This window comes from Centropristis striata, chromosome 11, assembly GCF_030273125.1.
Source record: "Centropristis striata isolate RG_2023a ecotype Rhode Island chromosome 11, C.striata_1.0, whole genome shotgun sequence".
NCBI classification, from domain to species: Eukaryota; Metazoa; Chordata; class Actinopteri; order Perciformes; family Serranidae; genus Centropristis; species Centropristis striata.
In genome coordinates, this window is record NC_081527.1 from 24,106,997 (window position 1) to 24,167,944 (window position 60,948).

The 60,948-nt window shown below is 36.0% G+C and overlaps 2 protein-coding genes across 5 annotated transcripts; one reads left to right on the plus strand and one right to left on the minus strand.

Annotated features, from left to right (window-relative positions):
- The first annotated feature begins 3,655 nt into the window (after window positions 1-3,655).
- Window positions 3,656-9,051, plus strand: LOC131980343 (E3 ubiquitin-protein ligase TRIM39-like). Of its 4 annotated transcripts, none has more exons than XM_059344568.1 (3): window positions 3,693-3,763; window positions 4,711-4,828; window positions 5,073-9,051. In XM_059344568.1, exon 3 carries the CDS (start codon window positions 5,082-5,084, stop codon window positions 6,720-6,722), a length of 1,641 nt encoding a protein of 546 aa, XP_059200551.1. In that variant the 5' UTR covers window positions 3,693-3,763; window positions 4,711-4,828; window positions 5,073-5,081; the 3' UTR covers window positions 6,723-9,051. The 4 variants fall into 4 exon arrangements, with proteins under 4 accessions (XP_059200550.1, XP_059200551.1, XP_059200553.1 ...); XM_059344570.1 differs by having other exon boundaries at window positions 3,716-3,763; window positions 4,714-4,828; XM_059344567.1 differs by lacking the exon at window positions 4,711-4,828 and having other exon boundaries at window positions 3,656-3,763.
- Window positions 9,052-19,712: 10,661 nt separating this feature from the next.
- On the minus strand, window positions 19,713-59,941 carry slc39a6 (solute carrier family 39 member 6). Its single transcript, XM_059344214.1, has 12 exons — window positions 59,742-59,941; window positions 45,254-45,443; window positions 42,417-43,005; window positions 38,889-39,045; window positions 38,088-38,186; window positions 36,647-36,816; window positions 35,612-35,806; window positions 33,483-33,567; window positions 30,881-31,276; window positions 29,425-29,505; window positions 29,025-29,215; window positions 19,713-23,104 (listed from the first exon to the last, which is right to left on the minus strand). The coding sequence occupies exons 2-12, from the start codon at window positions 45,436-45,438 to the stop codon at window positions 22,952-22,954; spliced, it is 2,301 nt and encodes a 766-aa protein (XP_059200197.1). The 5' UTR covers window positions 45,439-45,443; window positions 59,742-59,941; the 3' UTR covers window positions 19,713-22,951.
- Window positions 59,942-60,948: the final 1,007 nt, after the last annotated feature.

Consider the following 60,948-nt stretch of genomic DNA (forward strand, 5'->3'; position numbering starts at 1 on the left):
AATTAGACTGATGTGTCTGCAAAATACTTGACTGATCTCTGACAACTTTGTCCTCCACCTTATCTATTTATTCAGGTTATTTGTTCTCCTACTTAAAAGGTATAGAAGACAGGCTTTTCCTAAAACAAACAATGTATTCATACAAAAATAATTCCTCTCAATCATCAGTTATGATAACAATAACAGAGATGTAGAAACAATGTAAACTCAGTCTTGAAACACTAATTTCTCTGTATGGAAGATGTTTTAGTGAGAAAAGCTCAAAGGACAGAGATGGACTGATAAATGTTCCTCTGCTTTAACATGAACTCTGAACTTTCAGGCCTCATGTTTACTTTCTGTGGTACGCTGAGAATGAAGACAAGAATAAAAAAAACTGTGCTGATGTTTGTTTATTCATTATCTAAAGACACAGTTTGTTCCACATCCCACCAGTAAATAAACATTGTAAAGAAAGAGGTAGAACACAGGTTTCATCCATCCGTCCCTTAAAGGGCTTCTGTCTATTTGAGTTTACAGAACTCAGCAATGTCGTTAATATAATGAAGCGAAGTGAATGTGGTCTGGACAAAATAATCTGAATTACTTTTTTTTTTTTTTTAAAGATTATTTTTTGGGCATTTTACATGCTTTATTGAAAGAGAGAGACAGATAGAAAGGGGGTGACAGAGGGGAGGACATGCGGAAAAGGGAACTCAGGCCGGATTTGAACCCGGCTCCACTGCAGCGAGGACTGTAGCCTCTATACATAGGGCGCCTGTGTAACCCACTACACTACGGACCACCCTGAATAACTTTTTTTCAAGACCACTGTTATACACTGCAAAAACATGAAGCTTACCAAGTATTTTCTTCTTTTTAACCCATAAGAACCCAGACCCAGTTATCCATAAAGGAAAGTTATGGGGGATATATCACAGACCAAGTGAACCACGCAGAACATTTTTATGATGTGGGTTTTTTTGGTCATTGTGTCTCTTTTTTTAGTAATTTTGTGTCTTTTTTGGTCATTTTGTGTCTTTTAAGTCATTTTGTCTGTCTTTTTTAAGTAATTTAGATTTTTTGGTCATTTTGATACTGCCTCCAGCGGCCCCCGGGTAATTTGAGTTTGAGACCCCTGTTCTAGAATATTTAAAGTGTTTGTTACATGGGTGTCACCGTGGGTTCTTATGGGTTAAATATTTTTTTTTTGGCATTTTACTGCTTTTATTAGATAGTGACAAGTCAAGTCAAAGTTTATTTATAGAGCACATTTAAAAACAACCTCAGTTGACCAAAGTGCTGCACAGTTATTAAAATAGAATAAATCATACACAAATAGGTATAAATAAAAACAATGAAAAACAATAAAATACTAAAAACAGTAAAACAATAAAATAAAATAGAATAAAATAGTAATAAAAGCTCAATCCAAAACAGAGTAAGAGATTTAAAAAAAAGTCAAATAAAAGGGTAAAAAAGTAAAAAAGAAAGCCAAGGATTCTTGCCTAGCTGGGACTGAACGGACAGATAGATAGGGGGAGACATGCAGCAAAGGGACCTCAGGCCGGATTCGAACCCGGGTCTGCTGCAGCAAGTATTTTCTTCTTATATCTAGCAATAGCATCTTAATTATCTTGATCTTGAGTATAATTTACCCACTGATCATAGCTTCATGTGCTTATTTTAATAATGTGTCTTTTTGTAACAAAAATGAGTGAATAACCTCTTCAAAGGGATTTCAGTCTTGTGTAAAGACTTGTTTTTTAAGGATTGACATTGTGAGCTTTTTCATACTTTTCAATTTATTCAACTGTTGAATATGGTGAGTTTTTACCTAAAATATTGGTTTCAATTGAGAGTTTTAGTTGCATGTAGTTTAAATACTATTCCAAAAGCATTTTCTACCACCAGTATCTAGATACAGATAATGAAATGAGAAAACATTTAGTTTTGCTGGCTTATTTTAATGTTACTACAGTCACAAGCCACAGTTGCCTGAAATAAGTATTTTTGGACTTATTTTTAAGACATCATTATTTTTCCAGTGTCTAGATATTTCTACTTACTTAAAGAATTCTTACAAAGAAACATTTACTTACTGCACTGGCAGATCATTTTACTTGTTTCACGCATGTATTTGCTTAATTATAGTTATTTATTGCTTATTTTTGTCTGCTTTTTTTGCAGTGTAGTTGCTAAGCCAACCTGGGCTCATCATCTCAAAAAAAAAAATGAAGACAGTAACACAACAACTAAAAAGTGCAGGAGTCAAAGTGAAGTGTAAATTAAATTAGTGTTATTCAACAGTACTTCAACCAAAACATGTGCAAAAAAGGTTTACAAAAGGGTGGGAGGAATGGGACAAGGTGGGGGTGGCAAATAACTGAAATTAGTCAAACAAAACAAGGCCTGACTAAACTAGTACACAACAACAACAACAAAACAAAAAAATAAGACCTAACTGACATGTGTTGTGAAATAAATACATGTGTGACACCAACCAATAACCCTAGTGTGTTTAAAACAAGTTTAGTGATGCAAGGTATTTGTTTGTTGTGAAATGCATTTATCATATTCTAATTTGAACTTGTTTTGTTTTTTGCTGCAGCTGGTCGTCAGAATAACATGTGCAACTTGTACATCACATGGGGACATTTCTCTTTTCAAATATCCACATGTGGAAACAATACTAATTAACATGTAATGACTTTAGGGACCAGCATTGGATAAGTTAATGCATCATTTGTGTCTGGTGTTTGTATCTGTGATTTATCAGTTTTAAAATAATACAAAGTACTGATTTTGAGCTGTTTTCTGGGATTTGTTGGTAGCTACTCGTTGCATTTTCTTTGTGCAGAAACAGGTTCTGAATGTTGTGGAATATTTTGGGGGATGCTTGTTTCATTGTTGGTCTAACAGGTGAGAATGTTCCTAAATGTGGGGATGAAAATGTTTTAGGGAGATGCATGTGAACCTTTTGATATGGTAAGTGAAGGACATTATCGACAAGCTGGACATTATTGTGTCAATCAACAGGAATGTGTAAATAGAATGAGGAATGATTTGCATTGAAATTAGACTGATGTGTCTGCAAAATACTTGACTGATCTCTGACCACTTTGTCCTCCACCTTATCTATTTATTCAGGTTATTTGTTCTCCTACTTAAAAGGTATAGAAGACAGGCTTTTCCTAAAACAAACAATGTATTCATATAAAAATAATTCCTCTCAATCATCAGTTATGACCCACTGGAAGTGTGTGGTGTGTGTATCTGCAGAGACAGTTATTAGATTCGATTAGATTGAAGATTATTGTCACTGGATAAAATAACAGCTACTTGGACAACAAAATGCAAAAAAATTAATGTGATTATTATTGTTGCAAAGTCTGGTTCAGGTGATTATAGGTGTTTATACAGTGATTATGTCGTTTGGTTTCACTCTGGTCCAAACGCCGCAGCACACTGACAGGGAGTCATGTTTCCATGACGACGGACCAGAAAAAGACGCGCGTAACGTCATATTTACGCGACTCACGATTGTTAAAATGAGTTTCTAAAGTAACCATAAACTTTTACAACAGAGACACAAGTACGCACCTCACAGGTACGGAGTTAATTTGTCGCACTGCTCCTTTTGTTTAATAAACGGACCGCTCCAGTTTGACTGTAGCTGCGCTAATGGCGCTAACGAAGCTAACCGGGCTAACTGAGCTAACTGGAAAACGGTGCCTGGACTCCAGTACTCTCCGATATGGTATTAGAATCGGAACAACTCCAGGTAAAAGGAGAGAAGTATGAGACACACTACTTTTATACAGTGCCTCAGACTTAAACGATCAAGGGACAGGAGGTAGTTACAGATGAAGTCGCGTCTTAATGTAATTAACATACATGAACAGACATTACAGAGCAGTGAGAGAAACTTCAAAGAAACAATGGGTGGAACACGATCCTTTGTCCTCCCAACGCCCTCTTTTGTGAGAACGCGCACAGAGCCTGAAGAAGAAAGTCTGTGTGAACCAATAAAGTTGATAACCACCGCAGTAGTTTCTGTTACCTCTGATCGGAACTACTGACTTTGTCACACACACACACACTGCAAAAAAAGAGTTAAAACAGTAAATCTGAGGGAAATGATCTTGCTGCATGGACAGATAATTTACCTTGACAAGATTTCTGAAGTTAAGATTAAGAGTGATTATTTGGCTGCAAACCGGTGTGTGTGTTATTTGGATCAGTGACTTATAAGGCAGCTGTTATGTTGACTCACTGTGACTCATGTTTTATAACTTAGCCTGAACATTTCAATACTTACATGAAGAGGATGAGATCATTTTATTAATACTGAAACCTTGACGTCAGAGCAGCCTGCTGCAAGTTTTATCTATACTGCAAACAGGTGTGTCTAAAAACAAGATAAACACTAAATCTGAGGGAAATGATCTTGCTGCATGGACAGATAATTTACCTTGACAAGATTTCTTAAATTAAGATTATTAAATCTAGAAATAAGCATGTTGAACGCTTAAAATAAGAAATCAACTGTTAAAAAAAGATAAATTATCTAATACTCCCTCAGATTTAGTGTTTTTATCTTGTTTTTAGACACCTTTTTTTTCTACAGTGGAGAAAGCCTGACTCTGTTGCGCATGCTCCGTGGTCCAGCCTCCACCACTAAACAGTGGGAGTGACACAGAAACTTATTTCCTTGTTTATTACTCAAAGAAGCTCAGAAGCTGAGAAGAACTGGAGAGCAACAGCCGACATGAGTTTGTTTGAAGATCAATACAAACTTCATCAGGATTATCGAGCTTTTTCTCCTCAGTCTCTTTAACTAATACAGGTAAAGTCATTTGTATTTGCCAGTTCAAACTACCTCTATTAGCACACATGTACTGTGATGATATACTATAGTTTGTGCTGTATGTACAACAATAACATGGAGTACTATAAAAATATTTTACAGTTAATCAGGTATACTAATAATCCAATGTGTATTAAATGTATTAGGGAATATGTATAAAAAGTTATATACAAATTGTAGCATGTGCTAAAGATAGTAATTTCACTTTCTCTTTCATTTTTAGTGTTTCACCATGTCGGCTACTAGCTGTCTGCTGTCTGAAGAGCAGTTTTTGTGCTGCATCTGTCTGGATGTTTTTACTGATCCGGTCACTATACCATGTGGACACAATTTCTGCAAAAACTGCATCACACAGCACTGGAATATTAACAGTTCTCAGTGCCAGTGTCCCATGTGTAAAAAACTTTTTAAATCCCGCCCCGAGCTGCCTGTCAACACTTTCATAAACGAGATGGCTGCTGAGTTCAGACAGTCGGCTGAAAAGAAAAACAACAGGGATTCCCAAGTAGCCAAACCAGGGGAAGTCCCCTGTGACATCTGCACTGGAACCAAACTGAAAGCTATGAAGTCTTGCTTGACATGCATCGCCTCCTACTGCAGTATTCACCTAGATCCTCATATGACATCTGAGCCTCTGAAGAGACATTCACTGACCGATCCTGTGGAAAATATGGAGGCCAAGGTGTGTAAAAAGCACAAAAAAATACTCGAGCTGTTCTGTAAGACCGATCAGACATGCGTGTGCTCACACTGCACTGTTTCAGAACATATGGCGCATAACATTGTTTCTCTGAAAGATGAATATCAAGTGAAGAAGCGCGAGCTGGAGCAGACAGAAGCTGAAATCCAGCAGATGATCCGGGAGAGGAAGCTCAAGATCCAGAAAACGGAAAACATAAAAGCGCAGAGTAAGGAAGATGCAGAGACGGAGATAGCGGACGGTGTTCGCATCTTCACCAAGTTGATGCAGACGGCTGAGAGAGACCTGAACGAGCTTATCGAGACCATTGAAGAGAAGCAGAAGACGACAGAGGAGCAGGCCGATGGCTTCATCAAAGACTTGGAACAAGAAATCTCTGCACTGACAAAGAAAACGACCCAATTACAGCAGGTTTCACTCACTCAAGACCATCTCCACCTCCTCCAGAGCTTCACATCCATGACCACTGCTCTGTGCAGCACCACGCCAGGGGTCAGCATCCATCTACCGTCGTATCAGGGCACCGTGGCCAAAGCTGTGGCCGAGCTGGAGAAGACGCTCAGCGGAGAGAAGGAGTACCTGCTGTACGACGCCATGCTGAGGAGGGCCCAGCATTATGTCGTAGATGTGGTTCTGGAGCACCGTACGGCTAACCCCTGGCTCATCCTGTCTGATGATGGGAAACAGGTCAGGTGTGGTAAGGCGAGGAGAGACTTCCTGTCGGACAACGCTGAAAGATTTTCTCTTTATGCTGCCGTCTTGGCACAGCAGAGTTTCTCTTCTGGAAGGTTTTACTACGAGGTTCAGGTGACAGGGAAGACCGACTGGACTCTGGGCGTGGTCAAACTGTCAGTCAACAGGAAGGAGGTGATCCCACTAAGTCCTGTGAATGGCTACTGGGCCGTGGGGTTGAGGAACGGACACGAGTTCCTAACTTACGCCAGCCCTGTCGTCAGCCTCAGTTTGAACTCTCGGCCTCAGAAGGTGGGGGTGTTTGTGAGTTACGAGGAGGGTCTGGTGTCCTTTTATGATGTGGACACTGTGAAGCATCTCTACTCCTTCACTGACTGCTGCTTCACTGAGAGTGTCAGTCCATACTTCAGTCCTGGGCTTCATCACGATGGCAGGAACTCTGCCCCTCTCATCATCTCCCCTGTCAGCAACACTGTGTAGAATCTATCTGTAGGGTTGGTTCACCAATCATCACCATGGTACATCCATAAGAATGTAGGAGGGACAACCAAGGTTATTATAGTTCACGAAAACTGACGAAATAACGAAAACTAGAATTGAAATAAAAATAAAACAAGAGTTTTTAAAAAACTAACTGAAACTGTAGTGTGTGGCTACAAAACTAACTAAAATTATAGTGAAAATGTCCTTTGTCAACTTTTTTCATACGTAAACCTTTTTGGTTGATATGAAATCTATTTCATCTATCTGGTTTTATGACTTAAACTTATTGGGGCTGAGATGGATCAGACAAAGGAAATAAAGGAAACATTTATTGTGACTTTTTGAATCTGGCATTCAACAAATACCCCATTACAAAAAAAACTAAAAACACTAAAACTAATAAAAACTAAAACTAGCAAACTCCCTCTAAATACTAATTAAAACTAACCTAATTTGAAAACAAAACTAAAAACTATCATAACCTTGGGGACAACTGATGTTTCTGTTTAAGCCATTTATTTTTACTATGCACACATTTACAGCAATAGGAGGTGATGAGGCTCGGCAGTTATGGTTTTCTATAAATGATAAACAGAAAAACAAACAAGAATTACAACACAGTTAACCATTAGGTACCTAACAAACAATGAATATTAGTACTCTAACTAGAAGTATTACATAACAAAGAAACATCGTTTAACAATTACATCACATATGAAATAAGGATTTTTGCATTTCTTTAAGAGCTACATTTAAAAAAAGTCATGTGCACTTATACACAATATTATGTCTGTAGTCTCGAGGCAAACAAACAAGATGACAATTATAGCATTTACCAATCTATATTGGTCAAACATTGAATCACATCCAACCTACAAATAACCATTAAAGTAGATCAACATATGACACACAACCATAGGTATGTATGTGAATCACAGGGACAGGCTGCTTCATGTTGCTGCCAGCCAGAACAAAGGAAATGGGCGGGACATATAGAGTAGAGCATTGATTAGTATTGAGTGAAGTCAGGTGAGAATGGGTGGATCCATGCCATGGAAGTAGGTTGAGGGTTACTGAATAACATGGCTCTATTCTACACACTGATTAGATATGATGAGAAAGTCCAAAGGTCATTATTGAGTCACCATTACTTAAAGACAGACAAACAACAAGCAACACATTTTATGTCTGTAGTGTAAGCCAGCTGTTCTCAACCTTGGGGTCGGGACCCCAGTTGGGGTCGCGAGATGATTTCTAGGGGTCGCCAAATCATTTTGGAAGTCAGCTCTGTCTCCACTGTGTTAAAGTGTTCATGTGTTAATGTGTTTTAGTCTTTTTGGTCATTTATTGTCTTTTTTTTTTTTGATCATTTTGTGTTTTTTTTGTCATTTTGTGTCATTTTTGGTCATTTTGTGTCTTTTTGATAATTTTCTGGTCAATTTGTGTCTTTTGGTAATTTTGTTTACTTTTTTTGGTAATTTTGTTTCTTGTTGGGGTCATTTTGTCTGTTTTTTTTGGTCATTATGTCTCTTTTTTGGTCATTTTGTTTCTTTTTGGGGTCATTTTGTCTCTTTTTTGTCATTTTGTGTCTTTTTTTGGTCATTTTGTGTCATTTTTGGTCATTTTGTTTCTTTATTGGGTGATCTGAACTGTGTGTGTGAGATTCCGTTCAGTGAGCGGGGGTCGCAGACAACATGCATGTTAAATTGGGGGTCGCGACTCAAAAAGGTTGAGAACTGCTGGTGTAAGCAATACTAGAAGGGAGGGCCCTTTGATTTATTTTTCTTTCTGTAGATGTATATATATTATTAGGCTGTCTCTTCCTTACAATTGTTAATTTGTAGAACCCATATGTTACAGAAGAGGTGTGGGTTATAGTTTTTATGCTTTAGCTATGAGGAATACTATGAGGGATGACGCCAGTGTTGTGCCTGAAGTGGAACAGAGTTGATGAACTTAAGAGGGTGTGAAGGAGAAAAAATAAGGACAGAAAAAAGACAGAGCAAGAGGCCGCTGGACTAAAGTAAATCTTGGACTGGCTTCGCTGTAGAAGAGGTAATTTTACAAAGTGCTGCTATGATAATTGCTGCACTTGCTTGGATGTGTTAGCCAAGTTGTCAAATCACTAGTTTTTTTTATTAAGTCAAGTAATCATAGCATACACATAAACATGTACAGTAATAATGGATGGATTGAAATCTTCAAATTCAGTTTAGATCATTACTGTCAACTATTCAATCATCTTCAGAATCTGAACCCTTTAAATGCTAGTTTACATAACGCCCCTTTTGGTACGAAAAAGTTAATTTTTTTTCTGTAAATATATTTCGCTGCATTTTTGGCTGGGTTATTTTAGCTGACTAAAGTGTTACATTTACCAAATATTCAGTAATTTTGAGAATTGTAATCTTTGTAAATGTCAGTCTGTTTACAAAATGTCACTTTTATGAAAAAATGCAGTAAAATTGTGAATTATTTTCTATAATAAATGCAATGTGAGGAACTTTCACTTTTGAATATGACTATGATTAGAAACAACATTGATTTTGTTGCAGCTTATTAAACAATGCAATGCTTCACAATACAATAGGATAATAGCATGTGTTTGCCCCATAGGCCAATCATCAGAAAGGGATTAATATGGTAAAAAACAGTAAAAACTACAATTTTGAAAACAGAGCTCTTGACGAAAAAGCCTGATGGAATAGAAGGCCTGATTTTATGCTGTACTGAGATCAAAATTTGTGGTTTTAATGTATTGTATATTTGTCATTGATTCCCACACATATATTTATTCATGAAATATATCCATTTTGTTTTATTGATTCTTACATCTTACTGTTATTGTGTATTGTTCAAATATTTGGGAAAAGTTGTAATTATGCTTTGGCAATATTGTTTTTTAACATTTGTGCCAATTAGATTAGATTAGATTTTATTTGTCGTTGCACAGAAATACAATGAAATTCAATGCACTCAGGTACTGGACTCATAAAAAAAGCATAATAAATAGTAAATAACAAGATACATTCTTATACAGTAAACCGCTAATAAACTAACTAGAGAGTACCAATACGTTGAGTGCATGTACACGCGCCGCCATTGCAATCATCATCAAAAAATTAAAAAAATAAAATAAAATAAAATAAAGCCTTATTGAAGGGTTAGGGTTAGAATTGAATTGAATTGAATTGAATTGAATTGAATTGAATTGAATTGAATTGAATTGAAGTGTACATAGCCCAAACAGGCACCTCTCCATGACTCTACCTCCTTTACCTTCAGACATCTCTCTCTCTCTCTCTCTCTCTCCACTTTGTGCATTCTTAGTTAATCTAATGATAATTTAATCTGATTATGGCCTTGCCCACAGGTCTATCCTAACCCTAATGTTAGGGATAACCCTAACCCTCTATACTAAACCTAACGTCAGTTGATTTTAAAATCTAATCCTAACCCTACTGATAGTCTTATTTTATTATGAGATCTGTCCTGAACCTAAGCTCAGTGGCTTTTAAAGCTTAACTCTAACCCTAACCTCCAAGAGCTAGTGTTATTTACAAAATACTCAATAATCCACCCATTTAAAATAATAATAATGAATAAAAAAAGTTAAAAGGGAGCAAAGAAAAAGGATAAAATACCCAAAAAATCTTCCTGTTTGGAGTGAAATGCATGCTGGGAAGTGAATTTTGACCGACACCACGAGTGAGACCAGAAACAAAGTTTTTAAAGGGACCATACCTGTGACGGCTGGTTAACAAACATTAACAACATTATATAATATAAATATTATTCGTATTCAATAATACAATGTAAAACAAGGTTTCTGTAAAAAAAAAAAAAGGTACATGTTAATATAAAACATTTAAAAATTAATTCAATTCATGAATAAAATGTAAAAAAAAAAAGTGGTGCAATACAAACCTTGACCAGCAGGGGGCATAATTCACTCTGCTATATATCTCTCTGTGAAGCATTACAGGTGTAAAATCACTTTAAAACCTGTCTGTGGAATAATGCAGGTGCAATAAAACATTAACCAGCAGAGGGCTCAATTCACCTGTAAGAAAATCCCTGTTAAGGTCATTGCAATTATTAAACTCAATAAAAGAAATAAGAAAATAATATAAAGGAAATAAAAAAACAAATACAATATCTAATATCCTAAATAATACAATAATATAAATTAAATGAAACCTAAAAAATGAGTAAATGAAGGAAAATAAATATAAAACAATACAATAATGAATCAATTGGCTTGAGACACACACCAGGGCCTGATCAGCCTTGGCTGGGCCTCCCTCAGGTGAGATCTCATCCTAATACAGGTGAACAAAACAGATTATACTACACCATGTGACTTCATAAAATGATAATGCAGCGGCCCCCTCTCATCCTGCCAATAGTCTGTTTAATCTTCTCCTCTGGACATCGGTACAGAGATATTATGTCAAAAACATCACGCCACCACACAGTTTTTTCCCCCCAAGCAACATCCCTCCTAAATAAGTCTTAAACTTGGACTCCATTGCACTTTAATTTCATTTAACACTGCACTATACCCACTATATCCAACATATGGATTTATAACTTGATATCCCATCCGTGTCATCCATGGTTGTTTTGTTAACTTTATGAGTGTTTTGATGAAATGAATCGCCGGGACCGGCTTTTGATGCGAGCCCTGTACTTCCTGGTTTGCCGTGGGGCATTTTGGGAGTTGCAGTTTTTAGTGCAGATAAAGACTAATGCACCTTTTGCATAGATTTTTTGTTAGGCTTTGAATATGGTGCGTGTACATGAAAAAGGGATTAATTATTATTGTTGCTTATTGTTATTGGGTGATTGAGGTGAGTGAGCTGTGATGATCATATTATGCAAATAATTGAAACATTGCATTCTTTAATTTTTAGGTTTATTACCTGTTGCTGCTATCCCTTTTCAGAAAACAAATAAAACAATCAAAAGTGGAATACGGTAACTGAGTAGTATCCTTTGTGCCCTTTGCCCTTTCCGTGGGGAGAAAACGGAACACCTACTAATGTATTGCTCATAATGGAACTGTTTGTCCTTGTATTGTGTTTTTGTCTTTCTGTTTTACTGCGTGTTGCCTGCATGGAGAAGACCAATTCAAACTCCTAGTATCTGTATACATGGTGAAATAAAGTTGAATTCAATTGAATGTCACCTCCCAAGGCGGCTGAAATGATGTGATGAAAAAACAGATTATACCGCACCATGTGACTTCATAAAACTTTGATACCACTTCCTATATGGTAAAATCAGTGAACAGTAGAGAATATGGAGTGATTTGTGGTCCAGAATATGTTTTGCTTTGCATGTCAGTTCTGAGCAAAGCAAAACATATTCTGGACCACAAATCACTCCATATTCTCTACTGTTCACTGATTTTACCATATCTACAATACTGTGCAGAGGTTTGGGGTAACACTTATAAATGTACAATATAATATCTATCAATACTGCAGAAACGAGCCATAAGAATATTTCATAATACGGGTTATAGAGACCACACAAATTCACTATTCTTAAAATCAAAAACTTTAAAATTCACTGACCTGGTTCATTTCCAAACAGCACAAATCATGTACAAAGCAATAAACAATCTACTTCCTGGGAATATTCAAAAATTGTTTTTTTTACAGAGTTGGGGGTACGTACAACATTAAAACGTTTTTGTCCTTCAGTTTGTGGAGTGAGGCTGTGGAACAGACTCAAGCAATGTCCAAGCATGATCCAGTTTAAAAAGCAGTACAAACACATCGTTTTCACCAGGTACAGGGCTTTAACAACCGGGTGTTTTCATAAATGATAAATTATTCATGTATTTGTTTATGTAATCTATTTATTTTCAATTTTTTATTTTGTAAATATGTATGTTTAGGGAAAAAAAAAAGTGTTAATTGAGTAGTGGAGAAGGTTTAAATAAGCATATTATGCTTCATCCTACTCCTTTTCGGACATGTTGCGTTCACATTACAGCGTTTGTTTTGACTATTGCTATTTTTTTGTGTTGATTATTCTCATTGGATGTATTTGTTTTTGTGTTTACTTTGTTGTGTTACTCGCACATGTTTGAAATAAAAGCTGAACTGAACTGAACTGATGCTTGTAAAACAACATGGTGAACAAACCAGATCATACAACACCATGTGACTAAATAAAACAGTGATCTCACATCCCAACTGTTAGAGTTGTCTCTTATTCTGTCTCTGTTGTCTCTCTGTGGGTGGGAGTCACTATCTGTTGACGTACGTGGTTCACTAACTGTGTATGTAGCCTCTCTCTGTGCATTTATAGATTAAACATGCAAAATGCTTTGCTACAATGATCATGTGCTAATATTGTTTTTAAACTATGATTAAACTAATTACATTTACTCCATCTGCTTAAACTTTATGTCCTACTTAGAGTAAGATTCTATCATCACAAAAATATACAGTACAGGCCAAAAGTTTGGACACACCTTCTCATTCAATGTGTTTCCTTTATTTTCATGACTATTTACATTTTAAATTCATCAAAACTATTAATGAACACATGTGGAATTATGTACTTAACAAAAAAGTGTGAAATAACTGAAAACATGTCTTATATTCTAGTAAGCAAAGGGTGGTTACTTTGAGGAATCTAAAATACAAGACATGTTTTCAGTTATTTCACACTTTTTTGTTAAGTACATAATTCCATATGTGTTCATTCATAGTTTTGATGCCTTCAGTGAGAATCTACAATGTAAATAGTCATGAAAATAAAGAAAAACGCATTGAATGAGAAGGTGTGTGTCCAAACTTTTGGCCTGTACTGTATGTCTTTAAAGTAATCACAGTTTCTAAACCAATATTAACACATGATCAAAATCATTGTATCAAAAGCATATTGCATGATTAATCCATAATTGCGTAGAGAGAAGGCACACACAAAGTTAGTGAATTATGCATGCATTTGATAGTGACCCCCATACAGAGAGAGAGAAAAAGAGACAGAATAACTTTTAACACTTGGTAAGAAACAAATAATCATCAGGTCACTCTGCTCGGGCCAGTTCATCGCTGCTTGCAGCTTTAATTTATCTGGTTTTAAGAGTTAATTTCTGATTAAGTGTTCCTCATGCTTATTTCTAGATTTAATCATTTTAATTTCAGAAATCTTGTCAAGTGAAAATATCTGTCCATGCAGCAAGATCATTTCCCTCAGATTTACTGTTTTTAGACACACCTTTTTTGCACTGTAGATAAAACCTGCAGCATGCTGCTCTGACATTGTTTCAGTATACATATGAAAGTATTTAATTTAAAAAAATGTCATATTTTAATTGAATTGGCTCATTTTATGTATCTCAACATTGAGACCACAGTTGTGGGACATGAACAAAAGTAGTGTTTGGATCCATAAAATGCTTCATAAATTGTATTAAATCACATTTTTTAGTTTTTATTTTTCAATGTCAAGATGTGCAATAACACTGTGTATATATTTATCAAGCACCATAGGACAAATTTTAACATAAATCCAAAATTTCACTGCTGGGACTTAAAAATGCCCGTGGTTGCAGAAACACAAAGAGGAAACCACCGCAGTGCCACACTGCAAAAAAGCCAACTTGTATTTTTTGGTCTAAAACAGTGATTTAATTTGGTAAAACTTGGAAATATAAATTACTGACATTTAGGGCAATAATGTAAGTTAGCACAACAAAGGAAGCCAGTTGTCTGCTCAAAAACAAGTTTGTGAGTTGTTGTTACTTATATCTTTAAGTTGGGGTTCACAACAAGGGACAATAGTTCTGATAACTCTTATTTCTTTGTTGTGAAATTTGGTCATTAGCGAAAGCTAGCGGCTAACTGATGCTAGCGGCTAACTGATGCTAGCGGCTAACTGAAGCTAGCGGCTAACTGAAGCTAGCGGCTAACTGATGCTAGCAGCGCTGCTTGTTACAGCTACAAGAGTAGCCATTAGCGTATCAATGCTAACTCAAAATTGTGGTCACAACATTAGCTGACAATCATAGCGGCGTTACAATCGTGCCAGAGAAATTCAGAGTTGAGCAAACTCAAAAACAAAACTTAAAATATTAAGTTTAATTGTCCAACTTAAAATTTTGTTGAAGTTTGTTGCCTTGAAATTTTGAGTTCACCCAACTTTTCTTTTTTTTGCAAGTGCACTACAATACAAATATATTCAAACTGTTAAAGATGATCCCAGTATGTAACTATGAGAGAAATTGACAGCAGTAAATATTGAAATGTTCAGGCTGAGTTATAAAACATGAGATCTTTGGGCTGTTGGAAGGTGACAAGTTTATTTGTGTTCAGGAATGTCAAAGAGCACAGTGAGTCAACATCACAGCTGCCTTAAGGTCACTGATCCAAATAACACAAACACAGGTTTGCAGCAAAATAATCACTTTTTTGTAGACTTCCAGGTGTCGACTAGACTCTGCAGTCATTTCTGAGGACACTAAAAGTGGTAGAGAGCAGCAGACTCTGTGTCAGGTAGTAGCTGTTAGTGATGAAAGAAATACTCTGTTTTACCAAAGTACAAACATATACTACATCTAGAAAAGCCTGATTGCTATGAGTCTTAGAAGAAATTTCCCTAAATGACAAAACACATTAATAAAATGATTTGAGCTCCTTGTTTAAAAAAGAAATAGAAGTTGAATAGAAAAAATATGTGCTTAATATTCTAGCAACTTTAAACATTAAAACTCCCAATATTTCTACAAATGTCACATCACATAAATATCAAAAACCAAATACTTTCAACTCAAAAATAAGAGGTTAGATGGTCTCATTTGTAAGTTTCTTGCTGCCGCCTTTTTGTTGTTTATATATAGAAATTTATTTTGGGTAAGTTTTAAGAAAAAAGGAGGAAGAAAGTACCCAAATTGTTGCAACATGGCAGCAAGAGTTTGCTTTATTACAGTTTTTTCTGGCACTTGTGCTGCAAAGTAGAGTTGTTCCAATTCCGATAGCAGTATCAGAAGTTGCTCAGGTACTGCAGCGCACAGAGAGAGTCTGGCAGCTCATGGTGCGTTCAAGGTCTACACGAATTTTCGACGTTTTTCCAAGCTCCAAGTTCCGTCTTTCAAGTTCTGACTTTGAGTGTAAATTAAACACACCAAACGGCGTTATGGTAAGAACGTGTTGGACCCGCTTTCAAAATAAAAGCAAACACATGTAGCTTTCAAAATAAGAGCACGATAAAGGACGATACAAGTGAACACCCCTCAAGTCTGAACATTTGCACTTTCTGAATATCCATCTAGTTTTTTTTATGCTTCTTTAATAAAGTTTGTGAAATGCACGTTACGTTGACTGAAATGTTTTACATTCAGCTCAAACTGGTTTTAATTCAAACTGGTGTGCAGCTCAATGTCGCCTCTTAAAGTAAGAACCTGGCTGCCTGTGACTGCAGCTCCACTTGTCTCTTTATGACAGTTTTTAGTTGAACCCCAAATTAAAAAATGACCGCTGAGTCAAATCACCAACTCAACTCTCCAGATCATAAAAACACATTGCAGTTGTGAGTATTTCCTGCAGAGCTGTGTGACTGTGTTGTGTTGTATTTATTCCACCTGCTGTAGTTCCTTCATGAACAGATTCATTTCAAACACTTTACATTTAGTTTTAAACAAAAACATGAAAAAACAATGACCTTCTTTTTAGATTCCAACACGTTTTCCTCACTGCAACTATAGTTTTGTGTTGAATACGATGAAACTGAGACTCACATCAAACAAATCAAACACATATTTGTGCAGTTTTGTACAGAAATATATACATATAGTATAATATAGTACATATCATAATCACAGTGAGGTTGAACTTGCTGTTTGTAGTTTTTTGAGCAGAAAATAACTTTTTCATGACCTATGAGGGAAACTTTTTTTTTTTTTTAACCTAAACATGAGTTTAAAAAAATGTTAATACAGAAAACCATTCAAACTGAGCTCAAGATGAACAATTGTTAGTTGACTTTTATGTACTAATGTTGTGTTAATTACTGGTGTCAAAGTCTACATTCAAACTGAACAGAAGTAATGCTGTAACAAAGATTGACAGACTTTTTTTTAAGCCGATTTCTCTGAACACGATCAGTGTTGAGCTGCCACATTAAAGGATAGTTTGGATTTTTTAAATGTGGTTGTATGAGGTCAGTGTGTTACTACAGTAGTCTGAAGAAGCAACAGCAGTTCACTGTATGCTTTATTTACAACACTACAACAAGGAACTGAAGCTTTTATCCATGTTCTCCTCAAAGTCACCAGACTCCATTAACAAAATCACTCATTTTACTGCCTTACAGAGTCTAACTGCAGTAACTACACAAAAGGTAAAACTGAGAAAAACGACTTTAAAGTTTTTTAACGTTTTTAACTGGCCAGCCAAATGGGTTATAGGTAGATAAGTGATATGACACTTATTTCAACATGTATTGATGATGTCATTTTTATGCTAAAAAAATTATGATTTTTTTTTACCCTTTAACACCAAAAACCAACCTGGTCTCACAGAAATCTGTGAAATAGCCACAGATTTGCTTAACTCAAAATCCGTGGAATAGCCACAGAATCACTCAAATTTCCGTGAAACTGACTGATTTCGCTACAATGCAAGTTAATTACAGTCATATCCCGTGGCTGTTCCAACATACAAAGTGATTTTGTACATTCACTGAGTGAAGATTTAGAAAATAAAACAAATATTTCTTGCTAGAAATGTGATCAAAATCCATTTTTATGCAGAAACTAAGTTAAAATATTGATTTTTTCACTAAAAATGAGAGAACTGTCCGCCATGTTTTTTGTTCTGACCGCCGGGACCTTGAAAGTCACGTGACTTGGAACAAACCAATAGGAACAAACATCCATGGAATAGCCACGGGATATGACTGTCATTAACTTGCATTGTAGCGAAATCCGTGTCAGTTTCACGGAAATTTGAGTGATTCCGTGGCTATTCCACGAATTCCTGTGAGACCAGGTTCCCAAAAACATAGTAACTTCACTCTGGTTTTGCTGTAAAAGATTCTAATAGTAATGATAAACAGAGTGCAGTAACTACAATGTTGTCGTCTTCTTTCAGCTTTTATATTTTGTTTTCAGTGAATAAACATTTTCAATTTTATTTTGTTATCAGCGTATTTAAAAGATGTGCATATTTTAGAGTTAATATTATAAAGTATGGTATATTTTAGTCTTAATATAATTTTATCTCACTTTTTTTACTTCATCACTATCTAGATAATAATTTCCCTTTCAAATAAACTTATAATTTCTATTATTTTTATGTTTAAATTAGTATATATATCCAAAGCAGACCGTGGTAAGTGTAAATACTGCTTGGTTTTGAGTTGGATTTTGTGGTTTTTACATCATTATTTCTCTGAAATAAAGCAAAATTGAAATACTAAAACTTTGTCACAAGATAAAACAGACATCAAGGAGTTCATTTTTAGTTATAACTCAATTTGGACTAAAAATGTAGTTACTGCAGTTAGACTTTGTAGGGCAGAGTAGAATAGGGGTGTTTAAGGTTTTTCAGGCTAAGAACCACCTGACACAAAACTATATAAACTGATATGCATACTTTGCTGCATGAAGCCATTAAAATAATAACTATGGACTAACCCTTGTCCAATGTCTATTAATAAAATAAGTATTATTTTAATTGAATTCAAATTACAAAACGGTCCATTGTGGCTCACAATGGACCGCACTGAGGATAATAACAGAGCAACTTGCTGATATGGATGAGAATTCATGGGTAGTAACAAGCCACTATAGTCTAGACGGAATTGTCCAAAAAGTGAAAGTGAGGAGCATTTATGGGTACAAGTCGAGAACCGGCCTACTTTACTTATTCCAAGGGTGCTGAATAAAAAAAAATGGTTCCCAAGCGAAATTTTGAGTTTTTGACCTTCTCATTTGCAAATCAAAATGGCGGCCGTTGGTTGTTGGACCATTTTCCCCAAGTTTTTTTGAAAGTAGGCAATCAAAGATGAGGAAATTAAGTTTCTGGATCTATAGTCTAGGGTCAGAGGAAGGAGATAATGGAGGCTCAGTGTCTTTTTTATGTATATATATATATATATATATATATATATATATATATATATATATATATATATATAAATATATATATATATATATATATATATCCTTAAAAGAAACAAAGATGGGAGATCATTTTATTTCCCAAGATGGAAGTTCAATTAGTTTGTATAATGAAACTCTTTTCAAAAACACAGATTAATCAGATATCTGGCTGATGGTGTCCCCCGTTTGTCGTTTTAAGCTCTAAAAGAAACAACAAACCTACAAAAGCTTTTTTTTAAGTTGGCGGCACTCTTCTCATTCTGTACATATTCCAATATTTTCACCTTTTCTGACAGCTGTCTTCTTTTCAAATGTGTCAAATCTTTCAAAGGGTGGAGTTATCATTCATAAACAAAAACTCTTTGTGTAAATATTTAAGTATTTTTAAATTCTCTGATGTGTAGATAGCGAGAAGTTTTGAACTATATATATATATATATATATATATATATATATATATATAAATAAATGCAAAATACCAACTTTTAAGGTGAAATTAAGCATTATTTGTGTAATTTTTTTAAGGCCGACATAAATATTCAATCAATATCACTTTTAAATGTTCCAGTTGGTATTTTGCATATATATATATATATATATATATATATATATATATAAATGCAAAATACCAACTTTTAAGGTGAAATTAAGCATTATTTGTGTAATTTTTTTAAGGCCGACATAAATATTCAATCAATATCACTTTTAAATGTTCCAGTTGGTATTTTGCATTATATACATATATATATATATATATATATATATACACACACATAAAAAAGACACTGAGCCTCCACTATATTCTTGCTCTGACTCTAGACTATAGATCTAGAAACTTAATTTCCTCATCTTTGATTGCCTACTTACAAAAAAACTAAGGGGAAATGGTCCAACGACTGAGCAAGATGGGCAATTTGGTGGCCATTTGATACAAATTAGAAGGTCAAAAACTAAAAATTTCGCTTGGGAACCATTTTTTTCGGACTCAGCACCCTTGAGATATGTAAGGTAGGCCGGTTCCTGACTTGTACCCATAAATGCTCCTCACTTCTTATAGAAGGCCTTTATTCTGAAATCCGTCTAGACTATTAATGCTGTGGAACTTTTCAAACTTAACATTTCACTTCATTTTTGTTTCTCTTAAGTGTCAAAAACACACACAGCTGCTGCCCGTCTGTTAATCTCTCACACAACCACACTGCAAAAATCCAAACTGTCCCTTTAACTCTTCAACTGTAACAACAAAATAAATTATAAACAAATAATAATACAATTTAAAAAAAAACACTATAGAAAGTAAAAAAAACCTGCTGAGTTTCCCCTTTTTGTTGCCTTCATTTACTTTCAGTTTCTTATCTCTTCTTGGGACAGATGCCACACACTGGACTTGGCATTTTTCTGACAGATTTGTTCACTTTTCACAGAGAAAGGTCAAAGGTCAAGGCCAACCAGGGAGTCACGCACAGAGGGCCACATTATACGCACGCATTCACGTAAAAAGACGAGTTTTTAAGTCCGAGGGCGAAGTGAATCAACCGTTTAAATATGGTGAGAATTTATTTAGAAAATGATCCTCGTCACCACTTAAACTTTGAATTTGAATGAACTAGAAAGTATTTTAGAAAAAAAGTTTCTAAACCTTAATAAACATGTATTGAAACATGAAAAGCCTCATTGAGATTAAAAATAAAGGAACTGAAACTTGCTGACATTGCCCTAACGTTGACAAACATTAAAATAAGTGCATTTGGAACATTTTTATCATTTAAAAAAAAAAATCATCTTCTTCATTTAGTTTTTTGATTAATGTCTGACTCTAAATATCCTGAAGCTGAAGCTCCAGCGGCAGGACAGGAACATCTAAAGCTCCAGATTAATTAGATTTTGTGACATCACTTAATAGATTTCCTTTCAGCCTCACAAATGGGTGCATTTATGAGGAAACGATGCTCTGAGATCATCAATAAGATCTGCTTTAGTTCCGTTCTTGCTCAGCTAATCATGAATTATATATTTTTTTCAGATCTTGGTCTCAGTGAGCAGCTGTAAACAGTCAGGAGGAGGGAGCTGAACAGAGGATTTCTTTTAATTCTCAGCAACCGACAACGCATTATAACTATTAATATTAATCAAGTCTTGTCTTGTTTGAACCAAGGTTATTATAGTTAACGAAAACTAACGAAATAACGACAACTAGAATTGAAAAAGCATTTTCGTTAACTGAAATAAGAATAAAAACAAGAGTTTTTTTAAAAACGATAACTAACTGAAACTGTATTTTGTGGTTCCAAAACGAACTAAAACTAACTAAAACTATAGTGAAAATGTCCTTCGTTTTCGTCTTTGTCAACTTTTTTCATACATAAACCTTTTTGGTTGATATGAAATCTATTTCATCTATCTGGTTTTATGACTTAATAAACTTATTGGGGCTGAGATGGATCAGACAAAGGAAATAAAGGAAACATTTATTGTGACCTTATTGAATCTGGTACCCAGCAAATACCCCATTATAAAAAAAAAAAAACTAAACTAAAGCTAAGCATTTTCCAGAAAATAAAAACTAATTAAAACTAACTGAATTTGAAAACAGAAACTGACAACGAAATTAAAACTAAAACTAATGAAAAATCCAAAACTATTATAACCTTGGTTTGAACTAAATACAGCTCTGGTCCTTTTTCACCATCAGGAATATCTTGTTTTAATCTTCAATCAAAACTAAGTGATATATTAATGTTTTAAGGAGCTCAGTCTGAACAGAAACCATGAACCAGCCTTTAGAGAGCTCTTTTTTTTTTCCACTTATCAGATGCATGACCTCTTTTCCTTCATCAGCCTGAGCTCAAGTCCATTCAGTACAGTGGTCCCACACTTATTTCTCTTAAATGTCCCCAAAGTCCTGTCAGAGGAGCTCATGTAGCGATTCATCGAATAAACACATTCTTACTAACAATCATCATCAGTATCACGAATCCATTAGTTGATTTCATCGACAGTAAAACTAAGTTTCTCCACAAAGAATCGAGCAAAACTTTGCACTGTTTCAACAGCTTTTGCCATCTTTTTCAAATTTCACCGACTACTTTCCGCAAACTCATTTCCAGACTTGTCTTGGCTCCCTCTCGATCATGAAATGTTGTGTTCAGATGTTAAAGAGTTCCAATTGCTAATAAGCACTTCATTCATTCATTTCCTCAGGCGTTACATGACGATACTGTCTGCACTGGGTAACATTTTATAAATTCCCACTACAAGTGATGTACACAAACTGCAGTTGCAGATTAATTGTAATTCCGAGAATCAACAGTTGTTAATATTTGAAAGCAAAAATGTCAAAATGTGTGTTTTACTTCCTGAATATCTTTTTTTTTGGAACATTTTTTTGGAATTCAAAAAGGTCAGCTTGAGCTCTGGGAGAAATTTTACAGACCGGACAATTAATGGATTAATCAATAATTTTAAATGATCATTAGCTGCAACCCTGATGATGAGTAGTGTGCAGAGGTTCATTAAGGCAAAGATTGTGGTATAAATCTGCAGGAGGTGTCGTCACAGTGGGGCTTTTACTGGAATACTGATCTAGTTTAACTCAGCAGCAGGAACATTTCCAACACCTAAAATAAATAAAGATAATTATAAAAGATGAGACATGGGCAAAAAAAATAAATGACGAGAGGTAAAGTGATAATAACAGCATTAATCCAGTCTTTCTGGATTAATTGTAAATATGAACCGCTGACATGTGAAAATTGATTTGGTGGGAAAATATATTTGGACTGGGGATTCTGTCAGAATCAGGGTCACGACTTTATCGACTCCAGGGGAAATTGCTGCATTTGTTTTTTAACCACAGTCCAAAAAAAATTAATAAATAACTTAGCCATTTTTACACCGATTCTGAGTTTGGAGTTTCTGTCGGCTAACAGAGAGAGGAGCAACATGGCAACTTCCTGGATTACATTCCATTTCTGAAGCTTCTTCTACATCGTGTGAACAGACAAACTAAACAACAAAGAATAAAAAAGAAAAAAAACGCACTACACTATTGACAAAGACACTGAAATGCACACAGAGCTCAGAATGAAGCACCTTTTCTTCAGTACCCCAGGTCCAGCTGGATTTTGTGCTCAAAAATGGCGATTAGCAGCATGATGCAGAAGCCCAGCAGGATGCCAGCGTTCTGCAGCAGGAAGAAGCCGCAGTGGCTGAAGCCGTGGTCCCCAGCGTCGTTGTGCAACATCTCAGGCACCTGGGAGACAAAACGACACACATGAAGTCACGCTGCTTTGTGACTGGCTTCTGAAACACTCCAACCATTTGCTTTTTGCAACAAAACAATAATAAAATTTCCTCTGGGGAAATTCTGAAAGGGCCACGGGGGCTACTGCCGGTGTGTGTACACTATGATGAGATTCTTCAGAGATTTCAAACAATTAATACTAGTAATGTTATGATACTATATAATATACAAGGAGCACACCTACAACAAGCATTCCTTTTCAAGTAATTATTTATACAGCAACCTATGACCTTTAACCTCAAAATGTGTGTGTGTGTGTGTGTGTGTGTGTGTGTGTGTGTTTGAAACGTGTATCTGGAGGAGTGTGTGTGCTTATGCGCGCATGTGTGTGTACGTGCATGTATCTGTAACTGTAATTACATAAAATGACCTGTGTGTGTGTGTGTGTGTGTGTGTGTGTGTGTATCTGTAACTGTAATTACATCAAAGGATCAAAGGCAATCAGATCAAAGCAATCAACATAATTAACTGCCGCTGTAGAATGTTCCGGAAGAGTGACAGCAGCCAGAGGTGGACAGACTGGAATTTCTGGCCTCGAACAGAAAGCCTTTTTGGCAAAACCATAATACCTATCATCGATCCGACTTCACTTTGAGCGTCCTGAGTTCTTCCTGAACGTCTACATATGTTTTTTGTGAAGAAAAATGAAGAAATAGCTTTGTTAGAGCGATCTGAAAAACTGTTAAATATGCTTTTCTACAGAAATCTTCCTGCGTTTTTAATATGGGAGCCAATGAGGCTGTTGGTGCGTGTTGGTGGATTATTTCTGCGTCGTACGCCCAAACTATAACTCTGACAGCTCTACCAGAGGATTGTGAGGGAGAAGACAAATTTTCCTATGTTTCTATGTATACATTATTTCTGTAGAGTGGAATTTGCGGCCTGGAGCGCAGTTTTCAAATGTATTTTTTTAATATTTTTTCTCTCGCCCCGTGGCCTTAATAATCATCGGAGTAGTCTGTGTAAAAAAGATAACGAGACTTGCTTGTTGACACAAAGAAACACTCACTCTTGACAAACTCTCTGACCAGTCATGGTTTACCATGCAGTTGGAGGTTGCTTCACTTTACCAAGATCCAAGGCTATGATTTAACGTACAGTTATATATCGGGCAATGCAACAGTGGAACTCACTCCCTTATTATATTACTCAATTAAATCTATATAGCTTTAAAAAACAACTTAAAAGTCATTATCTAAATATCAACTTTAATTGATGCAGCTGTCTTTTTGTGTTGTTTTGTATTCGTTTTGTGATGTCAATCATGTTTTATGTGAAATGTAATTATGTATTGTCTGTGTGTTCTTTTTGTCTTATGTTATGTATTCATATAATGTATGTCATGTCTGTTGTCATTCTGTGTATTTCTACATTGTATTTGTCACACTGAGATATGATGATAGACCCGAGAAAGAATAGCTTTGCAAAAGCTAATGGGGATCTAAACAAAAACAAACAAACACACAAACCTCTACCTTCCAGCCTTCTAAGTCAGTCATACCCCCCCAAAAAAGGACTAGTGATATCCACAAATTCTGCTTATGGAAAACAATTTTTGTTCATGAGTCGAGGTTAGCAGACCTGGCGTACAATGCAGAGGACGGTCGGGCTGTCTTGGCCTAACAAAAATAATTTTGTCCATGAATCAATCGTTGATTTAATCATTTAAACCATAAAACTCACACTCCCCACAAACAATCCTGCAAAACCGACCAGAGTTGTCCTCAAAGAATTCCTGGAAAAAAGTCATTCTGCATTAAAAAACATTACCAAAATGACCTTTAACCTCCTGAGACCCAAGCTTTCATTTGGTATGTCTTGTTCGTTTCTCCTTGATATTTTGGATTTGTAGGACCTGGTAAGTATAAAAACTAAGCATCGTCTTTGAACAGGAAGTAGTTCTTGGGAAAAAAGGGTTAATTTGACTATATAACACAATTAATTCACCAGTGTATAAAACTTTTTATTTCCTTACATTTACACCCTCTCTTTGGACGAACGATAGTAAAAGTCTATTCGTTCTCAATATCAAACTACAAACATTATTAAGCACCAATAAGCAAATTTTAACCATAAACTCTGTTCAGCTTTTGTACCTGGTCCACGTTTGTCTTTTGACTGACTTTACCAAGATGCTGCCATCTGATTTTTACACTAATTGATGTATTGTGCTTTTTCTAGAGTGTGTACTACTGAGGACAACATGTTATAGTTAAGCAGAATTAAGTATAAGGTCCAGAAAACCTAAAATGAAATGTCCACATGTGAGGGCGCAGGGTCACAGGAGGTTAAAAGATGGAACTACAGTAGCTTATGAGCAACTAGGTGTGATTATTCTACATACTTCTACATTAGGGTGACCAAGCGTCCTCTTTTGCCTGGACATGTCCACTTTTTATGTCCTGTCCGGGGCGTCCGGCCGGGTTTTGTAAATTCACGAGAAAAAAAAAATTCCGACGTACCGTCACAGGTGGGAGGCGGAGTGCACCGTGTGCAATGCTGGCACATATGTCTCAGTGTCTAATAAAGGTGCTGGAGATCTCAAAGCTCAAAGACAACTAAAGATGAAAAGTATAGATCCTTTTTGTTTGTTAAGTTAGTATCTTTGTGAGACTCTTCTATTATTTATGTTATTGCAGTTATTAAGAGATATATTGTTGAAGCTAGATTTTCTAACAGAAGAGTTCATATTTAGAACATTATTTCATATTATTTATTCATTTATTTGAAAAGAGTCTACGAGAGCTATTATTTTGTTACAAGTTTGTACAGATTTCATTTTATTTTATTACAGAAGTTAATTTTGCACCATTGAAGCATAATAAAGCATGTTCATCAACCTCCGAGAAGCCTGTCTGAATTTGTGTCTCGAGGCCGTGCCGATTGTCCTCTTTTTTGGAAATCAAAATATGGTCACCCTATTTCTACATACACCTGAGGCTGAGATGAATATATTTGTGTCATGGTGTCAGTTTTAGAGAGTGCAGTGCAGGGAGGTGACCACCAGAGGTCAGCCTCGGACAACAGAAGCTGCTCTGTGTCAAGACAGCGACAGCAGCGGTTTCTGACAGCTCACCTTGCATGTGTTTCATAAACGTGTGTGTGTGTGTGTGTGTGTGTGTGTGTGTGTGTGTGTGTGGGAAGAGGCCATCTGTTCCTGAAGGCTGCTGCTCTCTGAGAGTCAGCTGCTGGCTGGATAAGAGCAGAGGAGTTTCACCTCACTTGACCCGGTGTGAAACAGCCGAGCCTTTTCTTTAAACGCCACGTACAGTGGAAAAATCAAACATTTAAAGAACTGCAGTAATTGATTTTGTATTTGTTTTTTTTTTCGATTGTTTTAAACCAGAGGTGTCAAACTCTGGCATAATTATATTTGGCCCAGAAAGGCAATACCAAATTATTATTATTATACAGCACAAATAATACTACAAATCCCAGAATGCTCTGCTGGTGTTCTTTGCAATATTAAGTTATATCAAGCTTTGCTTTTCGCATTTCGCTTGAACGTGTTTAGGTCAATTTTTTCAATAAATATCAATGTTGGCCAGTGACTTTGTCCAAGTTTTAAATTTTGGCCCACTGTGTATTTGAGTTTGACACCCCTGTTTTAAACATTGAGGCACCAAAATGTCATTTGCACGTTTTTATAAAAATAGAAACATTTGAGAGAAGGTGCTGAGGTTTAATCTTATTTATCTTTTTTCAAAATGTCCTTTCGTTCATCTTGCTAAACTCAAGCTATCCTCTCTTCCTGAAACCCGTCCGGTTCCCTTTGTAACGTGGGTCGTGTGCTGTTATTAGCAACACTAAACAAACCCCACAGTGAAGCCGCGGGTGATGGCGAGCCACTTGAGCCGGTCTCAGGAACCTCAGCTCACTGGAGTGTTTGTCACGTTTCCCATGTGTTGGTTTAGCTCCTCAAAATGACTAAAGAAACTAAACTAACTGAGGTTGAAATTATTTCTGAAGAGAAGCGGCAAGATGAAGTGTTTGTAGCTGCTCTGCTCTCTGTTCACTCTGTTTATAGTTTGTCTTTTTGTCTTTGACCCTCTGAACCCAACAAGAAGTGTCACTGCAGTAGATAAAATCTATATAAATCTATAAGTCCTGCAACTCTATGGAATTAGCACAATCAGAACAACTCAAACCTGTCTTTGTGCAGAATAACACAGAATGACAAAAAAAAGTTGAAATTCAAAAATTAGAATACAATGGAATTTATATATAGACACTTTTGTGTCATGAATGTAAAAAACTGTTTTCTCCACATATTGTACGTATTGTAAGTGTTGTCATGTTTCCGGCCTGTCCTGTCCTCTCCTCTCTGCTCTGTGTAAACAGCCTCTCCTGTCCTCTCCTCTCTGCTCTGTGTAAACAGCCTCTCCTGTCCTCTCCTCTCAGCTCTGTGTAAACAGCCTGTCCTGTCCTCTCTGCTCTGTGTAAGCAGCCTGTCCTCTCCTCTCTGCTCTGTGTAAACAGCCTCTCCTGTCCTCTCCTCTCTGCTCTGTGTAAACAGTCTCTCCTGTCCTCTCCTCTCTGCTCTGTGTAAACAGCCTCTTCTGTCCTCTCCTCTCTGCTCTGTGTAAACAGCCTCTCCTGTCCTCTCCTCTCTGCTCTGTATAAACAGCCTCTTCTGTCCTCTCCTCTCTGCTCTGTGTAAACAGTCTCTCCTGTCCTCTCCTCTCTGCTCTGTGTAAACAGCCTCTCCTGTCCTCTCTGCTCTTTGTAAACAGCCTCTCCTGTCCTCTCCTCTCTGCTCTGTGTAAACAGCCTCTTCTGTCCTCTCCTCTGTGTAAACAGCCTCTCCTGTCCTCTCCTCTCTGCTCTGTGTAAACAGCCTCTCCTGTCCTCTCCTCTGTGTAAACAGCCTCTCCTGTCCTCTCCTCTCTGCTCTGTGTAAACAGCCTCTCCTCTCCTCTCTGCTCTGTGTAAACAGCCTCTCCTGTCCTCTCCTCTCTGCTCTGTGTAAACAGCCTCTTCTGTCCTCTCCTCTGTGTAAACAGTCTCTCCTGTCCTCTCCTCTCTGCTCTGTGTAAACAGCCTCTCCTGTCCTCTCCTCTGTGTAAACAGCCTCTCCTGTCCTCTCCTCTCTGCTCTGTGTAAACAGCCTCTCCTGTCCTCTCCTCTCTGCTCTGTGTAAACAGCCTCTTCTCTCCTGTCCTCTCTGCTCTGTGTAAACAGCCTCTCCTGTCCTCTCCTCTCTGCTCTGTGTAAACAGCCTCTTCTGTCCTCTCCTCTCTGCTCTGTGTAAACAGCCTCTCCTGTCCTCTCCTCTGTGTAAACAGCCTCTCCTGTCCTCTCCTCTCAGCTCTGTGTAAACAGTCTCTCCTGTCCTCTCCTCTCTGCTTTGTGTAAACAGCCTCTCCTGTCCTCTCCTCTCAGATCTGTGTAAACAGCCTCTCCTGTCCTCTCCTCTCTGCTCTGTGTAAACAGATTTTCAGTGAATATTTGTCATGTGACCGTTGGTCTCAGCAGAATCAATCATGTCTTCACAGTGTCTCTGAGGAGCAGAATTTAATGTTTTAACAGGATCTGGTTAGTGCAAACTAAACACATTTTAAATGACACATGTAGAAAAAAAAGTGATTCTGACAGAAATATCACTATTTTAAGCTTCATTTTGGTCATTTTTTAAAAAAAGAAGCTTTCCTAACCAATTATCCGTTCAAGGACCGTCGGAAAGTGCAAATTCCATTGATAATGTGACCTTTACTTTACTTTTCATTGTTTCTGTTGGGTTCAGAGAATTAAGCAAAAGCTCTGGAGGTGTGGAACACTGACATGTTTTTTTCTGTCATGCTGCCGCAGAAAACACACGTTCCTGCTTTGTCTGCAGTGTATTTGAGTGGGAGAAGCAGGGTTGACTCACCATGTCCACCAGAGCCACATACATGAAGAGTCCAGCTGTGAGGGCAAATATCCACATGGAGACATTCTCTGCATAGTGTCCGATCAGGATACCGATCACCACGCCCAGGTAGGCCATCATAGCCGACACCACGTTATAGAGAATGGCCTGACGCACCGTCATACCTGCCTTCAGGAGCACCGCAAAGTCACCTGGGAAACAGAGTCCACAGTTAACTCCAGATATTCATATTATTCAACAAGTTTACAAGAAACTGTCACTGCACAAGAACTAAACATAAGATTGGAAATCCCCCACTCTACTAAAATCTTTGTAATCCTGCAATAAGAAAAGATTTTACTGTTACAGTCTTACAGATTAATCTGCAGTTGAGAGACTGAGATGAGATGGAAGGTCTTACCTAATTCGTGAGGCAGCTCGTGACAGAAAACGGCCACAGACGTACTCAGACCGCTGGACAGACCCTGAGTGAAGGCAGCACCTGCAGAACCACGGGATCATATCCAAACACACTGTCATCACTACTTCTGGATTAGAATTAAAACAGAAATACTGGAAGATTTGTAGCTGCTGTTGCATAAGCTAATGAGGATACAAAAAAGAATAATCTCCTATCTTGTCAGAAGAAATCCTGCTGTAAACGAGCAACGAGGCAGCTCAGTTCCTCATTTTCAATAATGTGAATCTCTGTATCGGTTTTCTCTGCCTTAATCTAACTGGACAACTGAAGTGCATGTAAACGTGTTAGTCCGACTAATGTTGGAGTTCTCCAACTCTGATTAGGACACCCAGATAATGTGATTGGAATAGAACTTTCGCCGGCATATATGACAAGACAATGCATTTGCGTATGCTCCACCCCCCTCACCCCCGTGCTGCCGTATGACCCTAGAACAAAAACATCCAAGAAAGTCGGTCGTACGTTAGCCGGTCACATTAGCCGGTCACATTAGCTGGTCCCATTAGCTGGTTGCATTAGCCGGTCCCATTAGCCAGTTGCACTAGCCGGTCACATTAGCTGGTCGCATTAGCCGGTCATATTAGCTGGTCCCATTAGCTGGTCGCATTAGCCGGTCACATTAGCTGGTCCCATTAGCTGGTTGCATTAGCCGGTCACATTAGCCAGTTGCACTAGCCAGTCACATTAGCTGGTCACATTAGCTGGTTGCATTACCGGGTCCCATTAGCTGGTCCCATTAGCAGGTTGCATTAGCCGGCCCCATTAGCCAGTTGCACTAGCCGGTCACATTAGCTGGTCACATTAGCTGGTCGCATTAGCTGGTCCCGTTAGCTGGTCCCGTTAGCTGGTTGTATTAGCGGGTCACATTAGCTGGTCGCACTAGCCGGTCACATTAGTTGGTCGCATTAGCTGGTCGCATAAGCCGGTAACATTAGCTGGTCGCACTAGCCGGTCACATTAGTTGGTCACATTAGCTGGTCGCATTAGCCGGGCGGACGAGCCGGTGGCAGTAGCCGGTCAGTTATTCGATTTTCTCAGTTGCATGTAAACTGGGACAAGGACAGAAGTCCGATTAGACGCCAAAATCGATTTTTAAGCATAGCTCGATTAAACTGTGCATGACTGTTAGGCATCCATTGTTACAGGTATGTAGTGGACGTAACCAAAAATGTCACAAATGACTATATCGGTAATTGCCACTTGTTGGATGATGGTTGGTTGGAAAATCTGACATACAGCCAAACATATGGTTACCTTGTTTATCCAAAACATTTCTTCAGGGTTCTTGTTGTTGATTGTTGCTTTAAGTGTTTGTATTATATACTATGTGTTGCGTTCAGCTTAATTAACCTAGCCTAGTTTGTATATTCCAGTCCTGACAGTGTCGCCTGCTCACCGATAGCCAAGCCGTCACTGAAGTTGTGCAGGCCGTCTCCCATGATGACCATCCAGGCGAGGGTGGCGATGCCGGCCTGCTGGAAGTGCTCCTCTGAGTAGGAGTGGGAGTGGCTGTGGGGGTGGTGGTTCTGGGAGTGGTGGTGGTGCAGGATGTGGTGGTAGTCGTGGTGGTGGTGGTGCATGCTGTCAGCCTGGCCCACGGTGTCGTGAAAGTGCGAGTGGCATTTGTGCTCACAGTCCTCATCCGTGTAGGCGGCGGCCCCCGATGCTCCGCCGTAACTCTGCGGCGAGACGACGGACACCTGCGGCGCCAGCATCACCTGCTCCTCTTCCGCCACGCTGCTGCCATGCAGGCTGTGGTCGCCAAACATCCCGGCACCGTTAGTCTCCACGTCTGGAGAGAGATGGTGACACGGAAATCAACAACTACACAACTAAGCTGCACATTTATTCTCAGTGCTGAAATTTGGATGAGAATTTTGTCTGTTAACCGTCTGGAGTCACACGACTTCATCAGTGTGTTTCCTGCCGTCAGCTTTCCTCTAAAGTTCTGGCTATATTTATATATAAATATATATATTTTTAAATGTGATATGGAATTAGACCATATCGCATATATTGATATAGTTAAAATAATGTCTCTTTTACACTACCGGTCAAAAGTTTTAGAACACCCCAATTTTTCCATTTTTTTATTGAAATTCAAGCAGTTCAAGTCAAATGAACAGCTTGAAAGGGTACAAAGGTAAGTGGTGAACTGCCAGAGGTAAATAAAAAAAGGTAAGGTTAAGAAAAACTGAAAAATAATGTACATTTCAGAATTATATAAGTAGGCCATTTTCAAGAAATCAACAAGAAATGGGTTAACAACTTAACTCTATGGAGTCTTGGGCTATTTTGTCATTTTTTGAATTCTTTTCATGTCATTTTGTGTCTTTTTTTGGTCATTTTGTGTCTTCTTTTAGTCATTTTGTGTCTTTTGGTGTCTTTTTTTTGTCATTTTGTGTCTTTTTTTAGTCCTTTAGTTCAACATAAAATGTGATTTTGAATCTTTTTTTTACTCTCAAAACACTATCATGCTTAATAAAGAATTTTAAATGTTGCAAATGTGCATTAATTTCAGAGTACACAGACACTAAACTGCATAATTTTCAATTAAATTCTGGAAAAGTTGGTGTGTTCTAAAACTTTTGACCAGTAGTGTATATAAATTCTGCCCTTACTAGGTCATATTGTCATATTTAGTTCTTTTGTAATGTTAGTCATTCTTTTCTCATATAAATATATTTATTTAAGAAAAAGATTGGCCTAATCTTTATCGTAGGCAATTTTTATTTAAGAGCTTTAATTTAAAAAAAAAAAAAAAAAGGCACTCCTGTTGTTATATAGTATTTATGTTCACTTAAATAAATGGTTTCTACTACTCTAACTACGTTTGCTCTCACTTTGCGATAAAAATATCGGGATATATATCGTATATCGATATTCAGCCTAAATATATCGGGATATGACTTTTGGTCAATATCGCCCAGCCCGACTTCAAACCCCTTTCCAGTTTGTGTTTGATCATGTTAAGCCAAGTAAAACGAGATAAGAGATAAGGTCAAATATATTTAGTCTAAGAATACAGAACTAGATGTCCTCCTCATTCTATCTCTTAGATGTTAGATTTGGAATAGTAAATAAATACAGAAATAATAAAATAAATGCAAAAATGTAGAATTCCATTTATGTTTTGCATTTATTCACTTCTACATTTATAAATTTATTTATTTATCTATGTATTCAGTTATTCGTTTAAAACTGGAGGAATGTATACATGGAGAAATCATTTTAAAAAATGTATAAATAAATAAATACATGTAGAAATGTAAAAATAAATGTGATAACAAAATAAATAAATAAAAATGTGGAAAATGAATAGAGAAATACCTTAATAAATAATATAATAAGTGTGAAAATATAGAATTTCCATTTACTTTTTGCATTTATTCATTCATTTATCTATTTATTTAGTTATTTGTTTAAAACTGGAGAAATGTACAAATAGAGAAATAATTAAAAAAAAATTATAAATAAATAAATAAATACATATAGTAGTGTAAAATAAATGTGATGATAAAATAAATAAAAATGTTGAAAATAAATACAGAAATACCTAAATAAATAATATAATGAGTGTAAAAAATATAGAATTTCCATTTATTTTTTGCATTTATTCATTCATTTATCTATCTATTTATTTAGTTATTCGTTTAAAACTGGAGAAATGTATAAATGGAGAAATAATTTAAAAATAATGTATAAATAAATAAATACATGTAGAAATGTAAAAATAAATGTGATAACAAAATAAATAAATAAAAATGTAGAAAATAAATACAGGAAAACCTAAATAAATAATATAATAAGTGTAAAAATACAGAATTTCCATTTATTTTTTGCATTTATTTATATTTTCTACATTTTTACATTTTATTTATTTCTATATTAATTCATTTAAAACCAGAAAGACAATTTTATGGCTTTGGAAAAGCCAGGATTTTTGGGAAATGTGTTTCCTTTCAGAAAATATAGGCGTGGTTGTTTGGTGTTTTTACCTTCAGCAGGCTTCAGGTCGTTCTCCTCCAGAGCAGGCTGTTTCTCTGGATCTGCTTTGTCGTTCTGGTCCCACTGCTTCTGGATCTGTTTGGACAGGAGAAACACTTTGTTTTATTACGTTTTTGCAAAGTGCAAAATGGTGTGTCGAACACAATCAGCGCCAAATCGTCTGCATATAGGGAGAAGAAATAGGGAAGGAAGAAAATAAAAAAACATTTTTATTATGTACGGAGTAATTTCAACCTTCTATATTCTTTATTATGTGAAAGAACACCACGAGAGAAATGTTATTTAAAGATATTGGACACGTCTGCAAGTTTTAACTCAAAGATTTGTAAGATTACAACGTCATCTGTCGAGTATTTGTTAAATTATGAAGCCTTTGTTCAATTAAAAAAAAAAATACATGTATATTATGGTAATTTTAATTGTTAAATCTGAAAACTTGGCCTACTGAGTGTCATAGACTGATTATATTTTAACTTAAATATATGACATTTTTTAAAAACTATTTCAAATTCTTACATCAAATTAAATTTCAATTCCATTCATATAAAATTTGGGAACTGTAAAGTTAGTTAAATTGTAATTATAAAAACTAATTGAACCAGTTTGACGAGTGATCTTCAGTTTTTTATTTTGTCTCAGTATTGCTGTTTATTACACTCTAATAGTTATTAATAATTACACTATTAAAATACTGATTTAATTGACTGTCTGCTCAGCTTCATAATCATGTTAACTTTTTCTTTATTTTCATTTTTAATAAGTTTCAGAGTGCATTTTATTTATTTAGACAAGTTCTTGCATGACTGCTTGTGTTTTGGCAACATTGAACATTTGAAAACTGTCTACTGTTGGTAGAAAAATATATAAATGTTTTCCTTTTCTTAAAGTAAGCTTCAATGTTTCTATGGAACTCAGCACCAAAAGTTTCAAACCCAACCAACTCGTAGAAGCACCATGTATTCTCATATTATGTGTCATCATAGTTATTTGACTGTTTTCACTCCGTTTTAACCCATTTCAGCCGGGAAAGCATTACCACATTTCTACCATTAAAACCGGGGGCGCTGATGCGTTATTCTACCATTAAGGTGATCAGAATATGATCAGATGATCAGAATACATGCGGGAGTGTCGCAATGCATCATGGGACTTTTCCAGAACTTTGAATCATGGAGGAAGACGACTATAGCGGAGGCATATATATATATATATATATATATATATATATCTATGAGCGGAGGAGCTCAGCAGTAAGTGACGGAAGAGATCTGATGAAAACAGCGCCGATGATTTTATTGCTGATCCGGACTTTGAACCCTCGGAACCAATCGACCGGGATTTATGGATGAGGAATATGTTTTTAGACGACATATTTTCACCAAAGAACAGACAGATTTGTTGCCATCTGGAGATAATAACAATATTATTAATATATTAATAATAATAATAATTGATTGTGATGATGATATAAGAAACCATGACTGTTTATGTCTTATATTACTTTATACGTCGTTGAGTACCCTGAAAAGTGCAATATATAAAATGTACTATTATTATTATGATTATTATTATTATTTGTATATTGTATATTCATATTTATTCTGCACTGGAATTCTATTCTACTCCTTAATACATACTCCTTCTTTAGACACTTTCTTTTTTATTGTATTTTAATATTTTATTGCTTGAAGTATGCCTAGGTTGTTCTTTTTATTTAATTGTGTTGTTATTGTCTCTGTGTGTAATGCTGCTGCTACACTCTAATTTCCCAGCTTGGGATAAATAAAGTATATCTATCCATCTATCCATCTATCCATCTATTATTTATTATTACAGTAGGCTAATGAGAACTATGTCTATTTCTTCCAATGGCAATATCATGTTTGCATTATTAGTCAAATGCATTTTATTTAGTCAAATGTAACATTTGCTGAGTTTGTTGATTTTTATCTATCTGCTACAGAGGCTGAAACATCTTTTGTTGAATTTCCAGAAAAACTTCAGGTTTTAGGGGGTTCTTTCAGAATCGCCCAGAGGTTTTTCAGGCATTTTTTTTCAGGCGTTTTAGGCCTAAATGGGTTAATGACCAAACGCAGAAGCAAAGTGATCAAACTCTGACCTTTTGTTTCTTGTCCTTGTACATCTTTCCCAGCGTCAGGAAGTGTTCAATCAGGAACATGATGTAGACTCCACTCAGAGCCGTCAGGCCTTTCCACACAGCGTCCAGATTTTCCTCGTGCTCGTCGTGATGGTGGTGCTGCTCCTCCATGTTCATCTCCAACTCCTTGTGGTTGTGATGGTGTCCTCCTTGAGACTGATGCAGCCAGAGACAAACAAACAAACACACCAAGAGACGAAATTAACAGAGCAGCCGGAGCACAACACTGCCAGCAACACTGGACGCATTTCGTCTAACTTCAAGTTTCAGCTCAGTCTAAACCCGATATAACCTGGACCTCCCTCTGCCCTCCAGTCTGGTCTGACTTTGGGCCATTTAGTCATTTCATGGAAAGAACCTTCAAAGCTTTACAAGATTTCAGCATTTCAGCATTTTCAACATTTCAGGTGAGTCAAAAGCCTTCCGCAGCTGGTTTTAGAATCTGTTTATATAAGCATTTTTTCTGAATAAGGCTGCAGAACAAGAAACCTAAACATGGCGATCTGATCTAGTAACCCCACCATCCTGCTGACAGGTTTGAAAAGTATTTATAGAATTGCCAAAAAAATCAACTGTTTAACGCAGAACAAATGTAAAAACAGACGTTATTGTCTGACCTTTGTATTTCCGACAGTCTTTGAACAGATTGAAGGTTACAATTAACAAAATAAAGCGTTTACACAGAGCTGAGAGGAGAGGACAGGAGAGGCTGTTTACACAGAGCAGAGAGGAGAGGACAGGAGAGGCTGTTTACACAGAGCAGAGAGGAGAGGACAGGAGAGGCTGTTTACACAGAGCAGAGAGGAGAGGACAGGAGAGGCTGTTTACACAGAGCAGAGAGGAGAGGACAGGAGAGGCTGTTTACACAGAGCAGAGAGGAGAGGACAGGAGAGGCTGTTTACACAGAGCAGAGAGGAGAGGACAGGAGAGGCTGTTTACACAGAGCTGAGAGGAGAATAGTCAAACCGCTATCATTAGCGGATATTATTAACTCACGTGGGGGATGAGATGGAGGAAGGCGTCGCCGCTCAGCGTGCCGACGGCCAGCGCCACCAAGAAGCTGAGGAGGAACTTGAAGAAAACTCTGTTCATGAGCGGGATGAGGACGACGCCGAGCAGTGACAGCAGACTGATGATGGTGATGGAGAGGAAGCCTCCGACCCACGCTGCAAAACACAAACCCCGACATATAACATACAATATAATTAGGGCCGGGACTTTAACGCGTTAATTAAGATTAATTAATTACACAAAAATTAACGCGTTAAAAATGTTTTAATCGCACTTATTTTTGCACCGCGGAACGTTTCTCACTGGATGAGTTTCAGGCGGACCGATTATACTGGAGCACCAACTAGCGTTGATGAGTTGAGACAACAACAAACCACAGTGAACATGAAGGAAGAAGCTGATGAGACGCTTTGGTTGGCCCCGTGGATGATGGGACATTTAGTTACTAAAAACCAACGGATGGAAATGATCAAAGACACAAAATAACAAAAAAAAAGTTAAAAAAAAAGACACAAAATTGCTAAAAAGACACAAAAAGACACAAAAAGGACACAAAATAACTAAAATAGACACAGCAGACACTACAAATTGACTTGAATTGACTAAAAAAAGACACAAAATGACCAAAAAAAGACACAAAATGACAAAAAAAAGACACAAAATGACAAAAAAGACACAAAATGACCAAAAAAGACACAAAATGACCAAAAAAGACACAAAATGACCAAAAAGACACAAAATGACCAAAAAAAAGATACAAAATGACTAAAATAAAGACATAAAATGACAAAAAAAGACACAAAATGACCAACAAAGACACAAAATGACCAAAAAAAAGACACAAAATGACTAAAAAAAGACAAAATGACAAAAAAAAAGACACAACAGACACTGATCGATAAGAGCATGGTTGTGTTGCTAGACAACAAGGAATTCACATATCACCGCAGCACATCCAGCCTCAAGTATCACCTCAATGCTAAACATATAGCAGCTAGCGGCTAGTGTGGTAGCTAGCGTGAATTGTGTTTTACTTCAAAAACCAAAGTATTCTAGTTTACAGAAGGTCTACCTACCTATAGGCTACCTGGATTTATGAAATGTACTATATTTATAAATATGCTATTGCTACACTTAATGGCAAAAATTGCATTGGTCTGTTGGACTTGAACAAAAATAAACAATATTTTTGTTGCTTAAGCTTATGTATTCAGTCATTATTCAATGGTATACTAAAAATCCATGTGAAAAAAATTACTTCTCACTCTTGTCAGGTCAAATATTTATATGCGATTAATTTCGATTCATTAATTACAAAGCCTCTAACTAATTAGATTAATTCGAGTCCCGGCCCTAAATATAATATTATACAAAGATGGAGATTATGTGAAACCTGACGTTTGCTTTTTTTGGTAACTGGTTTTACCTATTACGATGTTTTTGCCACTCTCTCCGCCGGAGTGCTCCCTGTGGCCGTGGTCCGAGTTGTTGTGTTCATGATGGTGACTGTGACCATGGTTATGTTCTAGAAAAGACAAAGAGATTAAATAAATCCAGTTTCATTGCACTAAAGTAATCCAGAAATACATTTGAGGTCCCTTTAACACAAATAGTAATTAATTAAAAAAAAAATGTATTAAAGTGGGCTCCTACAAAGGTTATTATAGTTAACGAAAACTAACGAAATAACGAAAACTAACGACATAACGAAAACTAGAATTGAAAAAACATTTTCGTTAACTGAAATAAAAATACAAACTAGAGTTTTTAAAAAAATGATAACTAACTGAAACTGTATTGTGTGGTTACAAAACTAACTAAAATTATAGTGAAAATGTCCTTAGTTTTCGTTTTTGTCAACTCTTTTCATTCATAATTCAGTGTTTCTATTTCAACATGCAACACATGGTAAATATGTTTACTGAGACTGGGATGTCTACACTCCAACCAAAATACAAAACACCCAGAACTGTAAGAGTTAATAACCTTATTGGAGCTGAGATGATAAACCAAAGGAAATAAAGGAAACATTTATTATGACCTCTTTGAATCTGGCACCCAACAAATAGCCCATTACAAAAAAACTAAAACTAACACTAAAACTAATAAAAACTAAACTAAAACTAAGCATTTTCAAAAAATAAAAACTAAACCAAAACTAGAAAACTCACTCTAAAAATTAACTAAAACTAACTGAATCCAAAACTATTTTAACCTTGGCTCCTACCTCTCTCCCCGTGCTCTGCAGCGCCGCTGTGCAGGATGCACGCTCCACCATCGATCTGGTTGAGGAGGGCGGGGCAGAGGAAGCTGAAGTCGGTGAGGGTCATGAACCCGCCCTGAGACATCCCGTGTAAGGACAGGATGGTGGACGCATTCAGACACTGGAGGGAAAACAACAAAAAAAATACATAAAAACAAAGCTAGCATGAAACTTTGTGGTTTTACACACAAACATGAACAGACCAAGGTTATTATAGTTAAGGAAAACTAACGAGATAACCAAAACTAGAATTGAAAAAACATTTTCATTAACTGAAATAAAAATAAAAACAAGTTTTTAAAAAAATGATTACTAACTGAAACTGTATTTTGTGGTTACAAAACTAACTAAAACTAACTAAAATTATAGTGAAAATGTCCTTCGTTTTCGTCTTTGTCAACTTTTTTCATCCGTAAACCTTTTTGGTTGATATGAAATCTATTTCATCTATCTGGTTTTATGATTTAATAAACTTATTGGGGCTGAGATGGATCAGACAAAGGAAATAAAGGAAACATTTATTGTGACTTTTTTAAATCTTGCACCCAACAAATACCCCATTACAAAAAAACTACAACTTACACTAAAACTAACAAAAACTAAACTAAAACTAAGCATTTTCCAAAAAATAAAAACTAATTAAAACTAGCAAACACACCCTAAAAAGCTAATTAAAACTAACTGAATTTGAAAACAAAAAAATCACAACGAATTTAAAACTAAAACTAATAAAATAAAATCCAAAACTATTATAACCTTGGAACAGACTCATTTTTTAAATCTTATTTACAAACTAAACAACTGTTTTTTTCTCTTCACCAATCATCATCGGCCCATTAAACACGATCGGTGGTCGTGTTTCCATTAAAGTCGAATCAAATTCTGATTTAGAAATGTGGAATTAAAGTAAATGTGAATTATTGACAAATTATTCTTTCTAAAGAAAACGGCTAAAAGAATAAACTATAAAGTGGGATTTTCAAAATAACCCATAAGAACCCATGGTGACACCTTTGTAACAACCACTTTAAATCTTCTGGAATCTAAGATTAAACCCATTTAACAATTCTAACCCATTAATAGTTTGTCCTGTATTGCATTTAACTTGTTCTGACCATATTCCCTGTCAGAATTTCGATATACACTACCGATCAAAAGTGTTAGAACACCCCAATTTTTCCAGTTTTTTATTGAAATTCAAGCAGTTCAAGTCAAATGAACAGCTTGAAAGGGTACAAAGGTAAGTGGTGAACTGCCAGAGGTAAATAAAAAAAGGTAAGCTTAACCAAAACTAAAAAATAATGTACATTTCAGAATTATATAAGTAGGCCTTTTTCAGGGAACAAGAAATGGGTTAACAACTTAACTCTATGGAGTCTTGGGCTATTTTGTCCATTTTTGAATTCTTTTCATGTCTTTGTAAGTCATTTTGTGTCTTTTTTTGGTCACTTTGTGTCTTTTTTTAGTCATTTTGTGTCTTTTTTTGGTCATTTTGTGTCTTTTGGTGTCTTTTTTTTGTCATTTTGTGTCTTTTTTTTGTCATTTTGTTTCTTTTTTTAGTCATTTTGTGTCTTTTTTTGTCATTTTGTGTCTTTTTTTGTCATTTTGTGTCTTTTTTTGTCCTTTTGTGTCTTTTTTTGGTCATTTTGTTTCTTTTTTTAGTCATTTTGTGTCTTTTTTGTCATTTTGTGTCTTTTTTTGGTCATTTGGTTTCTTTTTTTAGTCATTTTGTGTCTTTTGGTGTCTTTTTTTGCCATTTTGTGTCTTTTATAAGTCATTTTGTGTCTTTTGGTGTCTTTTTTTTGTCATTTTGTGTCTTTTTTTAGTCCTTTAGTCCAACATAAAATGTGATTTTGAATCTTTTTTTTACTTTCAAAACACTATCATGCTCAATCAAGAATTTTAAATGTTGCAAATGTGCATTAATTTCAGAGTACACTGAGACATTAAACTGCATCATTTTCAATTAAATTCTGGAAAAGTTGGTGTGTTCTAAAACTTTTGACCAGTAGTGTATATTATGGAGATGCAAACAAAAAGGCAAATGGTTGTTTTTATTTATTATTAATTTGTTACTTAAAAACAAATCTAAAAAATAATTTATTGCTAAACAGCATTATTAATGTCACAATTTTGATATATGTTTTGAAGATGCAGATAAAAAGTCAAATTTGTGTTTCTGTAAGCAGAAAATGTGTCTAGTTGATTTATTTTAAAATAAGAAATATTATGAACACAAATACCACAAACACCCAATGAAACTTTTATGTCACATCACAAATTTTGACATTTAGGGGTAGTATTTTTTTTAAAACATCATAAATGTGTTCTATGTGGTACACTTGGTCTGTGGTATATCCCCCATCATTTTCCTTTAACCCTTTGACGCACAACATGGGTCTAAAGTGACCCGACTGAGTATTTAATTTTCTATATCTTCGCAATAAATTAATTTCATCATTCAGTATTACAGGTTTTCCTCAATTTGTTTTTCATCATCATACATCCTAATTTTTTGTTTTTCATTTCTTACTTTTTGAATAAAAACCCTTTTTGTATCACTACGCTTCTAATGCACAACATGGGTCAAAAATGTCATTATGGGGGTATTGTGTGTATAATTTTAAGGAAAAATGAATTTAATCAATTTTGGAATCAGGCTGAAACATAAAAAATGTGGAAAAAGTGAAGCTCTGTTAATACCTTCAAGATACACTGTCTGTGTGACAAAATGATACATAAACACGTTAAATATATTAAATATATGAGTGTGGAAAGTAACTATTTGAAACAAATTACTATTATTATAGTATTAACCCATAAGAACCCAGACCCAGTTATCCTTATGTTTATAATATCTCTTATTTTAAAATTTAAAAAACTAGACACATTTTATGCTTACAGAAACACAAATTTGCCTTTTTCTTTGTATCTCCACAATATTTATCAAAATTGTGACATTAATAGTAACAAAGTAATAATAAATCAATAATAAATAAAAACAAATAACCATGTGCCTTTTTGTTTGCATCTCCATAACATATATCAAAATTGTGACTTTAATTTGTTCAGGAAACATGGTCAGAATTGTTAAATGGGTTTAAACTTAGCCTCGTAACAAAAAATATGCTTTTTGAAATTAGCTGCTTTTTCACTTTTCTGTTTCCAGACACATATTTTTGGTGAAGATCACTTCCTGTCACAGTGACATGACCACCACACCAGGGTGTTGCTTATACGTCACTTAGGGATTTAATGAGTTAATGTGAAACATAAAGCTGAATATGGGAGATTATAGAAGTGTTAAAGTGTTACACGGGTGTCACCGTGGGTTCTTATGGGTTAAGTAATTTAATTTCAATACAAATTTGGATAAATGAGTCATTTTTGACCCATGTTATACTTTAGAAGTGTTGTCCATATGTTGTGCATCAAAGGGTTAAGGGTATTTGGGTTGTTATGGGATAAAGTTTGTAAATAAGAATGTCAAACCTCCATGATGTCCACGCTGCCGTTGTGGGCGGGATCCTGATTAACGTGGTCGTCGTTGTGATCATGGTCGTGGTCATGATGAGTAGCGTGGTCGTGGTCGTGGTCCCCCCTGCTGACTGGCGGTGGCGGCGTCTGGCTCTCTGTGACCAGTCTGGCAGCAGACGCCCTGGTGGACTCCTCTGCCGCTGCAGGACCGGCTGCCTCCAGGCTTCGGTCTTGTCTCTTACGAGCCTCTTCTGGTTTCGCCGCCAGCTGGGCGCCGTACGCCACCGTGGTGCCCGCCTCCTGAGTCGCCGCCGCCGCCGCCACGGCAGTCTTCTTGTCGTGCAGGTCGTGGTGGCCGTCTTGATCTTTGTTCATCTTTGGGAACTTTCTCGGCTGTGAGGGCGTGGTGCGTTTCTGGTGATGCGAGTTGTTGTCGTCATGGTGATGATGATGATGATGATGATGATGGTGGTGATCGTCGTGGTGGTGGTGGTGGCCTGGTTGCTCGTGATGTTGCACCGTGATATTCCTGAAGCTATCCAGCCCCACATTCTCTAAGAGGCGCTTTAAACCAGCCAGAGAGATGGTGCCGTTTTCTCCATATCTGTCCAGTTACACAACATCACGGACAATAATCATCAATCATTCATTATCTGCTATTTCAGGGGTGTCAAACTCTGGCCTGCGGGCCAAATTTGGCCCGCAGTGTAATTTTATTTGGCCCGCGAGGCAATACTAAATTATTATCTTATTATTGTACTATAAAAGCTGACCCGCCGGTATTATACGGCGCATTTACCGCTAATACTACAAATCCCACAATGCCCTGCTGTTGTTTTGGCGCATCAATCAGGACAGGACCCAGAAACGCTCCTCTGTGACAGTCGTCATAGCAACCTCAAGCTAGAGCTGTCTCCCAGCTACCCCTTCCCAAAAATGGTGAAAAGAAAGGCAGAATTTATTAACGTGTTGAAAAAGTTTATTTTGATATTTAAATCAGAAGGATGCAAATAGAAAAGAGGCATACGATTTTTATTTATTTTTTATTTAATAAATTAATGACATTGATGTGTTTTTTATTTGAAATTTGATTTTGCATGTCTGCACTATTTAGTTATATATTGTATGTTTATAAGCATTGCTGGTTCCATATTTAATGTTAAAGCAAAACATGTTTGGCATATATTAAAAGGTTTATTTGTTCAATGTTGGCCGGCCATTTTATTCAAGTTTTACATTTTGGCCCATTGTGTATTTGAGTTTGACACCCCTGTGCTATTAGAACAATTCTAACTTTCACGCCAACTTCTCCTCCAATATTTATTACCAGCCATTTATGTTAAAAAAACACTTATATTTCACTGGCTAAACATTTATTCATGGCATTACCATTTAAAAAAAAAGACTTAATAGAGTTTTTGGGAGGAAATTGTTATTTTAACTAGGGCTGGGCGATATATCGATATATTTTTAAATGTGATATGGAATTAGACTATATCACATTTATCAATATAGTTAAAAAAAATTCTCTCTTTATATATAAATGCAGCCCTTACTAAGTCATATTGTCATATTTAGTTCTTTTGTAATGATAGTCATTCTTTTCTCATATAAATATATTTATTTCATAAAAAGATTGGCCTAATCTTTATCGTAGGCTATTTTTATTTAAGATATTTTTTAATTTAACTGTGCACTTTATGGAGCTTTAATTAAAAAAATGGTACTCCCTTTATAAAGTATTTTTGTTCAATTAAATAAACAGTTTCAATAAAACTACTTTTGCCCTCACTTCGTGATAAAAATATCGGAATATATATCGTACATCAATATTCTGCCTAAACATATCGGGATATGACTTTTGGTCCATATCGCCCAGCCCTAATTTTAACTGTCAAAAACTTAAACCTATTACTTTAATTTTTTTTTTTATTAAATTTTTTTTTTTAATTAAAAAACACTTTTGGGGTTTATATTTTCCTCATTAGAGAGGGGGAAATATAAACATTTTTTACATCATTGTATTATAATATTGTGCAACTTTATTGGATTTAAAGCTACAACACACATTTTTTAAATACAATTTTATCATTTTAATAATAAAACAATAATATATATATATATATATATATATAAATAATTTAAATTTACATTTTTATTTACAATAAACTGTTTAAATTGTCAGAAAAGTTAAAAAAAACTAAAACCTATTACTTTAATTTTTTTTTATTAAAAAGTTTTTTTTAATTAAAAAACATTTTTGAGGTTCATATTTTCCTCATTAGAGAGGGGGAAATATAAACATTTTTTACATCATTGTATTATGATATTGTGCAACTTTATTGGATTTAAAGCTACAACACACATTTTTTAAATTAAATTTTATCATTTTAATAATAAAACAATAATATTTATATATATATATATATATATATATATATATATATATATATATAGATATCGCCCAGCCCTAATTTTAACTGTGAAAAACTAAAACCTATTACCTAACCTATTTTACTATTTTTTTTTTTATTAAAAAAAATTATTAATAAAAAAAAAAATTAAAGTAATAGGTTTTAGTTTTTCACAGTTAAAACTAGGGCTGGGCGATATGGACCAAAAGTCATATCCCGATATATATAATTTAAATTATATATATATATATATATATATATAAAATTTAAATTTAAATTTTTATTTACCATGAACTGTTTAAATTGTCAGAAAAGTAAAAAAAAAACAAAAACCTGCAACCCAGATTTAAAATAGAAAATTGGAACACTGTCAATAAAAACAGAATACATCAATTTCTATCTAATTTATAGAATGAGCATCAACAGTGACAAGCTCACCTGTTGAACAGAGCCTCCAGGTGTTGCTTCTGGCTCTGCTCGGCTTTTTGCGCGTCGACCACGGCGGACAGTAAATGCACCACGCCGCTGCTCTCTGTGGTGGACGGGCTGCAGTCCGGGCGGGCCGACCCGTCGCCGCCAGACCGACTGACGGCGAGGAGCAACATCAGCATCAGCGCCAACATCGTCTCTGCCGGGAAACAGGTGAGGAGAACTGTTAAACTACTACTTTCAATTATTCAGCAACTAATTCTATATGTACACTACTGGTCAAAAGTTTTAGAACACACCAACTTTTCCAGAATTTAATTGAAAATGATGCAGTTTAATGTCTCAGTGTACTCTGAAATTAATGCACATTTGCAACATTTAAAATTCTTTATTGAGCATGAAAGTAAAAAAAAGATTCAAAATCACATTTTATGTTGGACTAAAGGACTAAAAAAAAGACACAAAATGACCAAAAAAGACACCAAAAGACACAAAATGACTTAAAAAAGACACAAAATGACCAAAAAAAAGACACAAAATGACAAAAAAAAGACACAAAATGACTAAAAAAAAGACACAAAATGACTAAAAAAAAGACACAAAATGACAAAAAAAAGACACCAAAAGACACAAAATGACCAAAAAAAGACACAAAATGACTAAAAAAAGACACAAAGTGACCAAAAAAAGACACAAAATGACTTACAAAGACATGAAAAGAATTCAAAAATGGACAAAATAGCCCAAGACTCCATAGAGTTAAGTTGTTAACCCATTTCTTGTTCCCTGAAAAAGGCCTACTTGTATAATTCTGAAATGTACATTATTTTTCAGTTTTGGTTAAGCTTACCTTTTTTTATTTACCTCTGGCAGTTCACCACTTACCTTTGTACCCTTTCAAGCTGTTCATTTGACTTGAACTGCTTGAATTTCAATGAAAAACTGGAAAAATTGGGGTGTTCTAAAACTTTTGACCAGTAGTGTATTTCGAAATTCTGACAGGGAATATGGTCAGAACAAGTTAAATGCAATACAGGACAAACTATTAATGGGTTAGAATTGTTAAATGGGTTTAATCTTAGATTCCAGAAGATTTAAAGTGGTTGTTACAAAGGTGTCACCATGGGTTCTTATGGGTTATTTTGAAAATCCCACTTTATAGTTTATTCTTTTAGCCGTTTTCTTTAGAAAACTTTTTTCTTTTAACTTTCTGTTTCATATTACTGAAAACTAAATAATTATCGGTGGGTTTTGGAGTCTTGGTTGAACAAAAAGAGACTCGAAGATTCAAAGATTCAACTTGACAGAATGTAAATAATAAATCCAAAAAGTAATTGGTAAATTAATCAGTAAAGAAAATGTACTTTATTTGCAGCCTTAGAAATGTTGTTTCTGCATTTTCTATGTTGACATTGAGATAATTTAACCCATTTGTCTGTTAACAGCAGCAGGCTGAATCTACTGAATGTTTTTAAAAATAATAATAATAATAATAATTTTGGAAGGAAATTGTTTTTTTTACTCTGAAAACTAAAACCTGTTTATTGAAACACTATTTTTTTTTGCCTTATTAGAGGTGAGGAAAAAAGATATAATTAAGGAAAATAATACTTTTTTTTTTTTTTTTTTTTTACAAAAATCCTCATTTCACAAAAATCATTGTTTTGTGCAACTTTATTGGATTTTACAGGACAAGACAATTATATTTTATTTACACTTAGTTTATTGTTACATTCAAAGCATGTATCAAAACTAAAATTAGATAATTTGTCCATGGAGTTTGGTTCATGCTGCTTTTAACTGGCCGTTATCAGGGCTATGACTGGATATATGTTTCTACTGCGGATTCAACTGATAAATAATCGGAGAGAATCCATGGATCATATAAAAATAACACCACAAACAAGCTCCAAAAAAAAAACACTGTTAGTTTTGATGAATCATGTCATAGTCATATTTGAGTTGAGTAACAATGTTTCCTGAAGCCGCAAAGACTTTGTCATGTTGTTTGTTTTGTCTAACGATCCAAAGCCCAGAGAAGGAAAGCAACAAATCCTCAGAACTCAGACAAGGCAATATTTTGCGTGAAAAAAATGACTTTTCATAATCAATTAATCTCCAGAATAAATAGAAACTTGTGGACTCAGACTGTGAGGCGGGAAGTGAAATATGATATTGTTTTCTTCTACACCGTCCTGAGAAAAATAATCATAACTAGAATTCTGAAAGGGCCACTGGGGGGCTACTGCCGGTGTGTGTGTGTGTGTGTGTGTGTGTGTGTATTGTTAAAATAATTGATTATTTTCTATATTGGTAAATGATTTTATGCTTTATTTCTCTGTTCTCTGTTCCGACGCAGGTCACTATCAAAGGTCAAACCTTGACTGTAATAAATATCTCTATGCATTTATATTAAGTCAGACAATATGATTTGATTGATTGTGTTTGTGTGTTAATATTGATGTAGAAAACTATGATTACTTTAATTACATATATTCCATTTGCTTAAACTGATTAAGATTCTATAACTCACAAAGAATGACATCCAGATATATTGATGCAGAGTTTTTGCTGTGTGTGTATGTGTGTCTGGAGAGGAGGGCCACCGAAGGCCAAGTGAAAGTCCCGTGTGAAAATGTCTGTAAGTCATAACAAGGAAAAATGTTTGTGCTAACAAGTTTGTTAGCAGGCCAAAAGGCCTTGTCCTGGGTAGCAGGGATTGTTTTGCCCAGGTGGCCTGATGTGTGACGGTATGAAAGAAGACTGGCGAATCAGCGATCATGAAGGCGGGACTTCCTGGAAGAAATCAACCAGCATGTTTTGTAAACAATTGTAAGGTTATTTTAATGGGTTCCAGGGAGGGAGACGGGGTTCAGACTTCACGAACTGAAAACACGTCTGTTTGTATTCAGGGACATGAGTTAAGGTTGAACCCAGAGATCTCTGTAAAGTGCACATTTTTTGACGTATTGTAATAAAACTTTTGTTAAACTGAGAAACTTGGACGTTCTCCAGCTCTTCATTTCCCCATCAAAGAATGCGCAGAAAAATGGTGAGGTTTTTTCTGTTGGTGACAGATTTTTTCTGTCGGTGACAGATTATCAATTTTCAAGGTTTCCTCATGCAATTTTTCTAACAAATGGTGACCCCGACGTGATGGGGAATGGAAGCTGGAGGACGTGAGTATTAAAATTAATTTTTTATATATGCTTGATCTGAAATTTAACCTGTAATTCTCTTTGGAAATAGATAACAGCCTGAATTATTGCTGATACCACTGACATCCAGACTTTGTTGACAACAGCAGGGTACCCTAAAAAAGGAAGGTGAGCACAAACCTTTTTAATAAAATCTGTGCAAATTGGCCTAATTGCAAAATTGAGTTGTTGTCAATAGAAAACAGATGTCATAGTTAGAAATACAATACGTCAAGAAGATTTATTGACTTATAAAAAATAATAAAAATAATAAAAAAATAAATAAAACAAATAATAAAAACATTTTATTTTAATTAAAAATTAAAATAGAATAAAATAAAAATAGAAGAAAGAGGGGGCATACGACTGTCCAGCTCGAAGACAGGGGATAACGGTCCCGCTGTAAGGCCTTTTTGATGTAAAGGGGGACCGGGGTGTCTCGCCGAAAACAGGGATCCGCGGTTGGAGTCCGCTGTATAAACTGCAGAAAAGGTGGATTACGTGATTTTAATCCAGCCTGAAGACAGAGAATACGGTTCTCTGTGTTGATTTTAAAGGGGGATTTTCTTTTTAGAAAATCCGGCCAAAAATCAGGAGGCAAAGTGTCTCGCTGTATTTCTCCAATCAATATTCCAATCAAAATGTTTGAATTAAGACTGTTCTAATCAAGAAGTTTTATTAACATGTGTGTTTATATAATAATCAGTCAGAGTGATTAATGAAGGATTGAAATGTATGGGCTGGGTCTTTTCTCATAGAGTGAATTTAAAGATTACACGTCTTGTGTGTCTACTCTGAGAAATGTCTGTGGGTATTGTGGGAGGTTTGTTTTAATAATTGATGACTCTGTCAAGATTGTATTTAAAACTGTGTGCGAACTGAGTTAACTCCAAGTGTCTGAGCGCAACATTTCTTTTAAATGTTGTAGAAGCTTCTCAGTCTGGTTCATAACACGGGGCAATGCGTCCAATACAATCTCTGACTCAGCATGGGTTGCAAAGTAATTTATCTGAACATATATATCATAGAAAAAAAGGTTCTGCATTTCATTCAGTGGAGTAAAAATTTGGAATGGGATGTGTGAAGAATTAAACACTTCAAAGTCAAATTTAAAGAGCATGTCTTCACTCAATATAGGGATGAAAATAGGTGTGTGAGATGAAAAGTGTGTGCTGCGTGGGTGTGTGTGTGGGGGATGGTATCAGGTGGTGTAGGTTAATAATGGTGATAATAAGTTTAAATACTACATTACTATGTTTTATACATACAAAAATATAGGTGGAAGTATCCACACACTGGTCAAGGCCAGTCACTACCCTGCTTGTACTCAAAATTTGGATATTTTTCTTTTAAAAATATACTAAGTCTTACTTTAAATTCCTTTTGCTGGAGATACATCTTTAATTTACTGTTAGTACAAATTTTAATGCAGTACTTGTAAAAAAATTTGTTTTTGTTTGTTTGTTTGGTTGTTTTTCCATTTAAATAAGGGTATGAATAATCCTTACACCACTGCTCAAAGTTTAAGAGACTGTTTCTGTCTTGACCTTCCCCCAGAAGTTGTTTTGAGCATGTCTGTGTGAGTGAAACGTTTTTGAGCGTGTCTGAGTGTGTGATTTCTGTAATGAATGTTGAAAGAGGGTGATAAGTTTTCACTACATATTTAAAAAGTACTATTCCAGATCTGTAATAAGTACAAAATAATTGGGACACCTGCACAATCTAATGAAATATTCATGTCCAGTAAAACAGCTTTGCCAGTTTCTATTTTGGTTAAAATTTTACCTGCTCAGTTTTTATTGTATTTTATTTTTACAAAGTCAAAGGTGATTAATTGACTTGTTCTGTAGTCACTTTGTTTTACTTAATATATTTGATAAAATGTATTCAATATAAATGTGTCCTTGATTTTGAGGCAGTTGTTTAAGTAACTTTAAATATAAAAATGTTTGAGAAGAAGTCCCGTCAGCATGTTTAAATTTTGTCCATTCATTATATTGCAAATATATATTTATATAGCAAATTGCAGCCGTTTTAAATGCAGTCTGTTTTTACCCCATTGGTCAAAGTTATGTTTTGGAACTGATATAGATTGTTAACGAAAGTTGCTCAACTTACTGTGTAAGTTGATGTGATATCTTGCTAAAAGATAGATGACAGGTGGTTGAAATCAAGTGAGTGTAATAGATGGAAAAGAGTACGTAGGGGAAGAGAGACAAAAAAGAAGGTATTAGTATGTGTTGACAAGAGAAGAAAAGATTGGGCAACTTGCTTGCTACGAACTGTATGTAATTAAAAAAATATTTTTTTTTTGGATGTTTGAACTCACAATCTGCCTGAATTTATATTCTTGCCCCAACATTTCTTGCAATTTATTTTCCGATACTGATTCAGTTATCAGTGTACTGAGATATTTTGTTACATTTTGGTTTCATTTCCACTGAGTGTGCTTCACTATTCTACAGTAAATGTTTTAAAGGGCCAGCCACTGTGGGTGAAAGGGGGGTGCCCCTGGATTTACCACAGTTGGATCATGTGTCCTTTTGCTGTACATTAACTGCACTGGAAGCCTCCTGTCCACACAGGTCCAGGAGACATGACAGCTCCAGACAGAGAAAAGCTCTGGCAGGGTGAAAGACCCTCCGAGAGTGTGTGTGTGTGGCTGAAGGTCATCAACAGGAAGTGGACAGAACCACGTTGGGCAAGTCCATATCAGGTTAAAAAAGAGCTGTGAGAATCATACATTCATGAAAAAAATCATATTCATATAATCAATTGTTTTTGACATTATATACTGCAAAAAATTTTTTTTTGATAAATGGGTACAGAAAGATTGTTTTGGCTGTGTTGTTCTGTTTGGCTCTGCTGTCTCTCTTTATAGTGCTTCCTGTTCTGTCACCTGGAGCCGAGGGGGAGAGTGGACGGTGGTAATATTACTATATTATGTACAGAAATTGACATATTGATGACACAAGCATAGTGGTGTTGTGTGTTGTGTGTATTTCTCATATCTGTTCTGTCTGTGTTTTGCATCTCCATGGTAACCAAGGTAAATCCCTTTCCCCATATCAAATGACATTAATCCACTCTGAAATGCTTTGCTGCTCACTGATATTGCTACTATTCATAATTTTGTTTGAGTTGGCCTAATGAATGTTAGGCCAAAAGAGGGAATTGTTAAAATAATTGATTATTTTCTATATTGGTAAATGATTTTATGCTTTATTTCTCTGTTCTCTGTTCCGACGCAGGTCACTATCAAAGGTCAAACCTTGACTGTAATAAATATCTCTATGCATTTATATTAAGTCAGACAATATGATTTGATTGATTGTGTTTGTGTGTTAATATTGATGTAGAAAACTATGATTACTTTAATTACATATATTCCATTTGCTTAAACTGATTAAGATTCTATAACTCACAAAGAATGACATCCAGATATATTGATGCAGAGTTTTTGCTGTGTGTGTATGTGTGTCTGGAGAGGAGGGCCACCGAAGGCCAAGTGAAAGTCCCGTGTGAAAATGTCTGTAAGTCATAACAAGGAAAAATGTTTGTGCTAACAAGTTTGTTAGCAGGCCAAAAGGCCTTGTCCTGGGTAGCAGGGATTGTTTTGCCCAGGTGGCCTGATGTGTGACGGTATGAAAGAAGACTGGCGAATCAGCGATCATGAAGGCGGGACTTCCTGGAAGAAATCAACCAGCATGTTTTGTAAACAATTGTAAGGTTATTTTAATGGGTTCCAGGGAGGGAGACGGGGTTCAGACTTCACGAACTGAAAACACGTCTGTTTGTATTCAGGGACATGAGTTAAGGTTGAACCCAGAGATCTCTGTAAAGTGCACATTTTTTGACGTATTGTAATAAAACTTTTGTTAAACTGAGAAACTTGGACGTTCTCCAGCTCTTCATTTCCCCATCAAAGAATGCGCAGAAAAATGGTGAGGTTTTTTCTGTTGGTGACAGATTTTTTCTGTCGGTGACAGATTATCAATTTTCAAGGTTTCCTCATGCAATTTTTCTAACAGTATGTGTGTGTGTTTGAGAAACATGTGTATCTGGAGGAGTGTGTGTGTAACTAAAATCACATAAAGTTACCGGTGGATGTTTTTGTGTGTGTGTGTGTGTGTGTGTGTGTGTGTGTGTGTGTACGTGTGTGTGTTAAACATGTGCATCTGGAGGAGTGTGTGTGTAACTAAAATTACATAAAGTTGTGATGTGTGTGTGTGTGTGTGTGTGTGTGCGTTTGTGTGTGTGTGTGTGTGTGTGTGTGTGTGTGTAGCATACATCTTGCTGTGTCTTCCAGAAGAGTGAGAGTACTGGAAAGTGGACAGACTGGAATTTCTGGCCTCGAACAGAAAGCATTTTTGGCAAAACCATAAAACCCATCATTGATCCGACTTCACTTTGAGTTCTTCCTGAACTCTGCTCTGTGTAAACAGCCTCTCCTGTCCTCTCCGCTCAGCTCTGTGTAAACAGACTCTCCTGTCCTCTCCTCTCTGCTTTGTGTAAACAGCCTCTCCTGTCCTCTCCTCTCTGCTCTGTGTAAACAGCCTCTCCTGTCTGCTCTGTGTAAACAGCCTCTCCTGTCCTCTCCGCTCTGTGTAAACAGCCTCTCCTGTCCTCTCCTCTCTGCTTTGTGTAAACAGCCTCTCCTGTCCTCTCCTCTCTGCTTTGTGTAAACAGCCTCTCCTGTCCTCTCCTCTCTGCTCTGTGTAAACAGCCTCTCCTGTCCTCTCCTCTCAGCTCTGTGTAAACAGCCTCTCCTGTCCTCTCCTCTCTGCTTTGTGTAAACAGCCTCTCCTGTCCTCTCCTCTCTGCTCTGTGTAAACAGCCTCTCCTCTCTGCTCTGTGTAAACAGCCTCTCCTGTCCTCTCCTCTCCTCTGTGTAAACACATTTTAAATGTAGAAAAAAGTGATTTTGACAAAAAATATCACTATTTAAAGCTTCTTTTGGTCACAATTTAATAACATAAACTTTCCTAACCAATTATCCGTTCAAGGACCGTCGGAAAGTGCAAATTCCGTCAATAAATGTGACCTTTCCGTTACTTTTCATTGTTTCGGTTGGGTTCAGAGGGTTAAGCAAAGCTCTGGAGGGGAGGAACACTGGCATTGACACTGACTTGACAAAAATATCAAATTTTTAACCCTTTGATGCACAACATATTGACCCCCCTTCTAATGCACAACATGGTCTAAAATGACCCTCATTCATTCCCCATGTTATTTAATGCTGCTTTATGTTTCTGTGCTCTATCTTTTGATATCAACTTATTTTATGATTGAATATTCCAAGTATTCTTTAAATATCTTGTTTTTGATCACAACAAATCACTATTTCCATTTTGCTTGTCATACTTTATGAAGAAAAAACGTTTTTGTATTATTACATAGCTAACTTGCTATGCCGACGACACCCAGCTAATCTTCTCATTTCCCCAGTCTGAAACACATGCAGCAGCACGTATCTCTGCATGTCTGGCCGACATCTCCCAGTGGATGTCCTCGCACCACCTCAAACTCAACCTGGGAAAGACTGAGCTACTCTACCTCCCAGGGAAGGGCTCCCCCACCACTGACCTCCACATCACTGTCCAGAACACAGTGGTTGTCTCCACAGAAACCGCCAAAAACCTTGGCGTAACTCTTGACAACCAACTGTCCCTCTCCACAAACATCACCGCCACCACCAGATCTTGCAGATTCCTGCTGCATAACATCAGGAGAATCCGCCCGTTTCTCACTCAGAAGGCAGCTCAGGTCCTGGTCCAGGCGCTGGTCATCTCACGCCTGGACTACTGCAACTCCCTCATGGCAGGTCTGCCTGCCAAAGCCATCCGACCTCCACAACTCATCCAGAATGCAGCTGCTCGATTGGTCTTCAGTCTTCCCAAATTTTCACACACAACACCCCTCCTCCGCTCCCTCCACTGGCTACCGTTGGCTGCGCGGATACGCTTCAAGACTCTAGCTCTGGCGTACTCCGCTGCTAACGGTTCAGGTCCTACTTACATCCAGGACCTTGTCAAACTCTCGTCCTCTCCGCTCTGCATCAGACAAACAGCTGACGACTCCCACCCTGCGTGGGTCAACCCGCCTCAAAACCACTTCCAGACTTTTCTCTGTCTTGGCTCCCAAATGGTGGAATGAGCTCCCTACCGACATCAGGACCTCAGACTCTTCCAACAATACCTCGGTTAAGTCATGGTCACCTAACAGATATACTAAAAAAAAAAAAAAAAAAATCTTATTCTTTTCTCTTCTTTTCTTCTTTAACATATAGCACTCCTTTAGCGATGACAGTTAGCTCTTAAAGTTGTGTACTTACTCGATTCCTATGGTCTATGTCTAGTACCATCAGGTTGAATGCACTTATTGTAAGTCGCTTTGGACAAAAGCGTCTGCTAAATGACATGTAATGTAATGTAATGTAACTTGCTAAGCTAACTACTTAGCCAAGAAGTTAGCTAAGTATTTAGCTTAACAAGCTACTTTTGCCAAGAAGTTAGCTAAGTAGTTAGCTTAGCAAGCTACTTAGCTTAATACTTAGCCAAGAAGTTAGCTAAGTATTAGCCTAGCAAGCTACTTGCTTTATCCTAAAAATGGATATGGGTCGGTTTTGACCCATGTTGTGCATTACAGTAGTTACACAAAAAGGGATTTTATTAAAAAATGAACAAAGGAAAACATAAAATTAGGATGTATGATGATCAAAAACAAACTAACTGAGGAAAACCTGGAATACTGAATGATGAAAATAATTTATTGCAAAGATTTAGAACATAAAAACGTCAAAGTTCAAACTCTTTCAAGACAGAAAACACACTTTTTAAACATTTTGGTGCGGTTAAAATGAGCTCCATCTTTTAAATGACAATCCAACACATTATTTGGAGTTTTTACATAATGATTACTGCTACTTTTGGCACTGTACGTTTGCATATTGTAACAGTGAGTAATTCTACACTGTGGTTTTGGCACTTTGTAAGCAGTTGTGAGTACTCCTCCTTGCTTTAGTCACATTTACACAATAGGAAACACAATGACAGCATGTGTCGGTTGGGACAGACAGAAGACCTTTTAAGGGATTATGGTTTATTCTGGATGTGGATCACAAACGGCACTAAAACCATGAGATCATACGTTTCCAATTACACTCTACCAGCCAAAAATAGGAAATAAACCACAGCTAACAATGTTAGCTGATGTGTTTGACTGTTTATTTAGAGATTTTGGTATAATTTGCTCTTGTATATACATGTTTATTTCCAGACCAGTTCAAAGAAAACATCCAGCATACATATTAAGGTGTTTGTTCTACGACTTATCCTAAATTCACCAAATTAGCATGAGATAATGCTTCATCTGCATTTTAAAACATTTCAGAGAACTTATAATTAGGGCCTCGGGGCAATCGCACCGAGCACTGGTCCCATACAGCAATAGCTGTAGGGAACAGTGCTGCACTACTGTTATACTGTGGAATTCTTCTTCTTCCTCTTCCGGACGCAATTTCGTCCCGCTACTAGTCCTACAACTTGAAGAGTTGCAGGACAAATTATATCAAAACGTGCGGTTTAATCGGGATCGGTGTGCTATTACTTTTCTCTACAGAATACGAATTTTTCGCAACGTAAGTCGCGAAAAACTGCCCAAAATTTTGCATTGAAATGAATGGGACGGGCGACAAAAAATTAGCGAAAAAGAACAATAATTGGAGATTTTTAAACGTCTACTTCTCCGGAATAATTTCACCTAGAGACTCCATTTAATCTTTAAACAGTAGACATAAGTCTTGTGTATCAGTGTATTAATCCACGTTTCGATAGGTCATATAGTTTTTTATCAATCCCTGTTCAATGACCATGATCATTTTTGGAGAAATTCTGAGATTATAATGGGTGTGTATTGCACGGAATGTTCGTGTCACAGTGTGTGACATCATCGCCAGAGTGTAGACGGAGAGAAAAAATTGTCAAAAAATAAATTTGAAAACTGCGCTCCAGGCCGCAAATACCACTCTACAGAAATAACTTATACATAGAAACGTAGGAAAATTTGTCTTCTCACTCACAATCCTCTGGTAAAGCTGTCAGAGTTATAGTTTGGGCGTAACCCTAACCAACACCACCAACAGCCTCATTGGGTCCCATATTAAAAACGCAGGAAGATTTCGGAAAGAAGGAAGATGGAACAGTTTTTTTAGATCGCTCAAACAAAGCTATTTTTTTATTTTTCTTAAAAAAACCATATGTAGACGTTCAGGAAGAACTCAGGACCCTCAAAGTGAAGTCGGATCAATGATAGGTATTATGGTTTTGCCAAAAATGCTTTCTGTTCGAGGCCAGAAATTCCAGTCCACCTCTGGCTGCTGTCATTCTTTCATTAACAGGTGTCAGTTAATTATCTTGATTGCTTTGATCTGATTGCCTTTGATCTTTGATGTGATGACAGCTACAGATACACACACACGCGCGTAAGCAAGCACACTCCTCACACATGCATACACATGTTTCAAACACATGCATGCATGCGCACGCGCGCACACACACACAGTAACTTTATGTGATTTTAATTACACACACACACACACACACACACACACACACACACATATTTTGAGGTTAAAGGGCATAGTTTGAAATCTCTGAAGAATCTCATCATAGTGTACACACACCGGCAGTAGCGCCCGTGGCCCTTTCAAAATTTCCCCAGAGGAAATCTTCTAGTTGAGAATATAATTGTGTTAATGTAAATAATCAGCCGAGGACATTTCATGATAATATCTGTTAGTTAAAATGTTTAACCTGATCACCTGTAATGTCTTGACAATGTAAAGAACTTTACAGTACGCGTGTGTACAAGGCGGTTTTCTCTAAATTACTTTCTAAATCTATATTCTGAAGGTTTTTACAGAGTTCATATTTCATTTACAGTCAGATTTAGACATTTTATTCATAAAAACATGCCGAAAATGATCATATTTTAATGCCTGTTAACAGTGTTTTCTGATAATCTGTCTTTATTCTGTTTTTAACTCTTTATTTTTAATATATATATAAAATATTTAAACATGTGTTGTTTAAAAGGCGGTTTTCTTAAAATGTGTTTTTTATCTCATACTTTGACAAAGAAATATTCACTTCAGCCGGATTTAAACATCAGCGTAAATCTTAATTTTATGTTTATTTAAATGGTCAGCAAATTGACTGACACTGAACAAACAGCGCTGGTGTTATTTTATTAATTATCATTTTTTTAAATTGGTTGACAATGTGTTACATTGGATGTTATAAAATGTAATAATACATAATATTCTTTAATAATGTTATTTGTTAAGCAAAGCAGTCTTCTAACTACTCTGCAGAATCATATCAGTGCAAAAATTACAATCCACATAGAACAAATAGTATTTATAATTTAATATGTATTACATTATATTTTTATTACAGCTAAAAAAACAATATATATATATATATATATATTAAAATAACAAAATATTGGCTGCCATAAAAGTGAATATTTCACCTCTAAAATGTGATACGGCTCTACTTCTTTTTTTAAAAAAATATTTTATTTTCAGTTTTATACGTGTAATGTGTACAAATATAAACATATAATATACCAACAGTATAGAGACATAACAAAGCCCCCCAATCTAACAAAAAAAACAAAAAGTCAGTGTTCAAGGTCAATACAAACGATTACATTATACTTCTTATTAAAAAAAAATTAAAGAAGAAATATCTGTCTGGAAACCTCTGACTCTAATTTTTCAAATAAATAAATAAACAAGAATTTAAACCTGGCTTTATCAATGGTCACATTTCTGTTCATTTTACATTTTATTTTATTTATCCCATTTTTAATTTATTTTATCTTATTGCATCTTACTGTTCTATTGTTTACTACATGTCTTTGTATTGTGTTATCTATTTATTGTTTGTGCAGCACTTTGGAAACCTTGTGTTTGCTAAAATTGTGCTATATAAATAAAGGGGATTGGATTGGATTGATCCAGACAAGCTGCTGTATATATAAATGCTGCCCTTACTAGGGTTTGTCATATTTAGTTCTTTTGTGATGTTCGTTATTCTTTTCTCAAATAAATATATTTATTTCAGAAAAAGATTGGCCTATTTTATTTCATAGGCTATTTTATTTAATATATTTTTTATTTAAATGTGCACTTTATGGAGCTTTGATTTTTTTTTTTTTTTTTTAAAAAGGTACTCCTGTTATACAGTATTTATGTTCACTTAAATAAACAGTTTCAATAAAACTACTTGTGACATGTCATATTTGGCTTTGACTTTGATTGAACATTTGCTCTCTTTGCGATAAAAATATCAGGATATATATCATATATCGATATTCTGCCTAAATATACCGGGGTATGACTTTTGGTCCATATCGCCCAGCCCTAATTTTAACTGTGAAAAACTAAAACCTATTACTTTAATTTTTTTTTTTTAAACGTTTTTTTTTTTAATTAAAAAACATTTTTGAGGTTTATATTTTCCTCATTAGAGAGGGGGAAATATAACCATTTTTTACATCATTGTATTATGATATTGTATATAATATTATTGTGTATTAGTCTTCACCTGCAGGGTCAACTCTTTAGCCGAACTGAAGGACAGCTTCTAAATAATTGTTTGCTATTTTATTTTATTAATGTTGTGAAGGTATTCGTGCTCTGATGGGAAGAGATTATAAATTTAGGTTTTTTTTTAATGGAGTCTGGACTAGACCGTCACATAGCTTGCTTGGCAAAAAAAAAAACAGCTAATCATCGTTATTAGCAGCAGTGGATGGAAACGTATAATGTGAGTTATTCAGGGAACACTTCACTGATACTAACATGGTGGAAGTTTCCTCAGTTCTCCTGTTAATAACAGACATTTAGCGGAGTTAGCCGCCGTGCTAACAGCGGTGATTCGGTTAAACATCCCGCAGGATGCTGCTGACAGACGGCATCTGCGGCCCCGGCTCGGGCCTTGCGGTGCCGCCGAGCCTCCGCCTCAAGTTTACAACAACATCCTGCCATAAAAATATAAAAACAAGCCATAAAAAGCGGCCATGCGTGTCTGAGTTTCATCTGAAACACACACACACACACACTGGAGGTAAACAGTAACACGTTGGTTTTATGCGCCCTGCACCAGCCCGGTGCCGTGTGCACAAAGACAGCAAACCCGGAAACTGGAGCCTGCGGCTGCCGGACATGCTTCACCTCCGCCCGGCCGCTAAAAACACCTCAACCAGCCTTAAACCGTGTGGAAGTCACTCACAGTGTTTTATCCTGTTCCTGTTCCTGTTCGGCTGCCTGGTGCTGCCTGGTGCCGCTCGGTCCTCTCCGGGTCTCTTCGGGTAACTAAATGTGAGGCTGATGGATGTGGCTTGTGTCTCCTTCACGAGCTGTCGGAAATCTGAGGCACTCACAACGAGGAGAGGAGGAGGGAAAAGCCACAATTTGCATAATTTGGACAAGCAGCTGCAGCCCACCTCACCACGTACATGTGACCTATTCTTTTTATTTTTCATAAAGCAACATTTGAATAACAAGGCACATTTAACGCATTTAAATGTGTACATTTATATTTAAAAAATATGCAGTTTTACAAATGTGTTTTTTAGTAAAACGTGTCGGATTATAAACATCAGAAGCTAACTGATGCTCTTAATGTTTTGATAAGCAACATTTGACTAACAAGACACTTTTAACTTATGACAATATGTAATTTAAATATGGACATCAGCATTACATTTCAGAAAACTTGTTAACAAAGAAAGGAACTTGTTTCAATGTAAACAGAGTAGGTAAATCGGGAAGAGTATACATCCTATATATTTTTTAATTGTACCGAAGAGAGGAGGAGGGAAAAGCCACAATTTGCATAATTTGGACAAGCAGCTGCAGCCCACCTCACCATGTACATGTCACCTATTGTTTTTATTTTTCATAAAGCAACATTTGAATAACAAGGCACATTTAACGCATTTGAGTATGACATTTATATGTGTACATTTATACAGTACAGGCCAAAAGTTGGACACACCTTCTCATTCAATGCGTTTCCTTTATTTTCATGACTATTGACATTGTAGATTCATCAAAACTATTAATGAACACATGTGGAATTATGTACTTAACAAAAATGTGTGAAATAACTGAAAATATGTCTTATATTCTAGTAAGCAAAGGGTGGTTACTTTAAGGAATCTAAAATACAAGTCATGTTTTCAGTTATTTCACACTTTTTTTGTTAAGTACATAATTCCATATGTGTTCATTCATAGTTTTGATGCCTTCAGTGAGAATCTACAATGTAAATAGTCATGAAAATAAAGAAAAACGCATTCAATGAGGTGTGTTCAAACTTTTGGCCTGAACTGTATTTTAAAAATATACAATTTTACAAATGTTTTTTCTAGTAAAACGTGTCAGATTATAAACATTAGAAGCTAACTGATGCTCTTAATGTTTTGATAAGCAAC

Coding starts and splice junctions, on each gene's coding strand:
- LOC131980343 (XM_059344567.1), top strand. CDS start 3,737: ATGGTATTAGAATCGGAACAACTCCAG. Junction 3,764..5,072: donor TAGAATCGGAACAACTCCAG/GTAAAAGGAGAG, acceptor TTTCATTTTTAG/TGTTTCACCATGTCGGCTAC.
- slc39a6 (XM_059344214.1), bottom strand. CDS start 45,438: ATGTTGGCGCTGATGCTGATGTTGCTCCTCGCCGTCAGTCGGTCTGGC. Junction 39,046..42,416: donor GCAGCGTGGACATCATGGAG/GTTTGACATTCT, acceptor TTTTCCCTCCAG/TGTCTGAATGCGTCCACCAT. Junction 33,568..35,611: donor ACAAGGACAAGAAACAAAAG/GTCAGAGTTTGA, acceptor CTGTCCAAACAG/ATCCAGAAGCAGTGGGACCA.